The 52,189-nt window shown below is 43.6% G+C and overlaps 3 protein-coding genes across 3 annotated transcripts; 2 read left to right on the top strand and 1 right to left on the bottom strand.

Moving 5' to 3' along the window:
* Window positions 1–13,910: 13,910 nt before the first annotated feature.
* On the top strand, window positions 13,911–18,128 carry LOC124675602 (probable protein-S-isoprenylcysteine O-methyltransferase). Its single transcript, XM_047211672.1, has 5 exons — window positions 13,911–14,204; window positions 15,969–16,212; window positions 16,388–16,516; window positions 16,674–16,782; window positions 17,667–18,128. The coding sequence occupies exons 1-4, from the start codon at window positions 13,991–13,993 to the stop codon at window positions 16,762–16,764; spliced, it is 678 nt and encodes a 225-aa protein (XP_047067628.1). The 5' UTR covers window positions 13,911–13,990; the 3' UTR covers window positions 16,765–16,782; window positions 17,667–18,128.
* Window positions 18,129–25,549: 7,421 nt separating this feature from the next.
* Window positions 25,550–30,841, top strand: LOC124678166 (putative glucose-6-phosphate 1-epimerase). The gene is made up of 9 exons (XM_047214079.1): window positions 25,550–25,696; window positions 27,304–27,378; window positions 27,750–27,806; window positions 27,895–28,055; window positions 28,157–28,297; window positions 29,070–29,172; window positions 29,246–29,345; window positions 29,445–29,684; window positions 30,601–30,841. The coding sequence occupies exons 1-8, from the start codon at window positions 25,565–25,567 to the stop codon at window positions 29,654–29,656; spliced, it is 981 nt and encodes a 326-aa protein (XP_047070035.1). The 5' UTR covers window positions 25,550–25,564; the 3' UTR covers window positions 29,657–29,684; window positions 30,601–30,841.
* An 842-nt stretch (window positions 30,842–31,683) lies between these two features.
* Window positions 31,684–34,947, bottom strand: LOC124678164 (probable E3 ubiquitin-protein ligase RHG1A). The gene is made up of 5 exons (XM_047214078.1): window positions 34,718–34,947; window positions 32,532–33,314; window positions 32,352–32,423; window positions 32,120–32,266; window positions 31,684–32,041 (listed from the first exon to the last, which is right to left on the bottom strand). The coding sequence occupies exons 2-5, from the start codon at window positions 33,300–33,302 to the stop codon at window positions 31,907–31,909; spliced, it is 1,125 nt and encodes a 374-aa protein (XP_047070034.1). The 5' UTR covers window positions 33,303–33,314; window positions 34,718–34,947; the 3' UTR covers window positions 31,684–31,906.
* Window positions 34,948–52,189: the final 17,242 nt, after the last annotated feature.

Here is a 52,189-nt window from a genome sequence, read left to right as displayed (position 1 = left end):
AGGGTTTTCACCGCATAATCGGATCATCCTACTCACGATTGGGCCTCGCGCTCGCGTACGGTGATCGTAAGCCGATCCTAGACAGGGCCTAAAAACCAACACGAGGTTGATCCCCGGAACATCCTCGTCTAGGGCTAGCAAACTACACCCTACACGCCGCTGGATCCTCCAACCCTTTGTAAGGCCTAACTATTGCGGATATCAAACTAATCCTTGAAGAACAAGGAGCAACCGTAACGGATCGGATCTACTAAACAATGATCAAGCGGGGTGCCGCCCCTACACCTAAGATAGGTGTAAGGGCGGCTAGATGCATAAGGGTTGCACTACGACAGCATATGATACGAAGAACCATGCTAACCCTAACACATCTAAGATAACTACGTTGCTCGCCATCAAAAAGGCTTCAGCACGAGCAACGCATGAACAACGTAAATAAGCTTATGCTGCCTAGATCGCAAGATGCGATCTAGGCAGCATGGTGCTTATCAGGAGAAACCCTCGAGACGAAGGAGTTGGCGATGCGCCGAGATTGATTTGTGTTGAACGTTGGTTGTTGTTTATTTCATAAACCCTAGATACATATTTATAGTCCGTAGACTTTCTAACATGGGAATAATCCCAACCGTGCACGAGGCAAACTCTAACTAACCGGCACGTAACCTACTATGTTACAGATACAAGGGCAAACTAGCCCAAACTTTGCATATAAGGCCGATTCACGTATTTCTTTCGTATATAATCTTTAAGCCCATCTTGATCGCGGCCCACCTCTGACTCGGTCAAATTCTGGTGATAACAAAGTAATAATGAACTTTCTCAGCTCGATACTCAAACTTCGCCATGATTACGACCTTTGATCTATCTGACCACAGTTCACACTTCGGGTGAGTAATGTTGGTCATTGTTGCAATCTTCTCATGGATTCGCTTATTCTCTTCTGATTCATTGGAAGCAACGAATTTTGAAAACAAAAGAGCAAGTTAGCGGAAGATCATTTGCAGAAGTATCAGTGAAACAAAAAGAGGTGGCTGACAGCTTACAGCTTAAGCTCTCGGTAGCCACACAGAGGCGATCTAAAGCATGTTGTTCAACTGCAGCAGCAATTTCGCTCTTCTTCTTCTTCACCAATGCTGCCATAGTATGAAGACCAGCTATATCTTTATTCAATCGGGAAATTTGATCGCGCAGGCGACACACAAGTTCCGATTCATCAATAGCAGAAGAATTCAAAGAACTCTCGACTCGGGAAGAAGTCGAAGGAGTCTGCAACAAAATATTTAACATACATCTTCAGAAAATCATCGAATATAGAAAAACTCACATCGGGAGCCAGCAAAGCGTTTCATTCAAAAGGGTACGATGAAAGTCAAGTGCCAACAACAAAGTCAGCCTAATTCATTACAGAGTAAAGGTCGAAAGTATTTGGGGTTACAACTAAAAAAATTAGTAGGCCTGGCTTGTTCAAGTTTGTGCCGATGAACTTGGTGCAGCTCTAGATGCAGCTTTCTTCTTGTCTTCATCAACTAATCTAAGGAGCCGATTGGCACACGATAATGAGGGTTGCTTGAAAGGCTCAAGGTCGACAAGACAATCATTTTCATCCACTGGTAAAGCTTCGGATAGCTTCTCCAGCTCAGAACCAAGTCCATGCCCCATCAAAACTTGGAAAGTAAGGACTGCCCTGTAAAGACGAAAACGTCGCTTCAATACCTCAATGGCGTAAGAGGAGTCAATGAAGAAAGTATCTGTCATTTCTCCAAGAGTCTTGTTCTGGTCCAGCTTCGGGAACATCATCGAGAATAATCTCGACAAAGCCCCTGTGGTCTTCTTCAAGAGATCTTAGATCTGCTTGCTGGACTCAGTCGTAAATATAAGAGCATCCGAGATCGAGTCCACTCGAAGCTTATTCGTACGGTCGATAGGCATATCGGCAGTACCTGGAATATCATGGTGAAACAACTCATTACTAACAGTAAAGTATTATAAAAAAGAAGCATACAAGCATAAAGAAATCTTACTTAGCAAATTTCCAATGGACTCGCGGAGGGCACCTTCCTTTTCGTCAGCTTCAACAAAAGCCTTGTGCCTTGCCTCTTGTTCATCCTTCATCTTCTTCTTCAACTTCTTCAGTTCGTCCTTTAAGCATGTGTTTTCGCTTTGCGCTTCGGCTGCTAGCATGTTAGCTTCTAGCACTTGATCAGCCGAAGTTTTAACAACCTTGGACGTTTTCTAACTCCAGTCGAGTGAATTGGTCAGCAAAATCTACCACAGCATCAACTGTGGCATAAATTGGCTGTAGCAAGGGAATTGAAGGATTATGTCAGATTATAAAACGGGGATATCTTAACCTATACTTGGCTTTCTTCAAAGAGCCAATCATCGGCTCGGGGGCTGGTGGATACTACGCTGGATACTGTCTACTGAAAAAAGAGATGCTTACATGATCACGTGAAGACGAAGGAGCGGAGGCGCTTGCTGAAGGATTAACTATCGAAAGGGGAACTTTGGCCACGACTGTTCTTGGCGGAGGAGTGGCCATCCGATCATTCCCAGTTGTCGAAGGCATTGATTCTTTTGCAGACTCTGCCTTGTCAGATAATACTTTTGCCCTCTTTGAAAGAGGAACATCGTCATTATCCTCAGAGCTGGACAAAGCAGATATGAGTTTCAGTCAAACTGAAAGAAGCTAAGTACAAGTAAAAGAAAAAAGGGCTTAAAAGAAAACTTACGAAATCAACTCCAAGTCATCCTCTTCAGCAAAGAGTCTTGTTGGTGTTTTTGTGACATGAGGAGCCGAAGTTTCTCGGGAAGGTGTGGGAGAAGCAACTACATCAGCATCATCGTCATCTCGTCATCTAGGACTCGACTCCACTGTCGTTATCAGGTCTTCATTAATCCTCCTGCGTCGCATGGACTTGAAAAGAGCATCATCCTCGGGAGCTTCATCACCCAAAGCGTCGCTATCCTCAAAATTATTCTGGTGATCCTCAGTCTCTTGGGAAGCGTCGTCATCTGCTGGAGCTATTCCACTTTCAGGCGTTGGTGGGTAGCATTGGAAACGGTAGAAGCCTGTCGAAAATAAAATAAAAATCCTTAGATCCAGAAGCAAAAATAACATCGGATGCAGAGAGAAATAAAACAGTTACCTCAGAAGGAAGGTGTTTAAGATCAAGAGGAGGGCGAGCCAAAGTCATAGCTATATTATCCCTCTGCTTGAGGCAAGTCAGGTGTTGCACCTCGTCTCGAAGATCTTCCTCAGAGAAATCAGTTGAGTTGACCCTCGATTTGTCCTTGGCACCAGTATACATCCAGAGTTGATGAGCCCTTACATTACTGGTTGCACCCGACGCTTTAAGAACACCGTGACCACTTCAGTGCCACACATCGTCTGACCCCTTCCACTCTTTAGATCTAAGATCTTTCCATACAGTTGATCAGTGATTTCGCTCTCCTCAGCAGTCAGGGTGTTTTGCCAAGATTTCTTCGGCACAGCAGCAAGAACATCTTCAAATGGTGCCAGATTGGAGCGCCGGCCTGATGCTGCGATATCTCGAAGATAGAACCACTTCTGTCGCCAGCCTTGAACAGACTCCCTCATCGGGAAGTTGAAGTAATTAACTTCTTTCCTGATGACAAAGCCGACGCCGCCGACTACGTGAGGGCCATCATTGCCATTGTGGCGTTTGACATAAAAATCTTCCTCCATAGACCCCAGTGGGGATCAATGCCGAGGAAAGCCTCGCACACAGTGATGAAGATCGAGAGATGGAGGATGGAGTTAGGAGTCAGCTGCCATAGCTGAATCCCGTACAAAAAAAGAGAGCGAAGAAATTCGTGGGCTGGAAGAGAAAGCCCATGCTGCTGGAAAGCAACGAACATAATGGTAAAACCCTTTGGACGCTTTGGGCGAGAAGTGGAACCTGGATGAAGGGATGAGCCCTAACAGTCTCATCTTATTCTCCTCACGCTTGGAGATGGTGGATGCGGTCCAGTTGAGGTCGGCTTTGGATGCACCTGCGGTGGCACCGGAGCTGGTGATACTTGATGACCCACAAGTATAGGGGATTGATGCGTGTAGTTGACACGTCCGTTGGGAACCCCAAGAGGAAGGTGTGATGCGCACAGCGGCAAGTTTCCCTCGCAAGAAACCAAGGTTTAATCGAACCGAGTAGGAGTCAAGAAGCACGTTGAAGGTTGATGGCGGCGGGATGTAGTGCGGCGCAACACCGGAGATTCCGGCGCCAACGTGGAACCCGCACAACACAACCAAAGTACTTTGCCCCAACGAAACGATGAGGTTGTCAATCTCACCGGCTTGCTGTAACAAAGGATTAACCGTATTGTGTGGAAGATGATTGTTTGCGAGAGAAAACGAGTAAAACAAGTATTGCAGCAGATTTGTATTTCAGTATTAAAGAATGGACCGGGGTCCACAGTTCACTAGAGGTGTCTCTCCCATAAGATAAAAGCATGTTGGGTGAACAAATTACAGTCGGGCAATTGACAAATAGAGAGGGCATAACAATGCACATACATGACATGATAAGTATAGTGAGATTTAATTGGGCATTACGACAAAGTACATAGACCGCCATCCAACTGCATCTATGCCTAAAAAGTCCACCTTCAAGTTATCATCCGAACCCCCTCCAGTATTAAGTTGCAAAGCAACAGACAATTGCATTAAGTATGGTGCGTAATGTAATCAACAACTACATCCTCGGACATAGCGCCAATGTTTTATCCCTAGTGGCAACAGCACAACACAACCTTAGAACTTTCGTCACCTGTCCCGAGTGTCAATGCGGGCATGAACCCACTATCGAGCATAAATACTCCCTCTTGGAGTTAAAAGTAAAAACTTGGCCAGAGCCTCTACTAGAAACGGAGAGCATGCAAGATCATAAACAACACATGTGTAATAACTTGATAATTAACATGACATGGTATTCTCTATCCATCGGATCCCGACAAACACAACATATAGAATTACATATAGATGATCTTGATCATGTTAGGCAGCTCACAAGATCCAACAATGAAGCACAATGAGGAGAAGACAACCATCTAGCTACTGCTATGGACCCATAGTCCGGGGGTGAACTACTCACTCATCACTCCGGAGGCGACCATGGCGGTGTAGAGTCCTCCGGGAGATGAATCCCCTCTCCGGCAGGGTGCCGGAGGAGATCTCCGAATCCCCCGAGATGGGATCGGCGGCGGCGGCGTCTCAGTAAGGTTTTCCGTATCGTGGTTTTTCGCATCAGGGGTTTCGCGACGGAGGCTTTAAGTAGGCGGAAGGGCAGAGTCGGGGGCCTGACGAGGGGGCCACACCATAGGGCGGCGCGGGCCCCCCTAGGTCGCGCCGCCTTGTGGTGTCGCCACCTCGTGGCCCCACTTCGTATGTTCTTCGGTCTTCTGGAAGCTCCGTGGAAAAATAGGCCCCTGGGTCTTCGTTTCGTCCAATTCCGAGAATATTTCGTTACTAGGATTTACGAAACCAAAAACAGCAGAAAACGAGGCAGCACTTCGGCATCTTGTTAATAGGTTAGTTCCGAGAAAATGCACGAATATGACATAAAGTGTGCATAAAACATGTAGGTATCATCAATAATATGGCATAGAACATAAGAAATTATCGATACGTCGGAGACGTATAAAGCATCCCCAAGCTTAGTTACGCTCGTCCCGGCGAGGTAAAACGATAACAAAGATAATTTACGAAGTGATATGCCATCATAACCTTGATCATACTATTTGTAAACATATGTAGTGGATGCAGCGATCAAAACAATGGTGATGACATGAGTAAACAAGTGAATCATATAGCAAGGACTTTTCATGAATAGTACTTCAAGACAAGTATTAATAAGTCTTGCATAAGAGTTAACTCATAAAGCAATAAATCAAAGTAAAGGCATTGAAGCAACACAAAGGAAGATTAAGTTTCAGCGGTTGCTTTCAACTTGTAACATGTATATCTCATGGATAATTGTCAACATAGAGTAATATAACAAGTACAATATGCAAGTATGTAGGAATCAATGCACGAGTTCACACAAGTGTTTGCTTCTTGAGGTGGAGAGAGATAGGTGAAGCCGACTCAACATAAAAGTAAAGAGAATGGTCCTTCAAAGAGGAAAGCATCGATTGCTATATTTGTGCTAGAGCTTTTATTTTGAAAACATGAAACAATTTTGTCAACGGTAGTAATAAAGCATATGAGTTATGAAAGTTATATCTTACAAGTTGCAAGTCTCATGCATAGTATACTAATAGTGCCCGCACCTTGTCCTAATTAACTTGGACTGCCGGATCTTTGCAATGCACATGTTTTGACCAAGTGTCACAATGGGGTACCTCCATGTCGCCCGTACAAAGGTCTAAGGAGAAAGCTCGCATTTTGGATTTCTCGCTTTTGATTATTCTCAACATAGACATCCATACCGGGACAACATGGACAACAGATAATGGACTCCTCTTTAATGCATAAGCATGTGGCAACAATTATTATTCTCATATGAGATTGAGGATATATGTCCAAAACCGAAACTTCCACCATGAATCATGGCTTTAGTTAGCGGCCCAATGTTCTTCTCTAACAATATGCATGCTCCAACCATGAAGGTGGTAGATCTCTCTTGCTTCAGACAAGACGGACATGCATAGCAACTCACATGATATCCAACAAAGAATAGTTGATGGCGTCCCCGAAGCATGGTTATCGCTCAACAAGCAACTTAATAAGAGATAAAGTGCATAAGTACATATTCAATACCACAATAGTTTTTAAGCTATTTGTCCCATGAGCTATATATTGCAAAGGTGAATGATGGAATTTTAAAGGTAGCACTCAAGCAATTTACTTTGGAATGGCGGATAAATACCATGTAGTAGGTAGGTATGGTGGACACAAATGGCATAGTGGTTGGCTCAAGTATTTTGGATGCATGAGAAGTATTCCCTCTCGATACAAGGTTTAGGCTAGCAAGGTTATTTGAAACAAACACAAGGATGAACGGTGCAGCAAAACTCACATAAAAGACATATGGTAAACATTATAAGACTCCATACCGTCTTCCTTGTTCAAAACTCAATACTAGATGTTATCTAGACTTTAGAGAAACCAAATATGCAAACCAAATTAGCAAAGCTCTAAGTGTTTCTTCATTAATGGGTGCAAAGTATATGATGCAAGAGCTTAAACATGAGCACAACAATTGCCAAGTATCAAATTATTCAAGACATTTTAGAGTTACTACATGTAGTATTTTCCAATTCCAACCATATAACAATTTAACGAAGATGAAACTTCGCCATGAATACTATGAGTAGAGCCTAAGGACATACTTGTCCATATGCAACAGCGGAGCGTGTCTCTCTCCCATAAAGTGAATGCTAGGATCCATTTTATTCAAACAAAACAAAAACAAAAACAAACCGACGCTCCAAGCAAAGTGCATAAGATGTGACGGAATAAAAATATAGTTTCGGGGAGGAACCCGATAATGTTGTCGATGAAGAAGGGGATGCCTTGGGCATCCCCAAGCTTAGACGCTTGAGTCTTCTTAGATATATGCAGGGGTGAACCACCGGGCATCCCCAAGCTTAGAGCTTTCACTCTCCTTGATCATATTGCATCATACTCCTCTCTTGATCCTTGAAAACTTCCTCCACACCAAACTCGAAACAACTCATTAGAGGGTTAGTGCATAATAAAAATTCACATGTTCAGAGGTGACACAATCATTCTTAACACTTCTGGACATTGCATAAAGCTACTGGACATTAATGGATCAAAGAAATTCATCCAACATAGCAAAAGAGGCAATGCGAAATAAAAGGCAGAATCTGTCAAAACAGAAAAGTCCGTAAAGATGGATTTTATTAGGCCACCAGACTTGCTCAAATGAAAATGCCCAAATTGAATGAAAGTTGCGTACATATCTGAGGATCATGCACGTAAATTGGCTTAATTTTCTGAGCTACCTACAGGGAGGTAGACCCAGATTCGTGACAGCAAAGAAATCTGGAACTGCGCAATAATCCAAATCTAGTATCAACCTTTCTATCAACGACTTTACTTGGCACAACAAAACACAAAACTAAGATAAGGAGAGGTTGCTACAGTAGTAAACAACTTCCAAGACACAAATATAAAACAAATTACTGTAGCAAAATAACACATGGGTTATCTCCCAAGAAGTTCTTTCTTTATAGCCGTTAAGATGGGCTCAAGCAGCTTTAATGATGCTCACATGAAAAATAGAGTATGAAGCAAAAGAGAGCATCAAGAAGCAAATTCAAAACAAATTTAAATCTAACATGCTTCCTATGCATAGGAATCTTGTAAATAAACAAGTTCATGAAGAGCAAAGTAACAAGCATACGAAGATAAAACAAGTGTAGCTTCAAAAATTTCAGCACATAGAGAGGCATTTTAGTAACATGAAAATTTCTACAACCATATTTTCCTCTCTCATAATAACTTTCAGTAGCAACATGAGCAAACTCAACAATATAACTATCAAATGAAACATTCTTATCATGAGTCTCATGCATAAAATTATTACTCTCCACATAAGCATAATCAATTTTATTAGTTGTAGTGGGAGCAAATTCAACAAAGTAGCTATCATTATTATTCTCATCAAGTGTAGGAGGCATAGTATAATCACAACAAAAATTTACTCTCCATAGTAGGTGGCACCAAAATACCACTATCATTATAATCATCATAAATAGGAGGCAAAGTATCATCAAAGAAAATTTTCTCCTCAATGCTTGGGGGACTAAAAAGATCATGAAAACCAGCTTCCCCAAGCTTAGAACTTTCTATATCATTATCAACAATGGTGTTCAAAGCGTTCATACTAATATTACTACCAGCATGCAAATAAGGTTCCATAGGTTTTTTAACGCATCAAACCATCCATGTCTTAAATCAGGAAATAGAATAAGAAGCTCATTGTTGTCCATTATGCCAAACTAGTGTAAACAAGAAACAAAAAGATGCAATTGCAGGATCTAAAGGAAATAGCTTCGAGTACTTACAACGGCGAAAATAGCTTAGTAGCCGAGATCCGGAGTGTGAGTACCTTTTACCTTTCCTCCCCGGCAACGGCGCCGTAAAATAGCTTGATGTCTACGGGTGCTTCTATTCTTGTAGACAGATGTTGGGCCTCCAAGAGCAGAGGTTTGTAGAACAAGAAGCAAGTTTCCCTTAAGTGGATCACCCAAGGTTTATCGAACTCAGGGAGGAAGAGGTCAAAGATATCCCTCTCAAGCAACCCCGCAACCACAAAGCAAGAAGTCTCTTGTGTCCCCAACACACCTAATAGGTGCACTAGTTCGGCGAAGAGATAGTGAAATACAGGTGGTATGAATGAATATGAGCAGTAGTAACGCGCCGTAAAATAGCTTACCGGGCGTGTAGTTGATGGTGGTAATATGGTAGCAGTAGTAACGCAAGAAAACAAGAAACAAGCAAGCGATAGCGATATTTAGGAACAAGGCCTAGGGAATAGACTTTCACTAGTGGACACTCTCAACATTGATCACATAACTGAATAGATAAATGCATACTCTACACTCTTGTTGGATGATGAACACATTGCGTAGGATTACACGAACCCTCAATGCCGGAGTTAACAAGCTCCACAATTCAATGTTCATATTTAAATAACCTTAGAGTGCATGAAAGATCGACACAACTAAACCAAGTACTAACACAGCATGCACAATGTCACCTTCACACTATGTAGGAGGTACGCCAAGTACTAACACGGATGCACACACTGTCACCATTACACCGTGCAGGAGGAATAAAACTACTTTAATAACATCACTAGAGTAGCACATAGATAAATTGTGATACAAAACACATTGCAATCATAAAGAGATATAAATAAGCACTTCACTACGCCATTCAACAGATGAATAAGTATTCTGTGAAATATAGCCTAAGAGACCCACACGGTGCACACACTCGTCACCTTTACACACGTGGGACAAGGAGTCTCCGGAGATCACATAAGTAAAACTCACTTGACTAGCATAACGACATCTAGATTACAAGCATCATCATATGAATCTCAATCATGTAAGGCAGCTCATGAGATTATTGTATTGAAGCACATATGAGAGAGATTATCCACATAGCTACCGGTACAGCCCCGAGCCTCGATGGAGAACTACTCCCTCCTCATGGGAGACAGCAGCGTTGATGGAGATGGTGGTGGTGTCGATGGAGGAGCCTTCCGGGGGCACTTCCCCGTCCCGGCAGGGTGCCGGAACAGCAGACTCCCGTCCCCGCATCTTGGCTTCGCGATGGCGGCGGCTCCGGAAGGTTTTCCGTATCGTGGTTTTTCGCATCGGGGTTTCGCGACGGAGGCTTTAAGTAGGCGGAAGGGCGAGTCGGAGGGCCGACGAGGGCCCACACCATAGGGCGGCGCGGGCCCCTCTCGGCCGCGCGGCCCTATGGTGGCGGTGCCTCGTCGCCCCACTTCGTATCCCTTTCGGTCTTCCGGAAGGTTCGTGGCAAAATAGGACCCCGGGTCTTGATTTCGTCCAATTCCGAGAATATTTCGTTACTAGGATTTCGAAACCAAAAACAGCAGAAAACAACAACCGGCTCTTCGGCATCTTGTTAATAGGTTAGTTCCGAAAAATGCACGAATATGACATAAAGTGTGCATAAAACATGTAGGTATCATCAATAATATGGCATGGAACATAAGAAATTATCGATACGTCGGAGACGTATCAGGGCCCCACACGCTAGGGCCGCGCGGGCCCCCTTAGGGCCGCGCCGCCCTAGTGTGGCGGCGCCCCGTGGCCCCACTTCGTATCTCCCTCGGTCTTCTGGAAGCTTCATGGAAAAATAAGACCCTGGACGTTGATTTCGTCCAATTCCGAGAATATTTTCTTACTAGGATTTCTGAAACCAAAAACAACAGAAAACAGCAACTGGCTCTTCGGCATCTCGTCAATAGGTTAGTGCCGGAAAATGCATAATAATGACATATAATGTGTATAAAACATGTGAGTATCATCATAAAAGTAGCATGGAACATAAGAAATTATAGATACGTTTGAGACGTATCATTTAGCAGGAAAAAAAATCATGTTCAGAATGAAACGGACTTGATGGACGCATAGAGACGGACCACACGTTTTTTTTTTGCAAGTTCTGAGTGAATGACATGGTGAATGATGGTGTAAGACTTGCATGACTTGGCAAGTTAGGATTGATCAAGGATGTTTGATGAGGTGGATAGGCTGCATGTGAAGAGAAATGAGATCACCTATTAAGAATAGAAAGATTTAGAGCTGAACATTGCTTGCTAAATACATTCGGTAACTCAATAACTACTAACCTTGTGAATTGGCATTGGCATTTGACTCAAAAATCGGATTATCCGGTTTTAAACCTTCGGATTATCCTGCTTAAATTTCGGATAATCTATATCCACATGCTATTTGCTATATCATATCCTATACCGTATTCGGAGCACCACTTCAAAATCGCATATCCTCATCTGCCGGATTATTTAAAATCGGATATGGATATCTTAAAACGGATTCGGGACACCCTTAATGCTCCCACATTCCAATTTAAATTTGACAAAACTTTTAGTGTATAGATATATTTATGTCAAGATAAAGCCGGATGAATTCATTAACCTTCTTTTCAATATTAAATGTTGCAGATTTATCTAAATAGATTCACATGTATCTGTATACTAAAATGCGTCTAGGTACATGCGTATTTAGACAAGTCATCTTAATATAAACGGAGGAATTATATCTCAACTACACATCTAGAACAAAGTGGACCTACGAATTAAAAAAACGTCCACGGCCCATGATGGCATGCCTTTTTTCCACATGTAATGGAAAGTTTTTCGGTACTAAAATATCACAGCTTCAAATTATTCCTTTTTAACCTGATGCACCAACAGTCGGGTCGTGCGTATTCAAATATCGCACGCATATCGATCACTCCTTTGCTCTTTCATTCTCATTTTCTCCCTCTCCACTCTTCTTCTGCAAAAGTTGCACTATCGACTGACTTGACTTAGGATTCCAATTGTTGATTAGTCGAGATTTTAGATTTGTGATTAGGTCCATGATAACAACTCCAAATGATAACCTATAGAAATTTCGGGATTTTAAGAGTACAATTGTCTAGTTTGAATATCAAATATCCCTATAATGGTGGTTTTAACACCTCTAGGTAGAAGTTGACAATAAATTTGATAGTCATGGAGCTAAGTATGTCACTATAATGATGTTGTTATTACCTGGCGGTTTCATGCCTTCAAGAGTCATAAAGGGGTTTCGCCACGACGTCATTAGTATTTAATGGTACGACGCCATGCTTTCTAATGTGAATAAGTCCTTATAACTTTATCAATTAGTAGTTCATACTCTCCTTTTAAAAATTTACAAGTTCCATTTTAGGTGTCTGAATAAGCATTTGGAAATCTAGAATGTTATTATTATCTAGTGAGAAATTACTTATCGTATTTCATTTTAGCTTTTGTGCTTCTAAACTGTTATGAATGTAACCGTTATCAACTCAGTACTTATATTTTTAATTGTACATATATCTAAATATGCCATTTGATTCTCATTTTTTCGCTTAGCTTATGGTTCGCCCATGCTCCTTTCTTTTCCTAGCTCCGTCGTTGTAGTAGATCATGTTGACATTTTTATTTTGAAATTTTAAAGATGAAATCTAAGACCGAGGAAACCCTAAACATAACTAAGCATGTCATAGCAAAGGTCTGCAAAATAGAAGGATAATACATTTATTTATTTAGAGTACATATTATTACTCGAGAAGTGGACAGTAAAAAAATAAAAATAAATAGGTAGGAGTAGCTATATTTAAAAGAGTTAGCTATATTTAAAAGAGTTATTACAATTACTTTTTTAGCACAAGTTATTACAATTACTAATACTAATATTTTAAAATGATAAATGAACAAAGATGTTTTTTTAAGAACAGGAGAAGCTTTATTGCACAATGTTTATGGGTATAAAAAATGATCCCGTTGATCCAAAAGCCAAACTTGACGACCCAGCCTCTAAAGTGGTAGCCATCCTAGCTAGTCTGTGAGCTTCCACATTTGCTTCCCTCTGTTCGTGACCATATTTGGTCGCGTGAAACGATACTCGACGCTGCTTTATGTTTCGCAGAATCATGTAGTAGTAGCCTTTGTAATACTTAGCTTTAAAGTCATGGATGACATTCAGACAATGAGATGCTATCATAAGCTTTGTGTTAGTTTAGGTCTTTCGCTCACGCGTACGCCTCCAGCATGGTTGGGTCAGTCAGACCTGCGTTGCCAACTGCCAATGCTCTAAGAAGGCAAGAACCTTCCACGCTCGTCGCGACAAACTGCATTCGCTACGACACATTCCATGTTGATCTTGCAGAACAATGGCATAGCTATGAAGGGTGCCCCCCCCCCCGAGTCCATGGACATTTTTTGAAGGATAATTTGAGCCCAAAATGTTGAAATTTTGGCCTATAAGCCCATTTGCCCCCCCATGGAAATGGCCCAAACTCCACCACTGTTGCAGAAACCTACATCTGGTGCCAGCCACTTAGCATCGTTATTTCTGCTCGCCCCTAGTTTGGTAGGTTCTTTCTTCTCCCACTCAATCTCACTAATATTTTAAGATGACAAATGATCAAAGTTTTTTTTTTGAGAGAAACAAATGAACAAAGATGTGAGAGGTTGATTTGGATAACTAGGCCCTTGGGCCGAAAGCTCTGGTATCATGGAAAGTGGGCCATACATCCCTCACAAAGGCCGACTCGTAGCCCTATTCGGCCCACTCGACGTCCCAGTATCTCCTCTCTCTCTCTCTCTGACTCTCTCCCGTCGGCCCGACAGCATCCTCGCCTCGCCTCGCCATGGCCGCCCCAAGCTTTCCCCGTACCAGTCCAGGTCCCTAGCAAAAAAGCTTCCGCATGCGGCATCTCCTCCTCCCGGCACCTCGCCAAACATCTACCCCCACTGCCCAAGCCCTCACCCACAGCGCAAGCTCCGCTCTCCAGATCCCCGCTCTGCCCATGGCGGCGCGGGCGCAGGCGTGGCAGTTCGCGGCCGCCCTGGTCTTCTTCCACGGCTCCGAGTACGTCCTCGCCGCCGCCTTCCACGGCCACCGTAACGTCACCGCCACCTGTGAGTGGGCCGCCTCTTCGTTCCCCTCTCGCAATTCATTAATTCAAGACGGTGGTTGTGAAAATTGTCTAGATACCAGTATTACTGGAGAAAGTGTTGTGTTACCGAAGCATGTCTTCTGTATGCTTAGATTTTAATTTTATAGTTAATGATACGCTATAATGCCAAGCACATATATGGGGTCACGAGGATGCCAAATGCGTCGGCCCAACTGATCCAATTGAATTGTTGCTGATTTGGTCTGTGTTTGTTCAGATAGTTGAGATCACTTAGGACTTCAGTGGTATTTGCAGAATGCTTACTTTGGCAATTTTCCGTAGTTGTATAAAACTAGGTGCCTCAGCAATTTCTCACTTCAGCATTGAGCTGAAAAATACCCATAGTACACCTGTGCTGTCCGATCTGTTGCAATTGTGAGATTCTGTTCAGTTTAACACTTCAACTGAAACGATCTACCAGGTGCTATGCTGTCATGAATTTAGGGGAAGAGAAAAGAACCAAGTATCAATCGACTGACATCAAGGTTGACGCGAAACTCCCAAACCAGAAAGTACAATTTGAGCGCCTCTGTAGGGTAACTTTTTACAAACAAAACCGGAAGTTGATTAATTAATGGCAAGTGCTGAGCATCCCACCGGGGATAATTCCCCCTATCCCCCACCTCCAGAGAGCGACACGTGTCCGATTCCCTTCAGTCTCACACCCCAATCCCGCAATTGCTTCATTGAAGCAGAAACCCCCCGTTCGCAGCAAAAAAAAAAAAGAGCTTAACAAAAACATCCTGGCCATCATCCGCTTGAAGTGCCCTGTCGGACAATAAAAGTCCGGCGAGACCTCTCCGGCAGCACCGCCTGCAGCATGTCGACTCTGGCTAGCAGCACCGCCGCCGAACGACGGTAGCATCGCCGCCCACGTCGCATATGGGAGCAGCGCCAGCAGCCAGGAACCTTGTCGGTGGACGGGAACCATGCCAGTGGCCGGGAACCGCTCCGGTGCACAGAAGCTGCGCCGGCGGACGGGAACAGCGTGCTTGCCTGCGACGGGGAGAAGGGGGCGGTGATGCTACCAGAACGGAGCGGTGTTGGAAGGGAGGAGAGAGGAGCCATGGAGGAGAGAGGGAGGCAGGGATGACGAAAGGAGAACGAGTGGAGAACAGCCAAACAAGGGCGATAAGGTTGCTGGTGCTGGGCCCCAGCCATCGATGCGTCCCGCGGGAGGGCCGCGTCGCATGCTATCCCCCGAATGGATACGGGCATTTTCCTTTATTAATTGCTTCATAAGCCATTATAAATGTCTTTAATTGTATTATTATTTGAACTAGGGAATGAAATAGTTATTTGAACTTTGTTTATGCAACTTGCATCCTGTTAGCTCAGTTGACCTTGAATCTATTAGTAGCTCACCACTAAGAAAAAAAACAGGGACACGGTTTCTGATTGTTGTTTTTTCTGAAACTCTGTACTGCTTTTCTTATTGGGATGACTATTCAGTAGCAGCGTTTGAAAAGTTTAACTGTTTTTTTTTTCTGGAAACGGAATGTACGATGCACCATATAACATATAACAAAAGGAAATTTTGCTTCGATTTACCGCAGCTTATCAAATGGACAAATAAGAGGCTAAACAGAATTTATAAGAACAATAACAGGCATATATTGGCGACTGCTACTTTATTTCCTTGTATTCTTTCTTAACTACCTAGTTCTAATATTTACAAGTTACTGTGTTGCTGTATTGTGAAATAATTAAGGTCCTTTTGATGCAGCGCTTCTTATCAGCAAGCAGTATGTTTTGGCAATGAGTTTTGCAATGCTAGAACACCTGACAGAAGGCTTTCTTTTCCCAGAACTAAAGGGTTATCAGTTTGTCAGTAATATTGGCCTTCTAATGGTGCTTGTTGGTGAAATTATTCGTAAAATCGCTGTCATCACAGCTGGACGCGCATTTACACATGTCATAAGGATTCATTATGAAGACCAGCATCAGTTGATAACTCATGGTGTTTATAGGTAATTGTTCATGTACTTATGCTGCATTACAACTTAACATAGTTCTTGAGTACTGTTGTTGCCTTTCTTTGCTTGAGTTCGAAGTTAGGCAAAAAATTGCAATATAGAAACATGATGTAATTATGCAAGACCACTTATGTGGCATCCTGGCTAAACTTTGTGCTTGATTCGACAGATTTATGCGGCATCCTGGCTATTTAGGCTTTCTTATGTGGGCCGTAGGAACACAGCTTATGCTGTGCAATCCAATATCTACAGTTGCATTTGCATTGGTGTTGTGGCGATTCTTTGCAAAGCGGATACCGTATCCTTCTAAAACAAATTCCTTACATCCTACTACTGGAGCGTTTTCATTAAATGATCCATTTAAGCTCCTTATTTTTCAGGATGTACCCTTTGATACCCTTGTGGATATAAATATTTTATACGTTTTTTCTTGTGATTCCTTCACTCAAGAGTAGGTATGAAGAATTTTTCTTGAGGCAGTTCTTTGGCGCACAATACGAAGAATATGCACAGAACGTGCACTCGGGATTACCATTTATAAAATGAAAGTTTCGAACTTGCAAAGTATGTTATCAAGTCCTTACCTTTGAGCGTTTTATTCCATCACATGTGTTTTGGACTAGCATGTTTAACAAACGGCTTGGTCACTTTCCTTTTAAATCTCCAATAATGAGGTTTTGTCACACTACACTGGTACATACCCGATCTATAAGTAAGAAAGTTGTTGTTTAACTGTCATAATTTGTATATTCTGTTATATCCTGTAGTAGTTTGAATGTTTGATGTAATCTGCACATACTCTTTGTATTATAGAAATCTGCCTTACCACCTGTCTGTATGCAATAACCCCTAAAAGTTAAATTTTCACACTTAGAGCCCAATTTCTCGCTAGGTTGACTTTTGAGAATGTATTCGAGTGAATGGCCAAACTGCCTTGTGACATGGCCGCATGGGGTCTCACATCTTAGTTGCACATGAGTTCCTCAACATTCCTATTTGTTATGGATACCCCGTGGACAAAAAAGTTCATATTGACACATTTATTCAGGAGGCACAATTTTTTTTAAAGATATTGTGCTTCCTTGAGTGGGGCCTTTGATTATATTCAAAATACTCTAGACATCTTTATGTCATACATATCTGAGAATCGCAAACCTGTAAGAAAATAGAAGGATTATTACTAATATTGCAGACTGAAACAAAGGAAACTACTGATTACATTCAAAGACATGAGTTGCTTCTGTTGCCAATCCGTGAGATCATTAGCATGTCTTGAACCAACTAGTAATTTAAAGGTGTGGGCATCTGGCATTACCGTGGACTCTTTACATGTATTGTAACCTGTCTGTTTGAGGGTCACAAGTGAAAAACAAGCATATTTGTTCCTTCATAAAGCCAGTATGAGTCTGGAGACTGAATACTAATGTGTCTCTCCCTTTTTGTTACAGGCGTGATTTCCTTACCATTGATATGTCAAAGCAAAGTACTTTACAATGTGGATTCAAGAGATAGTAAATGAAAGAGCTATGCCATGGATTTTAATACAATAGAAGACAAAATTGAAAAAAATTATGAAGCAGAGGGTCATTCCCCAGCTCTTTAATCTGGCCCGGATGCCAAGTACTGCGGCACTGGTCATCTGATGTAAATGGTTTGCCTACAGCTAGTTTTGTGGAAGCTCTGCCGTTCATTAGATTCGAACTGGAATAGTTTCCTCTTTTGATGGTATTGCCGACTATTTCCTCTAGGTTCGTTGTGTCAAAGCTTTTTCCAACATGGTCGTGTCAAGTGTGCCTAACGTATATACTCCAGACTCCACAATGCTTTGCTCCTGGAGATGAAAAGAAACTTCTCATTTGTTTCACCGAATCTGGAAAGCATTTTTAGTAGCACATGCTGCAGTTTTTCCATTTTGTTTGCTTTGCAATTTGCAAAGCTCTGGAATGTAAACAATCCGGAGAAAAATGCCTTATTCTTACCAATAGAAACGCCATGAAGCTACCAGTGCCGGACAGACTGGAATGAAGGATGCCTTTTTTTTTGGAGAACACAACACTTTATTGATCAATTAGAATCATTACAGAGTAACTCCCAGATGCAATCCGGAGCAACAGAATATCTAACAAAACTAGAAAGTTCAGAGCGTTTAGCTAAGATATGAGCTGATTCATATAACTGACGAGTAACATGCAAGAAAGAACAAGAAATAAAGAGTGTAGCTTCCTCCAGTCGACGCGACGGAAACATCCTCCAGTTTACCTGACGGACATTGTATTCGCTGTAGCGACAGCGACATTATTATTTTGTTGGCTCGGGAAGCACCTTATTATCATGTCATCAGCATAAACCAAGTCGACATCCGGTGTGCGTAGCTAGGGGGCCTTTGGTCGGTCCAAAAGCACCCGTCCATCTTATCGCACCGATCTAGTGGATCCTGTGAGTCTACTTTTGACGTTTCAACTTTCAGCTACCCACCCTGTATCCTGACAAAAAGCGAGATGAGAGGATGCAAGATATAACAAGAGTGCTGAGGCTGGTCATAGTGGGAGTAGCTTGACTCAAGAATATACGCTATGTGTATTAGCCATGCAGTTACTACCTTCATAGTGGTAGTAACTTATATGTGATGTCACGCATTGTATCATTTATTATGTTGTAGACTCATCTTCGCTTGAAGTGTGTGATGTTATAGTAACATAGCTAGTTACCACCTCACTCTCTTTCTTCATTTATTAGCATGCCATGTCACCAAAATGTCTTGAGATGTGTGATGTTACTAGCTATGTTACTCCCACTATGAGCAGTCTGAGGAAAATCAGCTTGCAAGGAAATGGACAAGAACAAGCGAACAGAAAATTAAACGCTTCCGCCAACACCCCGTGAGCTGTAATGGTCGCTCACAGAAGGCGAAGTGAATGCCGAAGAAGGCGAGTCGCTGGATAAATCAGCTGGAGTGGCCAAGTTTGTTCACAAAAATTCGATAACACCCCATACTAGTGTGTGACAGCGATTTTTGGTTTAACCTAAAGTCAATGCAAATATCTTCCCTTTTTATATATTTTTGGATTTATGAGCACAAGTGTCCAAGAGAATTATATAGATAAAAATAACAATAAAACCCAGACTGTCTAGATGAAGTTGCCAGTCCATGTTGCAAACAGACAGAGTGTAGGCTTTGCTAGTAGCTCTTTATTTGATCCATCTCAATTCCTCCTTAAAAAGGCCTAAGAGCATCTCTAACAGAGCCCGTAAATCCCGCCGGAACTGAACTTTTCCGGCGGATTTACGGGTTCGGGCCGATCACACGCAGAACAAAGCCCGAAAACATGGGCCGGCCCGTAAACGAAGTTCAGGGGCCCGAGAAATCGAGCGGACCCCCCATATTAAAAGGGTTCGCTTAGGGGAGTTCGGTTCGCAAACCCTACTCCCCTCCGTCGTTCCTCTCCCTCCGCCGCCGCCAGTCGCCAGCTCCGACGAGCAATCCACGTAGCCCCAGCCACCGATCCGAAGCCCGCCGCCATGCGATGGTTTCCCGTGGAGGCTCCGCCGGTCGTGCCGCGGGATTGGGCGGCGGTGACTCGTCGCCGCGTCCGCCTGTCTTCCGCACCGACGCGGAGCGGCGGAAGTGGAACAAGAGCGATGGCGCGCGGAAGCGGAGCGCTCGCCGGTGGACGAACTGGGGGCTCACGCCCCCAGGGAAGCTCGCTCGCTACGGCCCCGCCGGCGAGGGCTCCTCCTCCGGCCAGTCGAGCCGCGCGCCGCGGCTGCCCGTGGCGGAGAGCAGCGAGGAGGACGACCTTGTCCCCGCACAGTCGCCGACCATCTCCGCCGGGGACTACGTCCACAGCACCGACGAGGAGGAGGCCGTCCTCGCGCAGACGAAGGCGATCAGTGACGCGGAGGCTCGGGCGCGCTTCCGCCGGGAGGAGGCCGACGCCGTCAGCCAGGTCAGGGAGTACGAGGCGGCCCGCCGGGAGGCCCGCGTCCGCCGCGTCAAGCTCGAAATAGTCGAGCTTGACAAAGACGATGCGTGAAGATCTTCCACGTCGCCGACCATCTCCGCCAGCACCGGCACCGCTGCGCACCATAGGTCATATAGGCCGCATTTTGCTTAGCTAGGTTGCACTTGCCGGTGTACCAGTAATTACGTTTTCAATTTCAAGGACTATGTACGTATCTATGCTCAATCGGAGCATCTATATCATCTCGAACTATGATCATCGCCTAAATTTACCCGCGCCATTTCGAATTCCTCTTTTCAGTTCCATTTTACGGTTTCTATTCTGCGTCACTGCGAATTTCGACAGAACTCACGTTTTCGGTGCACTGAACTTGGCGTTTTCAGTTTGCGTTTTTTCGGGCTCTACTAGAGATGCTCTAACATCTTCTCCTTAGAGCATCTCTAGTCGCGTCCCCCAAACCGTCCCCAAAGGGATTTGGGACGCGTCGGACAAGAAAACGTGCCCAGCCGCGTCCTCCATAGCCTCTTTTTGTTCGGCGCGGCCCGATACGATGTCATGCGCCCCGAGCCCGTCCCCGCCCCATAGGGGACGCTCTGGACACGCCGGACACAACGAAAAGCGAGGCGAAGAGACGCGGGCCTGACGTGTCAGTGGCACAGGAAAAATTCGCCCCCCTGTCCCGCCAAATCGAGCCTCTCCCGCCGCGCATTTCTGCCCTCCCAACACATTTAACCTCCTATCCCGCCGATTCATTTCTCCCTCCCGCCGTCGCTACTCTGTTCCTCCCACCGCCGCTACCCTCTCCCCATCCATGGCGCCGCTGATAGCCCCCAAAAAATGGTCAAGAAAGCGGCCAAGAAGCCGCCGGGCAATGAGACGAAAGGGGCGAAGGCGTCCTTCGCGAAGCCGCGGAATGCACCGGTTCCGAAGAAGAAACCGGAAGGCTGGACCGATGATCAGTGGCATCAAGACTGTCTGCGCCGGAAGATGTCGACATCGGAGCGGAAGGGACGGAGGGCGGCGCAGCTGGAGAAGAAGGCGTTGGCGGCGCGCGAGCACCAGCACGCGCTGGACGGGTGTATCACTGCCACCACCGCGAGCCCATGGAGTACGTCGGCGCCGATGTACATTTCGGGAGTTGTCTCTCCGTCGACATCCGGGTTCTACAACGACGGCCCCTCCGCCACTCCCGGGTGCGTGACGCCAAACTTGTCGCCGCACTACCAGGATACGCTGCCGCATGACGGCTTCAACCCCAACACCGTCTTCTACTCCCCGGCGTACGAGCAAGCGCCCTAGCGCGAGCCAGGACCCAGTGAGGACGGCGCCCCGTTCACTGGCCGCATGGGCCCGCTCGAATTCGACAACGCTGGTGCTGAGGAGGAGGAGGGGGAGGGGTGGAGGACGACGAGGACGAGGACGAAGAGGGCAGTGACGAAGTGGACAACGAGGGTGCCGGTGAGGATGCCGATGATCTCGTGGAGGTTGACTCAGCCGGCGTGAGGAAGACGAAGAAGAAGGCGTTGGGCACACGAGGCCCCAAATGGACGGTTCTGGAGGATCAATGTCTCTGCTAGTCGTGGTCGATGGTGAGCCATGACTCCATCATCGGCGCCAACCAAAAGTACGGGAAGTGTTGGGCGAGGATCAAGACCGAGTTCGATGAGCGCAAACTGATCAACAACGACTACAACAAAGTGACAATAAAGAGGAGCCAAAAGGCAATATCGACGCGATGGGCCATCATCCAGGCGTCGGTGAACATGTTCCATGGGTTCCATCACGAGATCGAGACCAGAGGCGATAGCGGCATCGACGTCAGCCAAATGGTACGACTCTTTCTTAGAAAATCTATAGCGCCTATATTTTATTTGACGATCTGATTGTGTTTTCTTTGGTTAGTTCAACAAGGCCATGAATATGTACCGGAAGTTCTCGGAAGGGAATAAGTCGTTCGCGCTGATGCATTGCTATAGCAAGCTCAAAAAGAACCACAAATGGCAGTTGACGCGCCTTTCCTTGTCGAAGGGGAAAGAAGCCATTGATCTGGATGCGCCGCTGGCAACATCGGCAGGGCGTCCTATCGGCAACAAGGCTGCCAAGGCCGCCTTGGCCGACGCTGCGTTGTCCGAGAAGACGCAGGCGTCGATCACGCAATGCCTCGTTGAGGTCTCCTCGATCTTACTCTCCCGCGACAAAAAGGCCGACGAAAGGTGGGTGGCGCTGCTCAAGAGGCAAGATGAGAAGATGGAGCTCAAGAAACCCAAGGACGACATGTCCCTGCTGACAGCGTCGACAGAAGGAATGTCTCCCCGGACGCGAGCGGCGCATAACTTCTTCAAAGGTCAGATCCTCGACGACATCGAAGCCAAAATTGCGGCATCCCAGGCAGTGGCAGCAACCCCAACCCCAGAGCAAGAGCCGGTAGACGCGTCTGCGACAACATCTGCTAGTGCACCTGCGTCGGCCTCTGCGTCGGCGACCGAGCATGCACACTGGGCAGATCATGACGAGGTCATCATGATCGACGGGCCTGCGTCGACTCAGGATTCACCGTCGGTGTCGGCGTCGCCCAACCCCTTCCCCTTCTTCTAATTTTTACGTCGGCCTGTAATATGATCTCGCGCCAGTAATTTGATCGCCACTACTCTGATCGCACGACTTCGACGGGAACGATCTATTTTAAATGCAAACTATTTGAATTTCTGATTGGGGATGCCGTTTGGGGGACGCGGCTGGGGAGCGACGTCCCCCAAACGTGGCAAGAACAAAACACGTCACCAAACGCTCGATCCGATGCTCTTTGGGGATAGTTTGGGGAACGCGACTGGAGATGCTCTTAACCTAAAAACAAATGGGATCAATTTTTGAGAAACCAAATTCAGTTTAAGATATGAGAAATTAAGATGCCAATTTTGAGCCCGTATGAGGTAGGAAACTACAGAGCCATGAAAGGAAGATCCCGAAGAAGCCCAACGAAAAACTGTAAAAACTTGATCGCTGATTTTGCAAAAAATGCATTAATTTCAGGTTTTCGAAATAACCCGAGCGCCTGAGATCATGATCTCCATAAAGAAAGGTTAATGTAACCTTTGTTTTAGCCTACCTATATAATCAAAATGTGATGTAGCCGGTGGCAGATCCTAAAGAGGACAAATGTAGTTCCAGCAGGCCTTGGCGAAATGTATACTAGAGGAGGAGATTGTTCATAGTTTCTAGAGCTGAATCATTACACATTGGAATTTCCGGCCCCGAGGCTGCAAGCCGGCGACTGCTATAATTTTTGAGGATCTGTAAAAATCCCCTTCTTCCCCATGGGCTGGTGCCTATTTCATTCCACTCTCCTCCATTATTGATTTTAGAGAGCTCATCTTAACTCTATATTTCTCCTATAGTTCTTGCATTTTTTAGGGGAAAGAGAGAGGCGACCTAGATCTGCATTTTCACCAATCATTATTACCTGTTAGTGAGGGAATCCATTAGTTCTAGATCTTTGAGAAATTTGGTGTTCTCGTTTTTTTAATTTTTCTCTTATTTTCCCATAGTTTTTGTAGCTTTAGTGTAGTTTGAAGTGAAAGATTTTGGCACCTCACATATTTTTTCCATTGCATTTGGTGCATCGGTTTAAGTTTTCTACAGAAATTAATAGAAGTAAAAGTTCATGAGATAATTACTCTCGGGTGCATAAGCTTCTTCCTCTTAGGTCCTTGCATCCTAGATGGCTTGGTGACCTTACTGATGTTTACTTGGGAGCCTCCAATTTGTAGTGAAGATTGCCCAAGCTTGTGAACCTTGTGAATATTACTTGGGAGCCTCCAATTACGTTCTCGAGATTGTCCCAAGCTTATTTGGGTTCAGTGGCCTTCCTCAAGATTCTCATTGTGGATCGATGATTTTCCTTTTGGTATGAAGGATCAAGGAGAATACAATGAGCAATTGTGGTATTTGGGGAGCCTTGTGCCTCCACACCGCTCCAAAGGAGAGAGCAGCATCCGTGAGGGTGTGAACTTTGAATACATCATCATCTTCGCGTACCTTGGTTATTCCCATACCCGAGCTCTTTACTTATGCACTTCACTTTTTAATAGACTTTGTGTTTGAAATTATATATCTTGCTATCACGTAGTTGATTGTTTTGTTTAGAATAAGTTGTTGGCGCACATAGGTTAATCCTAGTTTATATATGTTTTGTGCTTGACAAATTAAACACTAGTTTTATTCGTCATCTGTTCAAGCCTATATCGTAAAAAAAATTAAATTTCCTATTTACCCCTCTAGGTGAAATCCGTGTCTTTTCAGAGGTAGTAGAACCACTTTTCCCACGGGAGTTCAATATCAACCCGGGAATCAGCCTTGTGGGGAAAACTTAAGCTTACTGCATTACACTATGTGCGCGAAGTTCCAACGATTTGGTAAACACGTGTAGTTTGTTGCCATCAAACACTACATTTAGGTCTCCTTTATCTTTCCCTAAAGTATCAACTAGATTAAAGCACTAGGGATGAGAGATCTCAGAAGATTAAGCTCTTGCAACAATGGAGGAGAGGAAAAAGTCGTCCTCTTCCCCGTGGGGAAGAAGGGTCCTTATATCCGGTGTGCGTTTCTCCATGGTCAAATCTTCCGGGGACGGATGTTCCTAACCTCTTACGACATTTTATTCCGGGCGAGTCTAGTGTGGCAGGTCAACTTCCACACACCAAAATTTCCCCAAAGCTGAGGGAGGGCCAAGACAAAATGTCCTTTTAGTTACGGGAGAAATATTCAGGCGATTCCAATGCGATGCGCCAAGTGAAACACACAAAAAATATTATGCCCCTTTGTATTTGTAAATAAACCTCGATTTGTTATTTCCTTTTTATTTCTTAAATATCTACTACCTAGTTCCTATTCAATCAAGACTTACGTGCGTCTACACCATGTTGCGTCGATTTAACAGGGACGGAGGGAGTACATCATCGTTGCATATCCCCATTTCGATATAGGTTTATGCCCCGTAGTAACTTGGAATGACTAGATTCAACTTTAGTTGGCGATGGTGACCTAAAACATCCATAGACAAAACCTGTTGCTACAGTACAAATAGTTGACCATATGATGACATGGATGACACCGAGGCTTGACCCGGACACGCCAGCAAAGCTTATGCACATTGACGTGCCCAACGAGAGGTCAGCTCAGCCCGGCTTCGAGCGACCCACCACCACCAGTAGCCAGACCAGTTGGGTTGGGTCCTTCTTCCTCCTCGCGTCGGCTATAAGTACTCGCCGTCACACTTCGGATTCCTCTCTTCTCCACTCCACTGCCTCTCCCTCTCACTCGCCCTCCGCCGCCCGCTAGAGAGCTCCAGGGGTCTGGTGGTGCTGGTTCTTTCGCGCGTGGTGGGAATGGCCGGCGCGTCCTCGCCGCCCCCGACGCCCAAGTCGCCCAAGCTGCAGCCGCCGCTCCTCGAGCGCGCCAAGGGCCCCTCCGGCCTCGACAAGATCGTGCTCCGCGACCCGCGCGGCTTCTCCGCCGAGGTACACGCGCTTCTTCCCCCTCCCCCCTTCCAAGTCGCCTTTTTTTTTCCAGAGCAACCGCCCCGGGTCGATTTGGGGCGCATTTCACGCGGATCCGTTGCGAGTTTAGCCGACGGGCGCTCGTTTTCAGGGCGTCGGTTTCCAAATGAACCGTTCAGGGTGCGCAAATTGTTATCTTTTTGGGTGCAAACGGACGGATTTTGTGCTCCGATAGATGAACGCCGAGCGTTAAGCGATCCGCGCTGACAGTGATAGGGTTCACCCTTCACCGTCTGGCTAAGTGGAGCCCCTGTTTCTGCTGGAATCTAGCGGCGCTGTTCAATCGTTGAGGATCCGCGAGTGAGAAAAAAGCAGTGCGAATTTTGCTGAAATCAAGATGTTGTTTTGGTGGTCATACATCACTGTAGCATCCACAGCTGCGGTAGCTGGAGTGGACTGTGAAATGTTTTGGTGATAAGACTTTAGTCTGACGCAGGCAATTATCCTGCCCTGCGGACCTACCGGAAAAGAGACGCACCGACTATGCTACTGGAAAGCGAGAGGGACTAGGTTACCTATCTCTCCACGATGGATAATCCCCCCTGTTTCCTTGCATTTGGTCCCATATGCGTCTGATGGCCCTTTTAGGGGAGGTGCTATCGTCCTTGAGTTTTTTTATGGCAAGTAGTGGGAGGGAACCAAAGCACAGTGTGAGTTTCTGTTTTTAGTTCTGGCGTGTTAGGCCGAGTGAACCACGTACTGAATTTAACTCTGATTGATGTGATCCTTTCGGTGCGTGTAGTTGTCAGCTAATGCCAGCTGCTTAGCATGACAGCGTCTTGATGGACCGATGCACCCGGCTATTGGACGTGTTTGGACTTGTGAACTTAGCTGTGCTGAAGACAACTTTAGAATTTCAAGATCAACTTGAGTATGTGTTGTTTTGTTTACTAGGCATGTATTATTGGAGTGGAGAGGGGCTAGTAGACAAAACCCACTAGTTTTATGTAAGTTGTTCAATTTACTAACATGAAAATCTTATTTCCATGCTTTTTTTGCGGCTAATTTCGCCAAAGTTGCAACTAATTTTGTTTATCTCAGTCTCAGAGGAGCCCTTATAGCTTATTGAGAATCGTAAGATAGAAAAAAGGGTCAAATTTGACCTCATTAAAAGTAATTTGCCATCGTATGCCATTTCTAAGTATATCAGTGCCAATTGCCAAGTGGTCAGGGAAACCTGCTTGTGGGTTGTGGAATTATTGTTACAAAGACGATAGTGTCCTTTTTAGGCGAATGCGTTGTGCCAATGAGTAGGTGAGCATTTAGTGTTGCCCAGATGTTTAGGTTAATCCCTTTTTCTTCTTTCTTATCATAGCTTGTTAGTCAAGGAGGCTCTGAACTTCTGCTTGGTGCCGTGCTTTGCATGCGACTAGGATTCAGATTACCCATTTTAAATTCTTGTGCATTATCGCATAACCTTTACTCCATTATATTTCCAAATCTCAAGCATTATCTACGCTGCAAACTACATATTTATGGCTGGACCCCCATGTTGAATTATTGCCAATTATCATCACCTTTTTAGACTTAGACCAGTCATGCTAATCAATTGTCCTGTCTTTTACTAGGTCCGTCTATATGGTGGGCAAGTAACCTCTTGGAAGAATGACCATGGGGATGAGCTGCTTTTTGTAAGCAGCAAGGTACATAACCATTCATGAGGTCATGGATGACCTCATTAGCTAAGACATTAATTTGTTGCATCGATAAACTTTTATAACATGCATTGACACATCCTTGTCATCCTTGTCCCACTAATTAATTTTGTTGTTTGTCCCCATTTGACCAAGTGTCCTTTTGAGCATAGCCACAAACCACTCCCTCATTTTCGCCTGAACTGGCTATTTTCCATTACAGATGTTTTATTTCTTTTGCACCAAGGAAGTTTAACCCCATTAAATGAGAAATTTCCCACTATAATACATGCATATTTTACTGAATTATGATTTTATGTGTGTTACTGCAGTGATTATAGCATCTCTGAATTGTGGTCTCAAAATACAATTCTTTTCAGGCCATTTTCAAGTCCCCAGGAGCAATTCGTGGTGGCATACCCATTTGCTTTCCCCAAGTATGGAAACTTCACTATGTTGACTTCCATAAACGCATTATAATCTTTTTTCCTGTTACAGTCATCTAAAAGAACCATACAAATGCAGTTTGGTACACATGGGAATATCGAGAAACATGGATTTGCAAGGAACAGGTTATGGTTAATTGATGATAATCCTCCACCTCTCCCAGTAAATACAGCTATTAAAACTTTTGCCGATCTCATTCTAAAGCCTTCTGAAGAAGATCTCAAGATTTGGCCTCACAGGTCCACGTTCAACCATCCGGAGATCATGTTTTGTTCCTTTTCTTCATGATGCAAATATCTGGTTCTACTCCTCACATGTCTTTGGACAACTATGGTTGCAGCTTTGAATATCGGTTAAGAGTTGCTCTTGGACCTAAAGGAGATTTGCTTCTCACTTCTCGAATAAGAAACACCAACGCTGATGGAAGACCTTTCTCATTTACATTTGCATATCACACATACTTCTCCGTATCTGACATAAGGTACGTGCAAGCTTTGCAATTCCCTTTTCCTCCATTCTCGCAAAAGTTTAAATCCCCGGATATTTTGACCTGAACTTCTCCAAAGTTCAGAACTGGAAAACTGAAATTGTGTTTGTGTAAGGCAGTCCAGTGGTATATGAGTTTCCATTACTAGGCAACAGTGCACCACCAGCCCACCTTTCTCTACCAAGAGTCCAAGATCAGTAGTTTCGATTAAACAAAGGGAGCAATTGTAGAAAAAATTCTTGTTAGAACTCTTTTTTTTATTGTTGTTACATTTGTATTGAACCAAGGCTGGTAGATGCAACTCCTTTATTGAGTATTGGGCGTGTTTAATTTTTTTGTAGAGTATCGTCAGGTGAAAGGGAAACTGAGAGTCTTAGAGTAGATGAAAGCGGTGTTAGTATATTTCGTCCTCATGATTAGATACTGGAAACAGTGAGGGTATGACCTATGAGGCTAGAGGAAAGCATGGTGTTAGGATATCCAGTCCTCATGCTTAGATAGTGGAAGCTGTGGAACTGGATTCTATGGTTTTCCTTCCATTACAAATTGATGAAGTCTGTAACTTAAGTTTTACCTCAGTGCAACTGTGCAAGCACATTGGTGCACAGTTCCTGTTGTGAGTAAAAACAAAAGGTGATCTTAAATGCACATTTTGGTGAATAACATTGAGCATTTTTTATTTTAATTTCTGTAGCTTCACCTTTTCCAGTACTTGAGAGTTCAGAACTTTATTATTTGTGCTTACTGAAACTGTAAAATTCCTTAGCGAAGTGCGTATTGAAGGACTGGAGACATTGGACTACTTTGACAACCTTGACGGGAAGAAGCGATTCACAGAGCAGGGAGATGCTATTGTGTTTGAATCAGAGGTAAATAAAGCACTTACCTGTTACATTTGATATATGAGGCTTCAGCTGCTGACCTCTAAATTTTGATGTGAAGGTTGACAAAATATATCTGGACGCACCACCAAAAATTGCAATTATTGATCATGAGAAGAAAAGAACATTCGTCCTTAGGAAAGATGGGCTTCCAGATGCTGGTAAGCTAAATTGCTAGTGAATATTGTACATATCTGTGTTAATCTTTTGAGTTTCCTGGTACTACATTCATCCTTCTGCTATGATTTTGCCCTCTGTAGTTGTATGGAATCCATGGGACAAGAGGTCAAAGACCATTCAAGATTTTGGTGATGAAGAATATAAGCAGATGTTGTGTGTGGAGCCTGCAGCTGTTGAGAAACCCATTACTTTGAAGCCTGGTGAAGAGTGGAAAGGGAGGTTGGAGCTCTCAGCTGTTCCTTCCAGTTACTATAGTGGTCAGTTAGATCCGGACAAGGTTCTTCATGGATGAAAATCCTCACTTGGGGCGTCACGTACAGGTAATGCTTTGCCTTTGTTTGGCAACTTTTTGGTTGGATAGTTGAACATTGAACTAGTTTTCCTACATCCTGCTGTAACTACAAGATCATATAGAGACAAGATAAGTTAACTTGAGACTTCTGCACTGTTTACAATTCAATTTGTCTGTGTTCTTGGAAGCGTTTAGGAATGTGGTTGTAATTGTAGAATAAAAAAACCAGTTGCATGTTTAGTTTTGACTTGAATACTAAAGCTAGGTCTTCGATCTTTCTTCTCCTTGCCTAACCCATGCTCCAAAAAAGGCATGGGGATTTTCATTGTTTGGGCGAGAGATCTACGACCTAAACTGTCGAAGTGCCTGTGCAATAAGGGGCGATCAGTTTTTCTATATGGAACATGACTATTAATTATACTGAGGAGCCAGGAAAATTGCTGCCACCAAAACGGATTACACTCTCTGGGAAAAGGTAGAGCCACATTGCGTGGTGATCATACCCAAGACCAGAACCATACTTTGCCAGCTAATGCTTTCGGCAGTCTGTATTGGCTGTGAAGCAGTCTGACAGACTGACATGTAGCCAATTGCATATGACCAAATATAACCCAACATGCTTATGAGTTGTGGTGAGAAATTCCAACACTCATCATCAATTGGTCCAATCTTGGTATATGCATACTTGACCAGATCACGCATTAAAAAAAGTATGGTTTGAGTAGAATAGGGAAAAAATACTCACCAATGCCACATGCACAAACATGGAGGTATATAGAGGATGACGATGGGGAAAGTCATCGGAAATTTCACCTTGTGGTTGAAAAGTTCGAATACTTATTTGGAAATGGAGATTTTACATCCATAATATATGAGTAGTTCTAGATAGGCATTTCAAATGTTATCACTTTCGATTTTAACTTGTGACTCATCGGTTTCCGCAGGGACACTTCATGACACTTATATTACCTTGTGCTTTGGCTGGCAAGGTGGACTTACAGGCCATCTTTCCTCATCTTCTCCACCTCTGCATATGCTTATTTCCTGAATATGTAGAAGGAGGGCAGCACCGAATAACAAAACTGCCCCAGTGGCTGTATCTTGTGATCTATCTTCAGTGAACTCAATCTAGTGTGCTCAGTCATGACGAAAAGAAGTGAATAATGGCATGCCATAGTTTCGTGCTGCTTCCTGGTTATGTGGATATTGGATGGTGTGTTATTCTGCATCGGGCTAGGATATGGATATCTACCAATTGTTTGCAGACTGTTGTCTGTAATTTTCTATCAAGATCTGTACATATACTATTGTAACGACTTTCGGAACTTGCTGGTGGTCACCTTAATAACAAAGGGATTCTACTATTTTGCTATCAATTTATTTACGCTTATTATAATGCTTTAGTACAAAGGAATGACGCCGTGAACATTGCGCAGACATATTTTTTCTTCTGTATTTTGAGCATAGACACGATGTGATTCTGGATGTAGGATTGGAGAAATATTTGGCAGTGTCCCATTTCTGGTGACCTGGGGTTCTTATGGAAAGACCAGCCATTGTCGTAGACAAAGTAGAGATATTCCCCACCGGTTGCAACTGCTTCTGTGTTGTGTGGTCTTATCGTATCGCTCTTCAAACATGAAAGGAACCGTGAAGAAAGAAAAGCAAGAAAGGAACAAAGGTGTCTCGCAAGTAGCGTTATCAGTATCGTTCCTGTCAACGTCTGTATTCGTATGGATGAGATTTGTGTACGTCTCCAACTACTTTGCATATTTGATTTCGAAGTTGATTAATCCGTGTGCGGAGGATAAGGTATAGCCTGTGGATGCACACGTCGAGAAGTATAGGTTGAAGGGAGCAGAGAGACATGCCGTCGACTAAGATCAGACCGAGGTGCGTACCGTCTTAAACAAGTGTCAGTTGACAAACACCATATCATAACTCATTGTAACTACCCTCCAAAAGATTTTATGATGACAAAAAGTGACTATGTACAGCACAAATAAAGAACATGCACTAAACACGACTGACAAAAGAAACTACCACCTTTTTAAGAGTTTATTTCCGGTTTCCTTTTCTTTGTTCACTGAACCTTGTGAACTGAACAAGGAAACCAAGAAGTCTTGGAGGCCCAAACAAATGACTCGTCCTAGAGAAGAGCAGAAGAGAAAAAAGAATGCAGATTTGTGTCTAGACATGAATGGAGAATTCTTTGTACAGTGTGTGACTGAACAAGCACGCAGCTGCTAGCTAGTTGGTCTTGGCGGCGACGGATTTGCAGATGGGGCACCAGTTCTTCTGCCGGAGCCAGTGCTGTATGCAGACGATGTGGTAGAAGTGCGTGCACGCCATCTTGCCCACCTCCTCGCCACCCGAGTACTCCTCCTGAAAATTCACACGGATCAGAGGCTTTTCGCTTCATGACAATTTAGAGTGACATTAAAATTCTGGCGATGAACTCACCTGGCATATGCTGCATTTTCTGTCACAATCTTGGTGCGTCTCAGGGGCCGTGGCCATGTACAGGCTTCGCTTCAGGCACTTGTACAATGCGTCCTCTGAGAGACCGGTGTTCACGGTGCCAATCCGGTCACCCAACGCAAGCAGCTCCTGCAGAACAAAGTGTCAGCTCAGATGATCCAAGAACAGGCAAAACCCAATGCACACCAATTAAGTGTACCAGTCATGAACCTACCTCGTAAGACATGCCATCGATGTCCATCCTCATCGCCCGGTGCCGGTCGCTGCGCATGAAGAAGTTCTCGAGCTGCCAAAAACAAATCAATTTCAAAGTTTAGACACATTGTTCGTTCAATTCTCAAGTCTTTTGGGATGATCACGATGCAGTGACCAGTGAGTGACAGAGTGGCGGTACCTCCTCGCTGCCTTCGACGTCGAAGCGCCAGTACCCGCTGGAGTCCTCAGCGCCGTCTGCCAGAGACCCTCTTTCCTGGAGACTGCTTCTGTACCTCGCCAAGAACCCGGAGAAGTACCCTTCGCCGGGTGCCTGGCGTTCCCTCAACGCCGCCGGCTCAGGCCTCACCAAATCATCTGAATTCCTCCTGGCGCCGCCACCACCACCGGCAGTATTGTCCCTACGCACGCGGCCAGCACCACCACCCCCTGCGTTTTCGCCACCGTCCCCTTTCCTCACCCGTGACGCAGGACGGTGCGACGGCCTCGAGACCGATGACCGGGCACCGCCACCGCCCGAAGAGGTGGCGCTGAATCCACTGGACGATGAGGAGGGGCTGCTCATCTCCCTGGCCAACGACCGCTTCCTCGACGCGCTCACCCTGTCCTTAAGACGTGCCAGCAGGTCACGCCCTGCAACCGGAGCCGTCACCTCCCTTGTGGCGCCGTTGTCGGTTTCGCTACAGGAGCTCGCTGCATTGCTGCCCCCCTGTGGAGGTTTCCTCAGAGTTTGCGATCTCCGAGGGGCCGGTGTTGCTGGTGTGTCTGCTGCTGCTGCCGCAGCCCTGTGCGTTGGCCGGCCTTTGTCGGCCGGATGCCGAGCACCCTTGCAGCCATTGCTTTGCGGGCGCCCGGGCTTTGGGCGCGAGCTGTCTTCTCTGAAGAGCAGGATCGAGCCCCCCTTGGTGAAAAGGAGGCCGCCCACCGTGCGTCTCCCCATGTGTTCATCCATGGTAGATGATCACTGAAAATGGTTGACAATACATATTTTTATTTGTTAGAACAGAATTAAACCAGCCATGACATGATTCAACTGTTAACTGAGACAAGTCTGAACATATAGGAGTGTCAAATTGACACAGGGTGTAGCAAATAATCAAATTGCAAAATAAAGTGTGGCGAACTGTCCAATCCCCGGTTTCGGGGTTACTTGCAACAACACACAATGATACTGTCAAGTCTCAGTACAATGCAAGATGACATAAAAACAGTTGGTAGTACAGAAACGTTGCAAAGATTTAGCAGGCATGTGATGGCAATATGCCTAACTGAAAAACCGTACGGAATCAACATCAACGCCTAGTACAATAAAATACTCCGAGTATGCTCCTTCAGTTAGGTGTGGTGGTCCTCCATGTAGCTATACATAACCCTCGGAGTATAAATAGATACTATCATATACTAGAAATTTCTTAGTCAAACATTTACAAGAGAATATACTCCGATATTGGCTACGGTTCCGCATGGCATCGCTTCTTGTAAAATGCATCTTTTACCTGATTAGATGCAACAACGCAGTTTTACCGGGATTGGTAATATCTATATTCCAGAACGCACCATGTATGATCATCATCGAACTGACCCTGAGCCATGTTATGTACAGCGCTATGTTTTTGCCCTTAATCATCTCCTCTTTTTTTTCCATGAAAAGAAACTTATCCATCATTCGTGGGGTCAAATCGCTAATACCCACCCTAGCACGGCACATCGTGGAGTACTGTATGCTGAACCGAAAGGCGTACTGGTTCCCCTCCTTTCGGGAATCGGAGGAAAGGGGAGGCAGTTGACGCGTACGGGCTACATAAACGCCTCGCATCTGTTCCCTGCCAGATTGATGACATGGTATCTACGTTTTCTAACTGAAAAAAGAGAAGCGGGGACGAAAAAACTGTTGGGTTCGTCCATGGCATCCAATCCAAGCAACCGGCCGGAACATGCAGGGAACATATACCGGCCGTATGCCGGCGGGCAAATGGATTGGGCAGGCTACAGTGTGTCGGAAAAGAAAGAAGGCGATCAAGAACTGCCATGGCGGCTCCGGCCATCCGTTTCCATAAGAGGCTTAATCCAAGGCTCGATCAGTATTGGTTTTTTCCCTAAACTCGCCGTGTTTACAAACCAAACTCGCGAGGAACAGCGCAATCGTAGAAATCCCAAAACGAAACGAATAGAGACGAGACGAACCGCACGGGTGATCGATTTCATCTGCCCTGCTGAACTGATTCAAAATTGTACGAGCACAGACCAGTTCAGACTTGAGAGAGGGGTGGACAAGAACAAACACCAAACAAGGGAAAACCTACGGAGATAGGGGTGGCATGATCAAAGATAAAACCTAAACTAATCTGTGAGATAAGAGGAACCAACCTTCCTTCTTTGTTCGCCTTCGCCTGCTCCGATGATATCCGTCCGATGAAACAGACCGGGAAAGAGTCTAGTCTAGATTAAATCCCCCCGGAAAGAGAGAGGGCAGGGGTTGGAAGAAGCAGTGGAGTTGTTATATATAGATGCCGGGAAACCACAGACTTGCATAGAGCGAGGGAGAGAGATAGAAGCTTAAACAGAAGGAAGGGGAACAGAGACCGGGAAGAAGAGGCAGCAGAGGAAGGCGGCCGTGGCGGGGGAGAGGACGACCGGGGTGCGTGGTGGGATCGGATCGGATCTGGACCGTAGGATGAGGCGCGAAGGTAGGATCAGACGGAGCGATGGCCGGCGAGGGCCCCGCTCTAACGGAACGAGCCCCACCACTGATCTCGCCTGCCCGATTTATTTGGCGCCCGTACGTGCAGCCCCGTCGTGTACCTGCACCGCCGGAGGGGCCGACAGGTGGGCCCGCCCTGCTGCCCGCGAGATTTTCGTGAGGCACATCCTCAGCGATTCCTGCATTGTTTTGGTGCTTTTTAAACACACATAATTAATTCTTCATATCTCTTGTTAAGATCGTGTAAAAAAAGATTTTTTGCCTATCCTGTGTTAGGATATGATTTTGAATTTTGGATCCGCTTGAAATCTCATGTATTAATCATGTAGAGATTTGCTAAAAGCTTCTCAATTCTCGCACGAGCGGAGGGGATTAATCTCTGTCTGCTAAAGGTGAATAAAGTGTGTTATTTCTAACCAATATTTGGGACTAGGTGTGGCCAACATGCTATGCAATCGAAAACACGTGGCACGTAAGAGAAAGAAATAGTACTATGCATGTACACGCATCACTTGATAAATTCAGCTTTGGGTGCTGGTGTGTCCCATGTTGGTAAAGCGGAAATTTGTTGACACAGTACATACTTTTTGTGGTGTTCATCAGTTCGATCGATTGGTTATTTATTTAGGACGACCCAACCCTGTTTGGGTACCTACTTGGACGAGGCTGTAAAGTGTTAAAGTACCATCCATGCATACTCAGTTTTGAACATGGTGTACTACTACTATCTATGTTTTGGGCTTTCTTTCCCGTAATATAAGAGTGGAGAAGCTGACACTTTGTTGAGTTATATCGTTTTTCTATCGGAGTTCGACAACGCAATATACTAGGACTAGTCGGTTAATTTGGAGAGACCTGTTGGAAACTATTTTGCTCATATCAATACGGGGTACTACTTTATTGCGGCTTTAAATTATTAGAGCACTACGCGCTCCTAAAACCCCATCTAGGTTTTCGTCTCCTTTGTTAGTGACGTCGATGGTCTGCTCTACCTTTGGTGGCCTTGGAGCCTTAGAGGTGTGAAGGATCACTGCCCTCGCTGGCGGGAGGGTTCGCGTGTTTTGTTTAGTTTCCTTTAGTATCTTCTTTGAGATAGTGAGGCGGCTACATCTTAAAGTTAGAATAAGGTCATCTTCGCCTTATTTTCACTCTGGTGGTGTGTATAGCACCAGCCAAGGGCACGTGGAGTTGTGCGACCCGGGAATCTCCCAAAACCTAGTCGGTTTTTTGTGTTCGTTGGTGTGGTTTCAGGTCTAACTCTTTTAATCTACGAGTCTCATGTTTGACAACTGTTGCTGCTTTCTGCACACTGGTCCTTTGGAATCTTAGCACGCCGACTTCATATTATCTACTACAACAAGTTCTAATAGAACAAACTTTGCCCGGCTCCGGTGATGAAGAGGCTAGGACAGTGACACGCCTTCGGCTCGCGCTAGTATCTGTAGTTGCCGCTATATGATCTAAATAACTATTATTATTTTTAGTTCTTTTTACTATTATGAATGATTATAGATTGGTGAACAATTTAGCAAAAATATCAATACGGCGTATGAGAACCAATAGCAGGATGACAACAACTGAGCTTTCACTGGGACGCACACATCATCCATACTATTACTAATATTTAAGTATTGACCCCGAGCACGTATGATCACGAACTTATCTGCAAAAGATATTCTAATTCTGATTGCAGAAGCGAGATAGAGATCGAATCTTCTACGAAAAATAATGGATAGTTAACCGGCAGTCGCAGGATTCTCCAGATGGAGCTAGAGGGAAAAGGATCAAGAGCTTTATCGTGTCACGTAGCCTGTGGCTCACGGCTCGCTCTGACTTGCACGGCACAAATTTGCTTGCAAATCGTTCTCATGTATATATACGGGTGTGGTACGTATGTACGTGGCTTGCTTAGACGACTCCATCGAGTACACACACGTTTGCATCATCAGTAAATTTATGTGATACTGTAGAAAGTAGTACGGAATATACAGTCAATAGTACTATTTCTGGAACGATTCGTCTAAATATAGTCAAAATGGTGAGTGACAATCACACTATTGCTCTCAAGATAATGAACTCAATATCACAAATTAATACTGCCAAGAACGGGTCAATAGATTTATAAGAAAATGGTGTGGAAAAATAAAATAAAAAACAAGGGATACCTGTTTCAGCAAATCCAGGGTGTGTACATGCATGATATAATGGTCATCCACTTCACTTTATCTTTTGTTTGGTGTGTGTAAGCTACTTACTTAAAGTAAAATATGGCGGGCGTGCATGTATGTGTACATGGAGTTGGAGTGAACCGTGCCACTAGTAGCGTTAGTGCGATGATGATGTGGGTGCAGTGCAGGCCGGCCGGCTTCACAGAAGAAAGAACCGGCCGGAGGGAAAAGGAGCCGGCAGTTGACGTACGGGAGCTGCTGGACGGTACCCTAGTTTAACCCCTTTGCTTTTTTTTTCCATGTTGATTTGATTTTGGGGCAGCCGGTTGACATGCTAATACGCAGGTAAGTAGACATGTGGAATCATGATAGTGCAGAAGATGTCGACGGATGACACACGCAGCATGCATGGATGCTCTGGGGTGGTCAAATGGCGACGGCGTGAAAGACAGTCGTCTGGACCTGAGCAAGCACCATGTGTAGGAGATTCTTCTAGTTCAACCCTCAAGGCGGCTACATGAGTCAACAAAAGGAAAGAAAAATGAGGAGCATAGTTTTTTTTTTGGGTGTGGCTAATTCTCAGTGCAATAACAATTAACTTAGTTCTCAGTCAAGTGATGTTACTAAAATTTAGTTGCAATATACAATCATGACCAATCACGAAGCAAATATATCGGCCGGATTCATTTTTTCTAGTTGCAATCTCACTTGAAATTGAAAAATTGTAGGTGCAAGCCAATTTGCAATTGAAAAATCATAGTTGCAACCCAACTTGCAACTTATGAGTGCATGAATCACAATGGAAATATGATGGTGTAAGACTCGACGGAGAGCTAGGTTAGTTCTCAGCTAGTTGAAAACTAGAAAACCCGTTTTTGTAATTATTATTGCAAATGGTTCATGCTAGTTTTTGCGCGCGATAGATCCATAAAAAATAAGGACAAAGCTGCTTCTTATATAGTTGAGGAAATCAATATTATTGATGTGTCGATGGCACACCCTCATAAACATTACTAGTGACATGGATCCACCTTGCTAGTAACAGCCATACTCGTGGGTGATGTGCCAATATCAGCACACCCCTGATAGATATTGGTGGAGTGCGGGTGGCATGTCATTAGTAGAGCCCATAGTACCACGCGCCATGAGTAACCTAAATACTAGTGGCGTGTCGCAGATATACGCATCACTTGGCAACATGGCCAAATGGGCTGAGCCAATTTTGTGGTAATTCAAAGATTCACTGCTACTGATGATGATCTTTCAGATTGATGTACTAAGCATTGTAGTCTCTTATGTTGTTAGAGTATAATGGTTTAATTCGATAGTAATAGCACTATAAGAATTTGGCCGCAGGTTGCTTTTCTATAACACATTAGGGTGCTATTGCTTTAGCTGAGCCATATTTCTCAAATGCAGGCAACCAACTTAGGGTTACAATTTCAACGGAATGCATTGCATGATCGAGACAAAGCAAGAGGGATATATCTCAATCAGTAATGTCACTAACTATAGTGGCCGTGCACACCAGTAGTGTACAATTTGTTGGCATGACACTCACGGAACACCGTTCCATGAACATTCCACCCAACAGAGTGACAACAGAAACATGGCGGGTCCAAAGGTGTCTGACTATAGTATTCCATCTCAAAAGATCTTCTTAAAGAAGATCTACGGAACCTCCTGGGCACAATGAACTTGCTACGTAAGTTCATGTTCAAACCAAGATCCATATTAAGCAACTCGTCGACTAGTCCATGATATAGTGTCTATAAAGGGGTTTGGGCGGATGTCTGTCTCCTCTAGTGTCTATAAAGGGGTAAGAAGATAGATTGAGTATGGACGTACTCAGCAAGCTCAACTATGAGAGCGTCTGATGCACTATCTACGACCGTGAATCAGGGGATCCTAGGCAGCATGTAAGGTTTTCGAATACGAGTTTCTATAAAAGGTAAGTTTTAGATTTTAAAACTATGCCCGTGTCAGCCTTCACAGGTTGTGAGAACTTTCATGGAGTTCCTTTCCCGCCGTGATCGTAATTCTTTGCCCAAGAACATGGAGGACACATTTTCCACACTCTTGAGAGGTACGCTACTTCACTCACAAATGTATTTAGCCATGTTACACAACCAGGAAATGCTTGCAACCATATTCCCGTTTAGACTTCCAAGGTTTGAGACCCGGTCTAAAGACTAGCCAATCACTACCCTTCTTTGCGACCCCGCATTCCACCCAATGTAACACGTTTTGGTCACGAGACCTATGCTCAATTACCCTCCATTCTAAGATACTGATGTCTACGCACGCTTCTATTCTTGTAGAGAGTGTTCGGCCTCCAAGTGCAGATGTTTGTACAACAGCATCAAGTTTCCCTTAAGTGGATCACCCAAGGTTTATCGAACTTAGGGAGGTAGAGGTCAAAGATATCCCTCTCAAGCAACCCTGCAATTACGATACAAGAAGTGTCTTGTGTCCCCAACACACCCAATACACTTGTCAGGTGTATAGATGCACTAGTTCGGTGAAGAGATAGTGAAATACAAGTAATACAGACGATTATGAGTGGTAATTGCAATCTGAAATAAAAATGGCAGCAGGAAAACATGTAGCATAACTGGTTGTAAACGGTGTTTCAATGCTTGGAAACAAGGTCTAGGGATCATACTTTCACTAGTGGACACTCTCAACAATGATACCATAATTGAATACATAGATATTATCACTTGACTATGCTACTCTGAACCACTCCAATTTGATAATAAAAACAAATTCACTGCGTAGGGCTACATAAGCATTCCTTAAAGTTCGCATTCCCAAATCTAGGGACACCCCACGCTATCAGTTTGAGCATACGAAGATGGTACTAACTAGTCACCATAATTCATAAGTATTTCTGTAAATTAAGCTTAAGAAATAAACACGGTGTGCACACTGCCACCTTCACACCGCTGGACAAGGTGTCCCCGGAGATCACATAATAAAACCACTTGAGTAGCACAATAGTTGAAGAATAACATCTACATATTTATCTATATTACAAAGCTCGTGATCACATAAAGATCATACATGGAGAGATAGATAGACCACATAGCTACCGGTAAAGCCCTCAACCTTGGTGGAGAACTACTCACTCCTCATCGTGGGAGTCAGCAACGGCGATGGCGGTGGAGTCGATGGAGATGGATCCGGGTGAAAGGACACATATGTCGCCTAGAGGGGGGGTGGGGTGAATAGGCGGTTCAAACTTTTACGAGATGGGCTTAACAAATGCGGAATAAAACTAGCGTTTACTTTGTCAAGCCCAAATCCTATATACTATAGTTCACCTATGTGCACCAACAAGTTATGATAAGCAATACAAGCACTATGTGATAGCAAGATATATAACTTCAAGCACGATGGCTATTACAAAGTAAAGTGCATAAGTAAAGAGCTCGGGTATAGAGATAACCGAGGCACGCGGAAGACGATGATTTATCCCGAAGTTCACACTCTTGCAAGTGCTAATCTTCGTTGGAGAGGTGCGGTGGATTATCTCTCCCGAACGCCACAAATGGCCTCACCTTGAGGTGTGGTTGCTCGATGCACACCAACGCCACAGAGGCCTCACCCCAAGATGCAGGAGTCACACCACACACCGAGCGCCACAAGGCACCTCACCTTATTCTCCGGTGACCCTCGCCACAAAGGCCTAGGTCACGGTTCCACTGAGGGATTTCCTTCGAGGCGGAAAACGGGCCTTACACAAAGGTTGGGGCACACATCCACAACTTAATTGGAGGATCCCAACAAATCACCGCAAAGGCCTAGAATCCGTCTAGGGTTCCAAGAACCCAAGAGTAACAACCTTCTTGCTTTCACCACCACGAATCTTCGTGGAAAGCTCAAACTGATGCACCAAATGCAATGACTAGTCCCTCACTCTCAAATTCCACCAAAGCTACAAAAGCTATTGGGGGAATAAGAGAGGAAGAACAAAGGAAATTCACAAACAACTCCAAGATCAAGATCTAGATGGACTCCCTCACAAAGAGGGGATTTTGATTGGTAGAAGTGTAGATCGAGGTCTCCTCTATCTTTCTCTCAAATGGATGCAAGAATCATCGGAGGGATATGAAGATAGAAAGCTCAAGAGGATCAACAATGGGGGGCAAATCGCACTGAGAGAGATGGGGGACTTTGGGGAAGAAGACCCCCTTAAATAAGTCCCCAAAAATATGACCATTATGGTCAGAAACGCGTCTCGAGCGGCACTTCCGCTGCAATTGGTGGCACTATCGCCCCTGTGAACCTGGAAAATGACTATGTGCGACCTTGGGGTGGCACTACCTCTAAACCTGGCGGTACTGCCGCTCCAGGCGGTAGTGCAGCCCTTTTCAGCGGCAGTGCCGCCCCTGGAAAAATAGCAAAACTGATCGATACGAAAACTTCAATAATTTTTGCTCCGGACTCCGATTTCGATGATTTTGGGCTCGTTGAAATAACAATAACGAGCTCTACAACAATATGCATAGAAACATCATAGTCCAGTAGGGGAGGATAGAAATAAATGAGTAAAGATTTTACCTATCTATAAAAGCCAAACCGATAAAAACTCCAACCTCAAAAATGCAACAAGTTGCCTATGCAAAAATCATTCTTGATGAACTAGAGCTTGCCATGAGAATAAGCACAAGCTCTAAAACATAACATGGATAAGATCCAAATAACAACCAAGAAAGATGATGCAAGGATGCAAAGGTTTGAGCTCTCTCCGAATGATACGATCGAGTTACTCACTCGAGAGCCCTCTTGATAGTACAACAACTAAACTATAAACCATCCTCCAAATAAACCATGAGACCGGTGAGAAAGAAACCCTATCAATAGCAAACCTTAACCTTGTGCATTCCACTTGAGCTTGATGATGACGTTCGACCGCAACAAGATGGAATGTATTTCTTGATTGTGCTTGCTTGATGAAGTCATGCGAATTGCTCCCCCATACTCCATTATGGGAGAGCTTCTTCTTCGGTGCATCTTCACATAACCATGATCACCATATGGGTGGCAAGATTCAGGCAAATGATCTCTTCGAGATGGCTCATCTTGAACTTGCACTTTATTTCTTCATTCTTCATCGTTGATGTCTTGAAGTTAAACTTGAGGGCTCACTTCATCTTCATCTTCAAGACATACTTGACACTTGATCTTCTTCATTTGATTCTTATTGCAATCTTGAAGCCAACATATGGTTCAAGCATTGCCTATGAAAAACTCCTATAAATATAACTCAATGCAAACATTAGTTCATAGGAATTGTCATTAATTACCAAAACCACACATGGTGGATCCATGCACTTTCAGTCTCCCTATTTTGGTAATTGATGACAATTTCTTTGAGAGGGTTTATATAAGGAATTTAAGTAACAAACACGTCGAATACATAGAGCAATCTTCCCCATAATATATGCATATGTGAATGAACTTGAATTTCATTGCATACATTGGCATTCAAAACCTAGTGAAGTTTCCTCTAAATATTCAACTATGCAAAGCAACAAGATGCAATGCAAGAAAGGCACATGCTTAAGCACAAAGCAAAGACATAAGCAAATTCCCTTAAACCCTCCAAACTTCTCCTCCATTGGCACCAATTGCCGAAATGGGTGAAATATTTAGAAGGCCAATATAGTGAGAGTTCCTCCATACCATGTGCATTTCTCATAATTTGAGTGGAATCAAATGCACATATCCAATGACGAATATTCGGAAGGAATCACACTATAGAGAGGATCAAATATTGCAAAAAGATACCAATGTCAAGAAGCTTCACAAATGAAGCAAGCAACCAAATTAACCACAAAGAAGATACCAAAATAAAGATAGATATTATGATAAGATCAAGAAGATTGCTCTAAATAATATGAGGAAGCTCCCCAAGGTTTGTGCACAAAACTAGACAATTTGCATGGAGTATAAAGTGCACAAACATGGAATCATCACTTCCATAATATCATTCAAAACAAAAGATACCAAGTGAATTAAACTCTAACGATCACTACAAAATTGTGCTTTAAATAAAATGAGGAAGTTCCCCAAGGTACATGCATAAATTAAATTTTGCATTTGAATACAATATGTATAACATGAAATCCTCACTCCCTCATTACCATTTAAAAACATAAAAAAATTCCATAGATCATAGATAGAAAATTAAGCTTAACATTTGCAACGAACAAATGGTTGAGGAACAAGTAAGAGGCACCATAATAAAAGGCTCAACTAAGAGGATATGTGATACGTCTCCAACGTATCGATAATTTCTTGTGTTCCATGCCACATTATTGATGTTATCTACATGTTTTATGCACACTTTATGTCATATTCGTACATTTTCTGGAACTAACCTATTAACAAGATGCCGAAGTGCCGCTTCGTTTTCTCGCTGTTTTTGGTTTCGTAAATCCTAGTAAAGAAATATTCTCGGAATTGGACGAAATAAAAGCCCAGAGGCCTATTTTCTCACGAAGCTTCCGGAAGTCCGAAGGAGAGACGAAGAGGGGCCACGGGGTGGCCAAACCCTAGGGCGGCGCGGCCCCACCCCCGGCCGCGCCGGCCCGTGGTGTGGGCCCCCGTGCCGCCTCTTGACTTGCCCTTCCGCCTACAAATAGCCTCCGTGACGAAACCCCCAGCACCGAGAGCCACGATACGGAAAACATTACCGAGACGCCGTCGCCGCCGATCCCATCTCGGGGGATCCCGGAGATCGCTCTCCGGCACCCCGCCGGAGAGGGGAATCATCTCCCGGAGGACTCTACACCGCCATGGTCGCCTCCGGAGTGATGAGTGAGTAGTCTACCCCTGGACTATGGGTCCATAGCAGTAGCTAGATGGTTGTCTTCTCCCCATTGTGCTATCATTGTCGGATCTTGTGAGCTGCCTATCATGATCAAGATCATCTATATGTAATTCTATATGTTGCGTTTGTTGGGATCCGATGAATAGAGAATACTTGTTATGTTGATTATCAAAGCTATGCTTATGTGTTGTTTATGATCTTGCATGCTCTCCGTTATTAGTAGATGCTCGGCCAAGTAGATGCTTTTAACTCCAAGAGGGAGTACTTATGCTCGATAGTGGGTTCATGCCCGCATTGACACTGGGACAATGGATGTAAAGTTCTAAGGTTGTGTTGTGCTCGTTGCCACTAGGGATAAAACATTGATGCTATGTCTAAGGATGTAGTTGTTGATTACATTACGCACCATACTTAATGCAATTGTCCGTTGTTTGCAACTTAATACCGGAGGGGTTCGGATGATAACCTCGAAGGTGGACTTTTTAGGCATAGATGCAGTTGGATGGCGGTCTATGTACTTTGTCGTAATGCCCAATTAAATCTCACTATACTCATCATGATATGTATGTGCATTGTCATGCTCTCTTTATTTGTCAATTGCCCAACTGTAATTTGTTCACCCAACATGCCGTTCGTCTTATGGGAGAGACACCTCTAGTGAACTGTGGACCCCGGTCCAATTCTCTTTACCGAAATACAATCTACTGCAATACTTGTTCTACTCGTTTTCTCTGCAAACAATCATCTTCCACACAATACGGTTAATCCTTTGTTACAGCAAGCCGGTGAGATTGACAACCTCACCGTTTCGTTGGGGCAAAGTAGCTTGGTTGTGTTGTGCAGGTTCCACGTTGGCGCCGAATCTCCGGTGTTGCGCCGCACTACATCCCGCCGCCATCAACCTTCAACGTGCTTCTTGGCTCCTCCTGGTTCGATAAACCTTGGTTTCTTTCCGAGGGAAAACTTGCTGCTGTGCTCATCATACCTTCCTCTTGGGGTTGCCCAACGAACGTGTGAAATACACGCCATCAAGCATATTTTCTCGGCGCCGTTGCCGGGAGATCAAGACACGCCGCAAGGGGAGTCTCCACTTCTCAATCTCTTTACTTTGTTTTTGTCTTGCTTTATTTTATTTACTACTTTGTTTGCTGCACTAAATCAAAATACAAAAAAATTAGTTGCTAGTTTTACTTTATTTGCTATCTTGTTCGCTATATCAAAAACACAAAAAAATTTAGTTTACTTGCATTTACTTTATCTAGTTTGCTTTATTTACTGTTGCTAAAATGGCCAACGCTGAAAATACTAAGTTGTGTGACTTCACAACCACAAATAATAATGATTTCTTATGCACACCTATTGCTCCACCTGCTACTACAGCAGAATTCTTTGAAATTAAACCTCGCTTTATCGAATCTTGTTATGAACCATCAATTTTTCGGTGTTAGTTCCGATGATGCCGCTGCCCATCTCAATAATTTTGTTGAACTATGCGAAATGCAAAAATATAAAGATGTAGATGGTGATATTATTAAACTAAAATTGTTTCCTTTCTCATTAAGAGGAAGAGCTAAAGATTGGTTGCTATCTCTCGCCTAAGAATAGTATTGATTCATGGACTAAATGCAAGGATGCTTTTATTGGTAGATATTATCCCCCTGCTAAAATTATATCTTTGAGGAGTAGCATAATGAATTTTAAACAATTAGATACTGAACATGTTGCTCAAGCTTGGGAAAGAATGAAATCTCTCGGTTAAAAATTGCCCAACCCATGGACTCGACTACTTGGATGATCATCCAAACCTTCTATGCAGGACTAAATTTTTCTTCGCGGAATTTATTGGATTCAGCTGCTGGAGGTACCTTTATGTCCATCACATTGGGGGCGGCTACAAAACTTCTTGATGATATGATGATAAATTACTCTGAATGGCACACGGAAAGAGCTCCACAAGGTAAGAAGGTAAATTCTGTTGAAGAATCCTCTTCCTTGAGTGATAAGGTTGATGCTATTATGTCTATGCTTGCGAATGATAGGACTAATGTTGATCCTAATAATGTTCCGTTAGCATCATTGGCTGCTCAAAAAGAATATGTTGATGTGAATTTCATTAAAAATAACAATTACAATGATTCTAGGCCATATCCTGCCAATAGTAATTCTCATGGTAGATATGTTTCACCTAATGAAGAGAAGATATTAGAAATTGAAAGATCCACTAAGAGCTTTATGCAATCGCAATATGAGCAAAATAAGTTGTTTACTAAAACATTGAATGAGCAATCTACCTTGTTGAAGAATATAGGGAATCAACTTGAGAATCTGAATAGGGAGATCTCGGGGTTGCAAACTAAACTTGCTAATGCCGAGAACCGAATTTCATACATGTCCGCATCACAATCTTCTTTAATTAATAAAATGGCTGCTAAACCTGAGGATTTAGATGATAAAATTACTACTACAGCAAATGCCATCCAAGTTAGAATTAATGAGAATATAAGATTAATGGCTGAATCGCGTGCTAGGTGGGATAGAGAAGAAAATGAAAAACTAGCTAAAGAGAAGAATATAGCTAAAGTTTGGACTATTACCACCACTAGTAATGCTAATGCTACACATGTTGCTGCACCTCCTACTCATACTAATAAAAGAATTGGTGTTAGCAATGTTTCCACTTCTAATGCAAAGCGCGAAAAACTTCCTGAAACTGCTAAAACTGCTGAAACTGCCTGTGATAAAGCTGCTGAAATTTTTTCCAACATTGGGGATGATGATCCCATTGCTTTAGATTATAATGGTTTGAATTTTGATGATTGCCACATCTCTGAAGTTATAAAGTTCTTGCAAAAACTTGCTAAAAGTCCCAATGCTAGTGCTATAAATTTGGCTTTCACGCATCATATTACAAATGCTCTCATAAAAGCTAGAGAAGAGAAACTAGAACGCGAAGCCTCTATTCCTAAAAAGCTAGAAGATGGTTGGGAGCCCATCATTAAGATGAAGGTTAAAGATTTTGATTGTAATGCTTTATGTGATCTTGGTGCAAGTATTTCTGTTATGCCGAAGAAAATTTATAATATGCTTGACTTGCCACCACCGAAAAATTGTTATTTGGATGTTAATCTTGCTGATCATTCTACAAAGAAACCTTTGGGTAAAGTTGATAATGTTCGCATTACCGTTAACAATAACCTTGTTCCCGTTGATTTTGTTGTCTTGGATATTGAATGCAATGCATCTTGTCCAATTATATTGGGAAGACCTTTTCTTCGAACTGTTGGTGCTACTATTGATATGAAGGAAGGTAATATAAAATATCAATTTCCTCTCAAGAAAGGTATGGAACACTTCCCTAGAAAGAGAATGAAGGTACCTTATGATTCTATTATTAGAACAAATTATGATGTTGATGCTTCATCTCTCGATAATACTTGATACACACTTTCGCGCCTAGCTGAAAGGCGTTAAAGAAAAGCGCTTATGGGAGACAACCCATGTTTTTACCTACAGTACTTTGCTTTTATTTTGTGTCTTGGAAGTTGTTTACTACTGTAGCAACCTCTCCTTATCTTAGTTTTGAGTTTTGTTGTGCCAAGTTAAGCCGTTGATAGAAAAGTAAGTACTAGATTTGGATTACTGCGCAGTTCCAGATTTCTTTGCTGTCACGAATCTGAGCCCACTGCCCTGCAGGAAGCTCAGAAAATTATGCCAATTTACGTGCATGATCCTCAGATATGTACGCAACTTTCATTCAATTTGAGCATTTTCATTTGAGCAAGTCTGGTGCCATTTTAAAATTCGTCAAAACGAACTGTTCTGTTTTGACAGATTCTGCCTTTTATTTCGCATTGCCTCTTTCGCTATGTTGGATGAATTTCTTTGATCCACTAATGTCCAGTAGCATTATGCAATGTCCAGAAGTGTTAAGAATGAGTGTGTCACCTCTGAATATGTCAATTTATATTGTGCACTAACCCTCTAATGAGTTGTTTCGAGTTTGGTGTGGAGGAAGTTTTCAAGGATCAAGAGAGGAGTATGATGCAACATGATCAAGGAGAGTGAAAGCTCTAAGCTTGGGGATGCACCCGGTGGTTCACCCCTGCATATATCAAGAAGACTCAAGCGTCTAAGCTTGGGGATGCCCAAGGCATCCCCTTCTTCATCAACAATTATCAGGTTCCTCCCCGAAACTACATTTTTATTCGGCCACATCTTATGTGCTTTTTCTTGGAGCGTCGTTTTGTTTTTGTTTTTGTTTTGTTTGAATAAAATGGATCCTAGCATTCACTTTATGGGAGAGATACACACTCCGCTGTAGCATATGGACAAATATGTCCTTGGTTTCTACTCATAGTATTCATGGCGAAGTTTCTCCTTCGTTAAATTGTTATATGGTTGGAATTGGAAAATGATACATGTAGTAATTGCTATAAATGTTTTGGGTAATGTGATACTTGGCAATTGTTGTGCTCATGCTTAAGCTCTTGCATCATATGCTTTGCACCCATTAATGAAGAAATACATAGAGCATGCTAAAATTTGGTTTGCATATTTGGTTTCTCTAAGGTCTAGATAATTTCTAGTTTTGAGTTTGAACAACAAGGAAGACGGTATAGAGTATTATAATGCTTTCAATATGTCTTTTATGTGAGTTTTGCTGTACTGGTTCATCCTTGTGTTTGCCTCAAATAACCTTGCTAGCCTAAACCTTGTATCGAGAGGGAATACTTCTCATGCATCCAAAATACTTGAGCCAACCACTATGCCATTTGTGTCCACCATACCTACCTACTACATGGTATTTTCCAGCCATTCCAAAGTAAATTGCTTGAGTGCTACCTTTAAAATTCCATCATTCACCTTTGCAATATATAGCTCATGGGACAAATAGCTTAAAAACTATTGTGGTATTGAATATGTAATTATGCACTTTATCTCTTATTAAGTTGCTTGTTGTGCGATAACCATGTTTATCGGGGAACGCCATCAACTCGTTGTTGAATTTCATGTGAGTTGCTATGCATGTTCGTCTTGTCCGAAGTAAGGGCGATCTACACCGAGTTGAATGGTTTGAGCATGCATATTGTGAGAGAAGAACATTGGGCCGCTAACTAAAGCCATGTTCCATGGTGGAAGTTTCAGTTTTGGACAAACATCCTCAAATCTCTAATGAGAAAAGAATTAATTGTTGTTGAATGCTTAAAGCATTAAAAGAGGAGTCCATCATCTGTTGTCTATGTTGTCCCGGTATGGATGTCTAAGTTGAGAATAATCAAAAGCGAGAAATCCAAATGCGAGCTTTCTCCTTAGACCTTTGTACAGGCGGCATAGAGGTACCCCTTTGTGATACTTGGTTAAAGCATATGTATTGCGGTGATAATCCGGTAGTCCAAGCTAATTAGGACAAGGTGCGAGCACTATTAGTACACTATGCATGAGGCTTGCAACTTATAAGATATAATTTACATGATGCATATGCTTTATTACTACCGTTGACAAAATTGTTTCATGTTTTCAAAATCAAAGCTCTAGCACAAATATAGCAATCAATGCTTTTCCTCTATGAGGACCATTCTTTTACTTTCAATGTTGAGTCAGTTCACCTATTTCTCTCCACCTCAAGAAGCAAACACTTGTGTGAACTGTGCATTGATTCTTACATACTTGCTTATTGCACTTATTATATTACTCTATGTTGACAATATCCATGAGATATACATGTTACAAGTTGAAAGCAACCGCTGAAACTTAATCTTCTTTTGTGTTGCTTCAATACCTTTACTTTGAATTATTGCTTTATGAGTTAACTCTTATGCAAGACTTATTGATGCTTGTCTTGAAGTACTATTCATGAAAAGTCTTTGCTTTATGATTCACTTGTTTACTCATGTCATCTCCATTGTTTTGATCGCTGCACTCACTACATATGCTTTACAAATAGTATGATCAAGTTTATGATGGCATGTCACTCCATAAATTATCTTTGTTATCGTTTTACCTGCTCGGGACGAGCAGAACTAAGCTTGGGGATGCTGATACGTCTCCAACGTATCGATAATTTCTTGTGTTCCATGCCACATTATTGATGTTATCTACATGTTTTATGCACACTTTATGTCATATTCGTACATTTTCTGGAACTAACCTATTAACAAGATGCCGAAGTGCCGCTTGCTCGTTTTCTGCTGTTTTTGGTTTCGAAATCCTAGTAAAGAAATATTCTCGGAATTGGACGAAATAAAAGCCCGGAGGCCTATTTTCTCACGAAGCTTCCAGAAGTCCGAAGGAGAGACGAAGAGGGGCCACGGGTGGCCAAACCCTAGGGCGGCGCGGCCCCACCCTCGGCCGCGCCGGCCCGTGGTGTGGGCCCCCGTGCCGCCTCTTGACTTGCCCTTCCGCCTACAAATAGCCTCCGTGACGAAACCCCCAGCACCGAGAGCCACGATACGGAAAACATTACCGAGACGCCGTCGCCGCCGATCCCATCTCGGGGATCCCGGAGATCGCCTCCCGCACCCTCGCCGGAGAGGGGAATCATCTCCCGGAGGACTCTACACCGCCATGGTCGCCTCCGGAGTGATGAGTGAGTAGTCTACCCCTGGACTATGGGTCCATAGCAGTAGCTAGATGGTTGTCTTCTCCCCATTGTGCTATCATTGTCGGATCTTGTGAGCTGCCTATCATGATCAAGATCATCTATATGTAATTCTATATGTTGCGTTTGTTGGGATCCGATGAATAGAGAATACTTGTTATGTTGATTATCAAAGCTATGCTTATGTGTTGTTTATGATCTTGCATGCTCTCCGTTATTAGTAGATGCTCTGGCCAAGTAGATGCTTTTAACTCCAAGAGGGAGTACTTATGCTCGATAGTGGGTTCATGCCCGCATTGACACCGGGACAATGGACGTAAAGTTCTAAGGTTGTGTTGTGCTCGTTGCCACTAGGGATAAAACATTGATGCTATGTCTAAGGATGTAGTTGTTGATTACATTACGCACCATACTTAATGCAATTGTCTCGTTGTTTGCAACTTAATACTCGGAGGGGGTTCGGATGATAACCTCGAAGGTGGACTTTTTAGGCATAGATGCAGCTTGGATGGCGGTCTATGTACTTTGTCGTAATGCCCAATTAAATCTCACTATACTCATCATGATATGTATGTGCATTGTCATGCTCTCTTTATTTGTCAATTGCCCAACCGTAATTTGTTCACCCAACATGCCGTTCGTCTTATGGGAGAGACACCTCTAGTGAACTGTGGACCCCGGTCCAATTCTCTTTACTGAAATACAATCCATCGCAATACTTGTTCTACTGTTTTCTCTGCAAACAATCATCTTCCACACAATACGGTTAATCCTTTGTTACAGCAAGCCTGGTGAGATTGACAACCTCATCTGTTTCGTTGGGGCAAAGTAGCTTGGTTGTGTTGTGCAGGTTCCACGTTGGCGCCGGAATCTCCGGTGTTGCGCCGCACTACATCCCGCCGCCATCAACCTTCAACGTGCTTCTTGGCTCCTCCTGGTTCGATAAACCTTGGTTTCTTTCTGAGGGAAAACTTGCTGCTGTGCTCATCATACCTTCCTCTTGGGGTTGCCCAACGAACGTGTGAAATACACGCCATCAATATGTGAAAGGCATGACAAAACATATTATAAAACTATTACAAGGATGAGCAAAAAGCATCATCATAGTCTCCAATGAATTATATTGCTTATCATGACCAATCATCATACAACAAATAAATAAGATATCAAATGGAGATGTGTCATCTCTTATGTGTATAAGTTTCTCTAAGTGTGCAAAATCACTAAGATGTTTATCCACAAAAAAACATGCACACACAAAATAGATACACAAGAAATATAGCATGATATAAAAGATGAGGTCATGCGATATACCAATAATAATTTTCGCTTAAAAGCATGGCCAAAGGCTCAATTTTATCTTATTGTACATTCATGAACTTCAACCATAAACACATAAAATACATCACAAATATCAACAAGGGATAGAAGATAGTTGGGATGCATTGAGAAAGGTAACAAGTATCACAAACAAGGATAACAAAAGAAATAGCTCAATTTGCACTTTCATCGATTGTGCACATGTGAGAGG

This window comes from Lolium rigidum, chromosome 7 (genome assembly GCF_022539505.1).
Source record: "Lolium rigidum isolate FL_2022 chromosome 7, APGP_CSIRO_Lrig_0.1, whole genome shotgun sequence".
Classification (NCBI taxonomy): domain Eukaryota; kingdom Viridiplantae; phylum Streptophyta; class Magnoliopsida; order Poales; family Poaceae; genus Lolium; species Lolium rigidum.
Note: the sequence above shows the minus strand (reverse complement) of the source record. Positions and strands in the feature narration are given on the sequence as shown.

Bases quoted from the DNA above. Each gene is read 5' to 3' on its own strand.
- LOC124675602 (XM_047211672.1), top strand. From the start codon at position 13,991: ATGCGGCATCTCCTCCTCCCGGCACCTCGCCAAACATCTACCCCCACT. The intron at 14,205-15,968 runs GTGAGTGGGCCG...CTTTTGATGCAG, and splicing joins CCGTAACGTCACCGCCACCT to CGCTTCTTATCAGCAAGCAG. The intron at 16,213-16,387 runs GTAATTGTTCAT...TTGATTCGACAG, and splicing joins ATAACTCATGGTGTTTATAG to ATTTATGCGGCATCCTGGCT.
- LOC124678166 (XM_047214079.1), top strand. From the start codon at position 25,565: ATGGCCGGCGCGTCCTCGCCGCCCCCGACGCCCAAGTCGCCCAAGCTG. The intron at 25,697-27,303 runs GTACACGCGCTT...GTCTTTTACTAG, and splicing joins CGCGCGGCTTCTCCGCCGAG to GTCCGTCTATATGGTGGGCA. The intron at 27,807-27,894 runs GTATGGAAACTT...ATACAAATGCAG, and splicing joins TACCCATTTGCTTTCCCCAA to TTTGGTACACATGGGAATAT.
- LOC124678164 (XM_047214078.1), bottom strand. From the start codon at position 33,302: ATGGATGAACACATGGGGAGACGCACGGTGGGCGGCCTCCTTTTCACC. The intron at 32,267-32,351 runs GTAGGTTCATGA...TTTGTTCTGCAG, and splicing joins TCGATGGCATGTCTTACGAG to GAGCTGCTTGCGTTGGGTGA. The intron at 32,042-32,119 runs GTGAGTTCATCG...GTGAATTTTCAG, and splicing joins GAAAATGCAGCATATGCCAG to GAGGAGTACTCGGGTGGCGA.